This window comes from Ambystoma mexicanum, chromosome 9 (genome assembly GCF_040938575.1).
Source record: "Ambystoma mexicanum isolate Mex_15411 chromosome 9, UKY_AmexF1_1, whole genome shotgun sequence".
NCBI classification, from domain to species: Eukaryota; Metazoa; Chordata; class Amphibia; order Caudata; family Ambystomatidae; genus Ambystoma; species Ambystoma mexicanum.
The window spans coordinates 1,518,560,099-1,518,632,187 of NC_090931.1; positions in this window are offsets into that span (position 1 = coordinate 1,518,560,099).

Consider the following 72,089-nt stretch of genomic DNA (forward strand, 5'->3'; position numbering starts at 1 on the left):
GGTGGTAGTCAGGAGCCCTCAGTAATGGAGCTTGGCAAAGAGCTTTCTTCAGTTTTTCAAAGGCCTGATTGCATTCCTCATTCCATTTGACCTTCTTAGGGAATTTTGGAGAGGAGATTACATTCAGTGGAGAAGCTATGGGCCCATAGTTCTCAATGAAATTCCTGTAATACCCAGTGAGGCCTAGGAAGGCTCTCACCTGGGTTTGAGTAGTAGGTGTTGTCCAATTTTGCACAGCTTCAATTTTGCTGAGCAAAGGCCTTATTTCGCCACCTCCTACCTCATGCCCAAGGTAGACCACTTTACTTTGACCAATCTGGCATTTACTGGCCTTGATTGTCAAATGGGCCTGCTCAAGAGCCTGTAAAACATGTCCTAGGTGGTTCACATGTTCCTCCCAGGAGTGTCTGAAGACTGCAATGTCATCCAAGTATGCCATGCAGAAGTCCTCCATCCCAGCTAGAACTTGATTCACCATCCTTTGGAATGTAGCAGGTGCATTTTGTAATCCAAAAGGTATGACCTTAAACTGGTACAGGCCAACTGGGGTTGAAAATGCAGTTTTCTCCTTGGCATGGTCTGTCAAGGCTATTTGCCAATAGCCTGACGTAAGGTCAAATGTGCTGAGGTACTTGGCTGCACCAAGTTTATCCACCAACTCATCTGTCCTTGGCAAAGGGTGGGCATCAGTCTTAGTGACTGCATTTAGAGCTCTATAGTCCACACAGAATCTCAAGTCTTTGGATCCTGCCTTTGGTACTAACACAACTGGGCTAGACCATGGACTAGTAGTGGCTCTATTACCCCGAGATCAAGCATCTTCTTGACCTCTCCTTTGATATGGGTTCTGACATGTTCTGACATTCTGTACCCTCTGCTTTTGACTGGCAGACAGTCACCAGTGAGTATATCATGCTGTCCCCAAGGGGTCAAGCCTGGTGAAAGTGAGAACAGGGAGGCAAACTGATTCAACATAGATTTGCACTCCTCTTGTTGCTCAGGTGTCAGATCTGAAGAGAGATTGACTCCTTCAAATTTTTCATCTAAAGGTACACCTCTGAGGAGATCAGGGAGGGATTCACTCTCTTCTTCCTCTGCTGCTGAAGCTAGAAGCAAGGCTCCTACTTCAGGTCTGGAGATGTACGCTTTTAGTCGGTTGGTGTGGAAGACTCTAGGAGCTTCCCTGGGTCTGCCCAGATCCACCAGATAGTTGACCTCTCCAAGTTTTCCCACAACTTTGAAGGGTCCCATCCACTTGTCTTGCAAGGCCCTCTGCTTTGTTGGGAGCATAACGAGAACTAGCTGGTCTTGAGTAAACTCAACCATGTTAACTTTCTGGTCATGCCAATGTTTGACCAGAGCTTGTCCAGCTTTCAAGTTGTCACTTGCTTCTGCCATCATGTGTGACATTCTCCTCCGGAGACCTATCACATAGTCAGTCACTCTGACTGGCTTGAGGGGAGGAGCACCTTCCAATCCCTCCTTAATCAGGGCCAATGGACCTCCGACCGGATGGCCATAGAGAAGTTCGAAGGGAGAATAACCTACTCCCTCCTGAGGGACTTCTCTATAAGCAAAGAGAAGGCATGACAGTAGGAGGTCCCACTTCTTTTTAAGGGGTTCCTCTAAAGCACCTATCATGCTCTTCATGGTTCTGTTGAACCTTTCTACCAACCCGTTTGTCTGAGGGTGATATGCTGTTGAGAACTTGTAAGTAACTCCACAGGTTTTCCACATGGCTTCCATGTAGTGGGACATAAAGTTTGACCCCCTGTCAGAGATTACTTCCTTAGGTAACCCAACCCTGGTAAAAATACCAAGGAGGGCCTTAGCCACAGCCGGAGCTGTAACAGTCCTCGTAGGAATTGCCTCAGGGTACCTAGTAGCATGGTCTACTACAACAAGTATAAACCTGTTGCCTGAGGAGGTTGGGGGATCAAGGGGACCAACAATGTCAATCCCTACCCTCTCAAATGGGACTCCCACAACTGGGAGAGGCACTAAAGGTGCCACATTCTTGCAAACCAACCTTACCAGAAGTCTGGCAGGTATGGCAGCTCTTACAATACTTATCTACTTCAGCCCCCATCTTTGGCCAATAAAAGTAGAGAGAGACCCTTTCCTTGGTTTTCTTGAAACTCAAGTGACCAGCCAAAGGTATCTGATGGACTAGTTGTAAGAACTGTTGTCTGTTTTCTTGCGGTACTACAAGGCGCTTGTAGTCTCCAGGTTCAGACTCAGTTGGTTCACTGTAGAAGAGGCCATCTTCCCAGTGTAACCTATACTTCCCACGCTCTTGCCCATCAGCTTGAGAAGCTGCCTGGTGGCGGAGACCTTCCAGAGTTGGACATTCTCTTTGTCCCTTACGAAAAGCTGCCCTGCTGGGCCCACCTTCTGCCAGTAAAGACTGCAGCTCAGGATGGTCCTCAGGGTCCAGATCTCCAATAAGGTCTTGGCCTCCTACTAGCTCTTCTTCAGATTCTAGCTCTACCACACAGGGTTGTACCTCCCTGTCAGCCTCAGCTGGAGGTGGAGTTACAGGTGTAACTGTGGACAACCTAGGGGATGTCCTTGTTGGAAGCACTGGAGTGCTTGCTGCTGGCTTTTTCCTAGGAGTCTTGGGTTGCCCCTTGGCTCCTGATCTTGTAGTTACTGCAGTAAGTTGCTCCAGTGGGAGAGGAGTGATCTCTGTCATCATCTCCTGAGATAACCCTCGCAGGGTTTTCTCTCTTGCAGGTTTTGTGAGCTCCTGTAACCTTTTACTAGGTGGTCTGGGGGTATGTGACACAACTCCAAGAGCTTTCAGGTCATTACACAACAGAACCCTACCTGGCACTTCACATTGTATACTGACAGGTATCTTCACAGCCATATCATTACACTGGATGAGAACTGGTAACTGGGGACACATCTGCACAGGCCCTCCAGCTAACTTGGTGAGGCATTTGGGTGCCTTAGCAACATCCTCTGCCTTGAAAAATGATTCATCCACCACAGTTACGCTGGCCCCAGTGTCCCTAATGGCAGGAGTCTCCTGACCATTCACCTGGACACTGTCTTTATAATACTCTTTAGTATTATCCGGGATAGAATTATACACATCTAAATTCGGTTGTTCCCACAACCCCAGAGAGACTAAAGAAACACTGGCTGAGACTCCAATGGGTTCATCAGCCAGTAATAGAAAGTTTCCACTTGCCATATGTACTTCCTCTTCTGGAGCGAAGTCTAAGGAGGCAAGCTGGATCCCTGGAAGTTTACCTTTGCATCTGGGATCTCCTTTCACATGGTCAGTGGCCTTACAAACATAGCATGAGCCAAAGGCTCGCTGGAATGGAGGCTTGTTCTGACCTCCTTCTGGTCTGGGACCAGAAGGTACACTAGCCTGATTCGGTTTCCCTTGTGGCTTACCCTTATGGTTTTGTTTGGGGCCCTCTTTGGAATTTGCAGTATTAGAATTCTCTTTGGAGTCCTTTTTAGGCTGTTTCTCCCCATCCTTTTTCTGAGTTACCCCAGAATCCTTGTGAGTGGCCCTGTTGGCAACCCACAAGTCAGCAGCCTTAGCTAGTTTCCTGGATTCTAATTCCCGTGAATCAGCCAAGTGCTGTCTGAGCTCAGGAGAGCAGGCATCATAAATTGACTCCAACATAAAAAGATTTTTCATACCTTCATAAGTGTTCACCTCGTAACCCTTAAGCCATCCCTCTAGGTTTTTCAAACATTCACTCGCCCAGGTAGCCCAAGGGGTACCATCATTCTTTTTGAGGCTCCTAAACCTCTTAAGATACTGGGAAGGGGTCTTCCCAAATCTAGCTATCAAAGCTAGTTTCACACATTCATAGTCCTTCCTATCCTCCTCCCCCATCTCCATTACCACATCAGTTGCAACAGGGGGAAGCCTAGAGAACAACCAGGTGAGTAAGTCATTTCCTGTGATGTTCTGGAGCCCATGATTATATTCAAACAGAGACAACTAATCCAACATATCCAACTTATGCTCATACATACCAACCAATTCTTTAGGCATCCGGGGTCTTTTAGGACTGGAACTTCTAGAGGAGCCAGAGAGAGAAACATTGTCTACAGATAGTTTCTTCATTTCTAGCACATGCTTGAGCTCCATTTCCCTTAGCCTTAATTCTTGGTTCAGTTCCTGGTGTCTTTGTTCAGCCTGAATATTAAGTCTTTTGAACTCTAATTCAAGTTTCATCTTCTCTAGTTCAAGATATTGAGGACTAAGTGTGGGACCTGGTAAAGGTCCAGTAGGTACAGCAGGTAGAGCAGACAGAGGCCTAAGGGGGACAGTCACAGCAGCCTCACCTTCCTCTTCTGACTCTTCCTCAAGATCATCAACATTTGGTTCAGTTTCAATCTCTATACTGTTATCTACAGTTGCTGGAGTGGTAGGTTCCTCTGAACCACCATCCAGACTTTGGTTAGCTAACAACCTTTCTATTAGCTCCATTTTCTTGCCCTTAGTCATGAGATTCTTATGCTTACAGAGAACTCTTAAACAATCAGCAGTTTTTGCAGCAAGGGACTCTTGACTATAGCTTTCCAAATTTGATATGTTAGACGATTACTTTTACAGTGCTAAGCTTTGTGGTTAGTTGCACTACGGTATCTAAAGCACACTAAAATGTATACTCAATACAAATCCCACCGCTGCCACCAGTGTTAGGCACAAACCTGTGCAGTTCCCTTGGGGAACACTGCAAAAGATTTAAGACTACAGGTGTTAGCAGTAAACCCACTTGGTAGCAGTCTGTACCACCCAGATTTACCTGGTAGCCGTGGCTGAGCAGTCAAACTTCCCTCAAGAAGAGTTAGGCAGTATGTAAAGTATACACAATAGGCACTCAGACACAACAGCACAAGCAAACACTGACAAGAGCTTTGGTATCAAAAAGTATATAATTATTTATTTAAAACACACAGATTGAAACACTCCAGCACTCTATTGGTAAAACACTCTAAACACAGTTATTATGAAAACCCCAGCCCTTATTCCTTATATAGACAACTCTTTGTTAACACCACTTATTTCCAGACAGAGGTGAGTGCTTAACTTTAGATGACACTCTAATAAGTATTTGAAGAAGGGAGGGAAAAAGGCAGAATATGAGAAAACACACCACTCTAAGATTAGGAACACTTTTAGCAAGTTCGGAGAAGCAGAAAGTCACAGGTGAGCCAAAGTCAATAGGCAGGGCCCACTCTTAGAGAAGGCAGAGCTTAAATGTGCCCAAGATCACACAAGTTACTAAGGATTCAAAAGTCTTGCAAAGAGTACAGAAAGAGTTTAGAGAGGCTCAGAAAAGTTTAGCCAGGGTGTTCCAGGCTAACCCAGGATCGAAAGCCGGGGGCTAAATCTACCCCGTACAGTCGGTGGCAAGGGAAGCCAGGCGGAACACGGTACCTTAAGTGGGAAGGATCCTCCAGCGGTGGCAGTTGTTCCTGGCAGCGGGTGCAAGTCTCGACGTCGTCCAGAGAAGAAGTAGATCTAGCTTTGGAGAAGCAGATGAAGGTTGTTGCACTGCCAGGGAAGAAACCAGCCGCAGAGTCTTCCGGTTAAAGGGTTACCCTTTATTTCGCGGTTGCGGTAAAATGTGGTATTCCGGTTGCCGGGGTGCTTGGCACAGGCAAGGCGGCCACGGGATGCCTCGAGAAAGCGAAAAGAAGGTGAAACTGGTTGTCCCCACCAGTCAAGGGAAGAAGACTCTCCAGCGGGAGATCTCCTCGGTCGTTGGGAAAAGTGGTGAGACGGTTCAGCAGGGCTCCGCCGGTGGTGTTGTCGTAGCAGGTCGGCTCAGCTTCTCCCTCGTCGGATTCTTAGGTCCTGTGGCGACTTCTGAAGTTCCAGTCCCCAAAGCCCTGCTTTTCTGCAGCAAACCCCCATTCACACAGCCTAGCTGTCACTCAAACATGCTAAGTGGTGAGCCGGGCGGCTCACCACTTGGGCCAATCACACCAGAGTGCGACATGAGTTGGCAAGGCAACTCTGTCCAGGGTGCCTAATCCCCCTCCCTGCACATCCTGTGGACCCAGACATAGTGGCACCACTTTGGAGGGCTTCTGTGGAGAAGCCCGCCAAAAGTGGAACAAAAGGGCTCAACTTTGGGTTAGAGTTACAGAGGCGAACACAAACGCCATTTTAGAATCAAGTTTTGGCAAAAAATACCAACCGGAGAATTAATAATAAATAAATAAACCGGCGGTATGTTCGAGGCTACCGTAAATAATTAAATAAAGGTAGTAGCCTAAAACAATGGGAAATCCCATAGGAAAATATTCGCGGTTGAATATAAAAAGTAGTATCCACTGCCACCAGCCAAAACTCGATCAGGGGGGACGGAGATGTGCCCCCTCGACTAACAGACCCCGGGGCAATTGAATTGCCCCGGCCAGTACGTCCACAATATGATGGTTTGTGCTGGTTCTGTTCAGGATTTGTGACTAGTAAAGTCAATGGTGACTTTACATGCCCTGGGAGACAGTAGTCAGTCCCAGGGTATGGAGTCTATGTTGGGGGGTCCCTAGGACGCCCCTGGGTTACTGCACTGAGGGTGCTGTGTAACCCACCTTACAAAAACACATGAGGCCCTATGGAGTAAAAGACCCCATAGCCCATTCAACACAAGGAGAATCAAAGAAACATACCAACAACATGTCCAAGAGTGAGGGTAAAAGAGTCTCACTCTTGGCAGGAGAAAAAAATAAACCCCAGAAATTCAGCAAAGCTGCTGGGGGACTCACTAGGTTGGGAAATTCAGCCTAAACAGAGAATTCTCCCTAACAGGGGTACGCCCCGGAACACATGTGTGACAATAAACCTGTGATGAGTTATGTCCCTATAGGAGTGCATCATTGGGTCTCCTGTTAGTGTCTAACAGGTTCTGTTCACTTTGGAGTTTTAAAACAACTCCATAGGCATCATATTATTCTGTGTGTCACACAGCACATTCAGTGCAGTGACACAGAGATGTCTTTCAGACTTCCCAAGGTTTAAATACCTTCTCTGGGATTGACTACTGTCTCACAGAGCATGTAAAGTTAAATTGACTTTACTAGTTAAATTGACTTTACTAGTCTCTTTAAATGTTCTGACCCAGCACACACTATCTTCCTATAGAGTGCTGGGGGGGTTGCCTAGCTTCCTGTGTGAGTGACAGCCAGGCTGGAATGAATGGGGGAAACCTGTTTAAAAGCAGGTCTCTGGGACTTGGAAAGCAGAGTCGACCACTGGAACGAAAGAACCGAAGACGAGCTGAAGGAAGAGGACTGCTGCAACTCCTGGATGACCGGTGAAGCCCTGCTGCAGGTCTGAATTGCCTGAAACTCAATCGACAGAGAAGCCCTTCAAGGTTAACTTCTTCCCTTGAGTTTGGTGGGAACAACCAACCAACCAACTGGTAAGCTGCCTGGACACCGTCCCCTCCTGGTCGAATTTTCTGCAGAGTGCTAAGGAAAACCAGATAGCCAGTGGGAAGGATACCAGTTTTGTGAAAACAAGGAAATAATATGAGGCAGGGTAACCCAAAAGGAAACACACCAAACACAGGTTACAAAGGAACATACAAAGTACTTTATTTTATGCTAAACAGTTTACAAAAAGTCAGTTGACAAGTCAGATAGCTATCGGCCCTCAGTACAACACAGCGAACTCCAGCATGGTTCGGTGTGCTCAGTGAGTGCGAATATTCATTGAAACAGTCAGGCTTTTATACATTTCTCCAGCCTGTTGTCAAGCCCCTCTACGGATTAACCATTCACTGGTCTAGGGTCCCTGCCAGGTCAAACTCTAATCTGCTCGTCTATATGTATATTAGTGTATGCTCTAGGCCTAACATTACAATGCAGGACTTCGTTTATACAATGTAGCTAAACAGACATTCCCATTCAGTTATTCAAATTACATTGAGGTTAATGTATACAAAAAGATCAGTTTCGTTGATACAAGTAATCCATTACATACAAGTCAGCAAAGGACAAGGTCTCAGTTCATGACCCTAACAAGTGGCCTGCAGGCAAGTTACACATTAGCTGTGCAGAGGTCATGACGATCAGGTTCTGTTCTGAATGACTTCGCCCTCCATTTTAACTCACAGGGTGACTTTACATGGCAAGAGAACCTAAAATGGTGGCTTGATTCAAAATGGCGGTTTACATTGATTTCTAAGGTCAGGACCTTGCAGTGCGAGTTAGCAGCTTGGCGTAGGCCAATATACATATATTCATAGCAATAGGAGGCACGATATAATTTCTAGTTTGACAAACCCTCCTTTTGGCCTATGCCAAGTGCTAAACTACTTCTGATCTCCTTGCAAATAACTCCATGCGTCATCATCCATACACCGCTGTCGGAGATATCTATGGCCATCAAGTCGTTTACTAAAATCTCCTTTAACACATATTCCTTGGAAGTTTCATCCGGGGCATACACTTTATGTCCTATCGTACCTATCGCCTGAGCGCAACATCCCCCTAGCATCGAACATATACTTGGTAGACATTGGATACAACAACAAAGAAATAGCAGAATTCCCAAAATGATCAGTACGACCGAAAGCACTTTCCAACCCCAAGATCGCAAAAAGTCCCAGAACCAAGCGCTAAGATCCCAATTTCCCTCGGGAACATGCACTTCTGAACTAAGGACGTGCAGATTCTGTATTGCCTTGAAAATAGTTGGGGAGGAATCTGGTACGAAAACACAGTAAGCGGACCCCACTAATTTACATACTCCACCATGTTCAGCCAGAATGACATCTAATGCCATCCGGTTCTGAAGTGCTACTAATCTGATCGCTTTCTGCTCTAAAGTCATATTATAGAGTATATCTGTGGTCCGGTTGATGGTTCTCTCCAGTACTCTCGCTAGTCTCTTGATATCTTCGGAATTCGCTATTTACCCAAAGAATGGAAGGAATGATTTCGCTACATCTCCCAAAACCTGTGCTTGAGTGTCACCATTCTCGTCCCGCCGTGGACGAGCCTTCGAAACCTCTACAGTACTTGCTATGAACACCCCAGGTAACAGTATTCCTAGATAACAAGCTCCCTGCCAATCCCTGGGTAACCATGGAAATGCTACATTACCGTCAATGAAATAGATAGGTTCGCCTACATACAAAGGTCTGTCTTCCCCAGTCAAATTTGCAACGTTGGCACAACCTTTAAAATCTCCCATTGACCGAGTGCCATTCCTCTGTATGCAGAAAGAAACTGAATTGGGGCTATGGTTGACAGTGTAACAAGGAGTCACGGCATCCTTATTGCCTATCGGAGCCATTTTAAAGGAAATCAAAGATTGGAAAGGACGAGACAGTCTATCAGAAGTCCTAATAGAAGCAATATTGTGGAGCAACTTACACGTTCTCAACTGCCTACCATCCTCAAACAAATGAATTGGTAGAGAGGTACAATGAAGAGCATGATAGGTGCTTTAGAGGAACCCCTTAGAAGAAAGTGGGACCTTCTATTGCCATGCCCTCTATTTGCTTATAGAGAAGTCCCTCAGGTGGGAGTTGGATTTAGTCCCTTTGAACTTCTTTATGGCCATCTCCAGTTAGAGGCCCCTTGGCCCTAATTAAGGAGGGGTTGGAGAGTGCTCTTTCCCCCAAGCCAGTGAAAGTCACTGACTATGTGATAGGTCTCCGGAGTAGAATGTCACACATGATGACAGAAACATCAGACAACTTGAAAGCAGGTCAGGCTCTGGTGAAGCATTGTCATGACTAGAAGGCCAACACGGTTGAGTTTTCTCAAGACCAGCTAGTTCTAGTTATGGTACCTACAAGACAGAGGGAATTACAGGACAAATGGATAGGACCCTTCAAGGTTGTGGGTAAACTTGGAGAGGTCAACTATCTGGTGGACTTAGGCAATCCTAAGGAGGCTCCCAGAGTCTTTCACACCAACCGTCTAAAAGCTAATGTCTCAAGACCAGTAGTAGGAACTTTGCTTCTAGCTTCAGCTCAAGAGGAGGAGGAGAGTGAACCTCTACCTGACCTACTCAGAGGCCAGCCTTTAGATGAGAAAATAGAAGGAGTTAATCTCTCTTCTAATTTGACACCTGAACAACAGGAGGAGTGCAAGTTTCTGTTAAATCAGTTTTCTTCGACCACTGGAACGACCACTGGAACGAAAGAACCGAAGACAAGCTGAAGGAAGAGGACTGCTGCAACTCCTGGACGACCAGTAAAGCCCTGCTGCAGGTCCAAATTGCCTGATACTCCATCAACAGAGAAGCCCTTGTAAGCCGCCTGGACTCCGTCCCCTCCTGGTCGAATTTTCTGTAGAGTGCTCTGGAAAACCGGATAGCCAGTGGGAAGGATACCAGTTTGTGGTCTTTAAGGCACTCACACCTTAAACCGACATTTTGCTAAGCTTGTGGCCTCATCCCTGGGCAGTGCAGGAACTACCAGGAACAACTGCCTCAACTACAGCTCTTCTTCACTTACAAGGTAATGTGCAAACACGGTCCGGAAATCTTTTCGGTCATCGCAAAAGTTAGCGGAACTTTCCCAACTTCGAAGGATTGTCCTTCCCTAAACATTAGCCTAACTTTTCACCTAGCCAAATTCTTCTAAACTCTGTGGCAAAGACTTAACCGTTTGCTACCAGAACTGTGCTAGCCTATACAAAGCCTCTGAACCATTGACTTTGGCCCAGGCCTATGAACTGAATTGCTGGTTGTAGTTCACTGAAACCCTTTGCCCTATCTATGCAAGTATTTGTGCTATTGACTCTTATAACCTTGTCTTTCTACCCCTTTTAAAAGTATCTGAAGTGCCATTCTGCTCCCACTTCAAGGGAGCTGAACTTGTGCAGTAATTTATTGGTTGTGTATTTGTAGTATATTAGTGTGTGATATTGAGCTGCTCTTGCTAGTGTAATGTTTTCAAACTGACTGTGTAAATAAATGTATATTCTTTCACCAAGAAACCTTGAGTAAGTGTATATTTAAATCACTGTATTTGTTGGTCCTTTGTGTAACTTGTTCTACTGCCCACTCAACTCTTGAGATAAGTCTGGCTGCTCAGCCACTGCTACCACATTACTGTGTAGTACAGGCTTGTACCAAAGGTGAAATTGTACTGACACTTGTAGTCTTAATTACATGTAGTGTTCCCAAAGGGTACTGCATGTGATTCTGCCTAACAGCTGTACTTATCTCTTAAGCTGCTCTCCCACCACGTTGCTGTCCCTCCAATCTCAATCTGCCTTTCCACATCCACCCTTGGATCTTACTTCCTTTCCCACTCCTATTCTTGCTACCGCTTCTATCTCCAACTATCCTCCTTCCTTCGTTATTCCTTTCCCTGCTTCCTCTCACTCTATTTTCCCTACCTCTTACTGGTTCCTAGTTATAACTTCAGTCTTTTCCAATATCTACTCCTGCTCTCCTGCTCACTGTCACTCCCACTCTACCTTTACTACTATTCTTATTCCGCTAATGCCACTACCTCTCTACTACTTTTACTTCTCTAAAACACTCAGGGATAGTGCGCCTTGCTCACCTTCCTCGCTAGCCGCCGGTCAGATCCCCAGCGACAATGTGCCCTGCAGACCCCTGTATTACCCACTACCCCTATCTCCTTCATTTGCTACTCCCACCACCTATTTTGCTTACTTCCAGTTACCATCATCACCTCTACGTCAGTCCTCCTCTACTCCTCTACCTCTAATAGTCACACTCTCCCTCTCACCCAAACACTCCACAGACCCCCTCCTTAACAATAGCCTCTGCACTACAATTGCTCTTGCCTCCACTAGTGTCTCAGATGTCCTCCACCGCCTCCTGTCCGCACCCAACTAACCTACACTTGCATACTCACACACACCTCCTTCAATACTCCACCCCTCCCAGGATTGGCTACTTACCCTGTCCATTCACTTACCTGCTTCCAAGGATGTGACAGGGGAAGGCCATTGGAGGGCTTAAAAGGGCTTGGCCCTGCCCCTTTTCCAACATGGACCCTGCTGGGCCCTGGGACGCTGGAACACTCAAGGCCTAGAGGCCCTTTAAAAATAATAATGAATTATATCTAGGCTTTCCTGTTTCGAGTGAAATCCGGTAAACACTGGAAAAACACCCCCGGAAGAAAAAGTGCCTCCTAGGTTTAAACCGAAAAACACTGTTTCCCCTTTCCCAGTGGTGCCTTATCAGGAGCAGGGATGGGATTTGGAGTTCAAGGGGTGGCTGGAGAGGGGGATTAGCAAGACAATAGGTAACAGGCCCTACTCCTCCCAATATATGCTTGTTTGCTTTCTCCCACTGCTTCCTCTTCTGACCCCTGACCTTATTCAAAAACACTGTACATTCAATGTTGCATCGTTTTCTTTGTAAAAAAAATGTATTCATATGATGTCAGAGCTATTTTGAAGAATTGTAGACAAATTGCAGCCATTTTTATGGTTGCCAATTCACGTCTTAAAATTGGCTAAAATTCCTCAAAATAGCTCTTGACTACTGACAAATATTTGTATTTACAAAAATGGTTTAACATGGATTTTTCAGTGGGCCTCATTACGACCCAGGTGCTAATGGGTTAACGGCGCCGTAAAAGGCTGCGGCGCCGTTAACCCATTAGCGCCTAATTACGAGGTCCCTTTGCGGGACCCGACCTTAACGGCTGGTTTTACCAGCCGTTAAAGTAGGGTGCCGCAAAGGGACCTTGGTGCTAAGTACGGTGCCGCAATTTGCGGCACCGTACTTAGCGCCTTCCCCATTCCCATTGAGCCCTATGGGGCAAAAATCGGAATGGGGAAGGGGCCATGGTGAATGGGGAATTACCGCCCCACCTACCTTGTAATGGGGCGGTAATTCCGCCATTCACCATGGCGGAATCCAGCATGGACCATGGTGCTAAAAGCACCATTGTCCACCGCCAGGGTCGGAATGAGGCCCAGTGTCTCGGTTTGTGGTCAGAGACCCTCTGTGTATTTATCTGGAGGAGCACTGAAAAGTGTCAGCAGCCTGTCGGCTTTAAAAGGATAGCTGCGTGAGGTTTCCATATACTAGGATTGCGTGAGGCCACAGTGTCACGGTCACCTCCCAACATCATGTGGCTTGCTAGAGCACCCGCACCCAGCAGCCAATCAGAAGCTGCAGGCCCCTTAACTGCTGCTTAGCAATTTCTTTCTTCAAGGAGAGTTTTAAAATTAGGAGCGGTTTATAGGGTTGGCAAGCTTGCTCAAGTATTTGGCTACCAGGATTTTACCCAGGTTGTCATGTGCCCAGTGCAGATGCTTAGCCACTTGAAAACAAGCACTTGTCTTGTGTTGGGATTTTGTTTTCCAGGGAATATTTCACTAAAGATTGCCGGGTTTAAAAGGTGAGCACCTTTTATACTTTTCCTGCATTAATATTGGAACATTTCCTCTCTCAGGTTATTTTTCTGGTGTTCGTTACTTTTTAAAAAAAAAAGTCTAATGCTCTTTTGTCCTGCACCCTTCCTCCTAAGGGCAAGGTCAATTGAACTACATGTGCAGATTTCACTTTAAGATATGCTCACTTACTGTGCTGTATATTCACGGGTGCCAGCTTTGACTTTCGCTATGGGGACAAAACTTCCCACAAAGAGTGAGGCGAGAGAGCCATTCTCATCCCCAGTCAAATAGCACATGATGCAGCAGGAAAAGGAACAGGGCCATATGATTTACAGGAAGGTATAAAAATATAAAATCTCAGCAAACAAAGCTCTTGTGTTTCACCTATGCTTTATCATATATTTAGTAAGCTCCTCTTTGAGCATCTTGATAACCTGGGTGTCACCTACACTAACTATGCAGATGACACTCAGGTTCTCATCACTCTCTCTGGCTGCTATGCAAAAGACAACGAAAAGCTGAATGAAATCTAGCGTGAAATACAGGCATGGATGGCCACACACAGCCTCTGCCTTAATGACGACAAGACGAAGCGCTTGATTGTCGGCACCCAAGCCCGTTTTAACAAACTCAACCACAGGTACAATTCCTTTAACATTGATGGCAATATCATCAAAGTTGCCAAAGAGGTTAAAACCCTGGGCGTTTACTTAGATTCCACCCGCTAAGTCAAAAAACATGTGAATTCCACAGCCTCCACTACTGCATATACTAATAAACTCATCAACGCTTGCAAACCCTTTCTGTCCACAAATAGTTGCCTCACGTTAGCCAGGGCTCTGATCCTGTCCAAACTGGACTATTGTAGCACCCTTCTACTAGGCTTCTCTGAGCATAATGTGAACAGATTGCAAGTTCTGCGGAACAACGCCCCTCGCTGTGCCCTGAACATTCCACGCTCTAGCCACATTTCCATCAGACGCAACTCTCACTGGCTACCAGTACGCGACAGAATAAAGCTTTGCACACTCGTCATTACTCAAATATGTTTGGCTAACATAGCCCCCCCGATGCTTGACAAATTCTCAAGGCACCATTCCACCAGACCCACCAGATCTACTTACTTGCACTGCCTCAATATAACCAAGTTTAAACTGAAAACGGAAGGGGGTGGGGGGAGTCAAGCTTCCCTGTGCTTGTAGCCAAATGCTGGAATTCCCTCCCAACAGCTATCAGAGCCAAACCTTCTTTCTGGTCGTTCAGATCTAAAGTAAAAGACTGGCTCTTCACCTAACTACCCCAGCGGCCTCACCTGAACCATGTCTTTCCTGCCAACACCTGAGTAATGACTTCTCTTGATTAATCTGTGCTGTTCTCTACTGCGCTATTCATGATTATTTCTGCCTAATATAGAACCTGCTATTTCTACTTAACATGAAGCATGCATACTGTGCCCAGATAGTCTTCCATCGAGTCCTGATCAAGGAAACAAGAAAGCAAATGTTTCAGCTATGGAATCACAGTCGTCCGCTTTTACATGCAGTCATAAAAGTAAGCAAAAAAAGTCCAGCTAAGAATTGCGCTGAAACAAAAAAGAAAAACTAGGGAACACAAACTCCAAAAAAAAGTTCCCCAAAGAACATCACCTCTCCGACTCAGAGCTGTTGTTATGTGTGGTGGCAGACATCATCTGATGGTGAAAGGAACCACACCTGGTAAACGTTGCCAAAAGAGGTTTATTCAGTATCATCTTCAAGACAACCCCCAGCCTCAGGTGGCTTCTGGCATCACCCTCCTTCACATTCCCAACCCTGAACCATAACTATAACAAGTTTACATGGAGACAGTAACCAGGGGTGGATGTTCTAAGAGCACTGAGCCTGGATGTGTGATGTCACACACAGCTACGTCATCCAGGAGGCAAAGGTTACAGATGAATGAACTGAGTGCAATCAAAGAGGAAAGGAGATATCCTTTCCTAATATGTCATCCTGGAGGCAAAGGTTACATATGAATGAACTGAGTGCAATCAAAGAGGAAAGGAGATATCCTTTCGTAACATGTCATGTCTGTCATGATGCCTACCCCCGGGCCTCCGGATAAAGCCCATCAGCCCCTGGAGCAGGCATCCAGACATTTATAAAAACCCCAGCAGCCCCAGCTAGGGGCTGTCTGGGTTCAGTCCTGGCGCCATAGGCACCAGGCTCATAATAAAAATCAGTCCTGGCGCCATAGGCGCCAGGCTCATACACGTTACGTACCTCATGCAGACCATGCTGCAAATGAATCCAAGCCAACCTGAGGCCTGGATGGGACTATTTTACTACAGGGACTATTTTTTACTCGGGTGTGGTCCTGGGGAACTTCTTTCCTGGAACTACTTTGGAGGCTATTTAAACCACACCCGAACAGCAACACATGCTTCATGTTATTCTGCATCCAGCAGCCTGACTCTCACCGTGCCTCCAGTCTTCTGCCACGCCCGCATGCCTGCAGCCAGCATCCAGTCTTCTGCCACGCCTGCCTCGAATCCAGAGCTCCTAGAATAAAGAGGAAGAAAAGGACAAGGTTAGAAAACAAACTTATTTCAAATTCCTCACCTGATTCCGGATCCATTTCATCTCCCGAACTGGAAAGTACATCAGTCCTGCACGCGTCGTTTCGCCAGCTCCTGCACGCCGCCATAATCACCAGTTCTCACAGCATCTTTCGATCCGGCACTGTCTCCATCATTTCTTCGCCGTACTCCAGCACCTAGGGGCACAAGAATAACAAGGTGAGTCAAGGGAATCAACAAATACCTCTTACCACCATAGACTTACCTGATTTACCACCGGCGGTATTATTCTCCATATCTTCATATGCCACATCTGTAAAGAGGGAGAAAAACAACACGTTAACGCATGCAATAGTTACCGGACAGCGTTGGGTAACACAGACTCTTACCTGAATGCCAGCAGCAGCTACGAGACCTTCTTCTCACAAACTCAGTTGCAATTTAAGGAAGGAAGGGGACAAGAGTGAACATCGGGCACATTGAACTCTTTGAACTTGATACTTACCAATCCCGCCTGGGACTTCAGAGTCAATGCTTACCGGAACTCTCCCAACGCCTTCAAACCAGTGAAGTAACTGGTATCTACGCGCCCCTGCAAGACACGCAGGATGGAGAGCTCATCTTTTACAAACATAAGGTGAGGTTACTAAGGGGATATCGGAGGTGATTGGTGGGGGAGAGCGAGAACATTTGGGAGGCCATCACTAAAACCCACAGGTGGCTAATCCCTGTCTCCACTTGCAGGAAAATACTTCTTCGGGTCCAGCAGACAAGACTAGGTGGGCCAGTCCAGACAGTCATCTCTGTACTACGCATCACGTTGACGGAGACCGCAGCTGTCCGCGTCCGATCGACACCCCTGTGGGGTCCAGGTGAGCGTAACAATGTCATCCAAACTAAACAACTAGTCTTCGTTGCCACATAAATATGCTGGGGCTCGTGGCCCAGTTTGTTTGACCTTTTGGACCTCGGAAACTCCCAGGTGATGAATTGGTCAGGGGTGCCAGATCTAATAGTTCTGATGGTTCCCCTGCTGAGTGTTGGGTTTTGTCTTTAGTCTGTTGGTGTTCCGGTGGGCAAGGGTAGCTCAAGGGGGTTTATCGTCCAATGGATGGAACATATCTCGTATTGGGGCTTTCCAGTCCTTGTATGCTGGGCTTGCCTCTCCTCCCGCTCTGTCCACTTCTTCACCCCATATTGTTGTTTCGGCCCCTGACCAGTGCTCCAGTTCTTTGTGCCACCTGTCGAATTGCGGGCCCCTGGGAGATTTCCATGCCATGCCTATCGATCTTTTGGCTAGCACACACACCAGGTCCATGAGTTTCACTATGTGTCGCAGCTTGCTTATTCTTGGGTATGCCTCCAGGAGGCATTCTTTCGGGGACCATGTGTTTCGTGCCACCCCTGCTCTTCTGCAGGTCTGCTCTATTTTGGACCAGAGGTTTTGAGTCCTCAGACATCCCCAGAACATGTGTATTATCCCTGCTCTTTCTGAGTTGCATTGGGGACACAGTGGGGTATCGTTCTTACTAAATTTGGCTATCCTTTCTGGTGTCATGTATGTTTGGTATAAGACCTGTAGTTGAATAAGTCTGAACCGGGCGTTCCTCGACACCTCTGTGGGGTATATTAGGATTCTATCCTATTCCTTTTCAGTGATACCTTCTCCCAGGTCCGCCTCCCACTTCGATTTCAGGGCCTCGCTTTTGGGGTTAAGTCTGTCCGCTAGTTGAGCGTAGAGCCTAGACACTGGTTTCCATCCGTCCCCTAGGTTGTATAGTAGTGTTATCAGTGGGTCTTGCTCTGGTTCGCCTGCCCACTCTTTCCATTGCTACTTGGCGCCCTCTCTGACTCTTCTGTACCACAGGAATTGGCCTTTGGGTAGACCCTCTTTCGCTACGATGGTCTCAAATTCTCTGAAAGTCCCATCTTCATATGTGTCCCCCCAAGTGTAGATGCTGTGTCCCTCCCATTTTCTCATTAGGGCTAGGTCTGCTTTCCCATTACATTCCCCTGCTGCAATCGGTATGTCTGCTGAGTAGGGGTGTGCCCCTTCTGTGAGTCTCAGGGTCCTGGCCCTAACTTTCTGTCAGGGTCCGGCTTGACTGAATTCCACAGGAGCTGATGCTGGCCCCACAGACCCTCACCAGGAGTTCACCTCTCAACCCTTAAGTAAAAGCTGCACTGAGAACCCCAAGAAAGGGAAAGGGGAATTTGGACAAAATAACAACGGAGACACTGCAGCCCTGCAACCTTCTGGTAGGCTCTGGTATCTGTAGTAAACAAATACACTTGGTTACTTAGATGTTAATATAAACTTCTTTTCTAAAATTATTTTAAAACAAACTCTAACTTCTTTACCTCTTAAACCTCTGTATAAGACTGAGAGGTTAATTATCTGTATGGAATATCTTGTAAACTATTATCATGCTTAGTGCATATTGTCTCAAGCCATTCAAGTCTCTTTAGAATCCTAAAGTAATGACCCTTGCAATCACCTTACAGACTTAGATATTCTTCTTTGCTTTTTAAGTTCATTTAACTCTATGAAGTTTGAGTTTTAAATGCTTTTGTGAAATGCAGTCTTTCTTTGAAGTATTGAATCCCATTTGCATAAAAATTACATTAAATAGTAACTCATAAACTTTCTTGAATGCTGCTCTCCTTCTGCGTGTGAACCGTTTCTTTTTTACACATACGAACATATAGTTTCTTTCTTGACACGCGTTTGTGATAAACACGCGAAATCACAAGACGTGAAAAATTGTCCTCGCGTATAAAATTCACATGCGCATCTTAACAAATACACGCACGCGTGAAAACACGTGGTGTATGCGCTGAAAAAACAACTCGCGCTAAGTTAAAATGGATTCGCGCTCTATCGCTACCGAACACACGCGGTTATACACAACGTCACTCACGTAAAAAATGAACACACGTTCAAAACAACTTGCGCTTAGTTAAAAATGGACTCGCGCTCTATCGCAACCCAACACGTGCTTTCTTACGCAACGTCTCTCACGTTAAAATTGTGCACGCGCTAAAAACTACTTGCACTATTCATTTGGACACGCGCTTTTTCGCTCAGAATACCCGCGTGCTCCCATAACAACGTTACTGACGTCCCACGGACTCGCGCACGCGTTAAACAGTCTTGAAACACATTTCACGCAGTTAACAACCTTTAAACTTGAGCGCACAGTCTTCACACTTGTTTCCTTATTGTAATAAAACTGTAAAACGTCTTTTCACTCAGTAAACTTTAAAACTTGTTAACTCTTTAAGTTTTCTTATGAAAAATGAAAGTTCACTGTGAAAATCTTTAAGCTTTTAAAAGGAACGATCCCACCTGATGTCTTCTTGTTCACTCTGGCTCAGCAAACGATTTTCTTACTTCTTTGGTGAATCTTCTGAACTCTGAAAGGCCTTACTTAAGGAGCTTAACTAATGTACAACCAGCCACTGAATTACTATGGATGAAAGGCAGTTTAGAATCTTGCTCACCTCCCAAGAATCCAACCCATTATCCTTTCCACCAATCAGACAAACCAAACATAACATTGTTCCTTTAACCAATCAGATTAAGTTTCTTTCTCTCCATCTTGACTTGGGCAAGCACAATGTTAATTCTATGTACAAACTCTTTCTGACTACTACTCCAGCCAATTCTATGTACATACTCTTTCTGATTACTAGTCCAGCCAGCCCTGACACTTTCCTGCCCAGCTCTACTAGCAACGGGGTTTCCCCTAGATATCCCACCGGGACCCATAGTATTTCTTTCAGGTTCGCTGGTGCTACGGGTTGCCTGAGTAATCTGGTTTCAGAGGTGTGCTCATCCGCTAGCCACTTGGCCACGTGACTTAATTGGGTGGCAGGAAGTACCTTTCGAGATCTGTGAGTTGGATTCCGCCTGCTGTGCATGGTAGTGTTAGTGCACCGAGGGATATCTTGTGTCTGGTGTTGCCCCATAGTAGCTCCCTCAGTAGTTTTTCTAGTACCCGAAAGAAGGAGGCTGGGATAAGGCAATGTATGTTGTGGAAAAAGTATAGGAACCTTGGGAGCACTATCATTTTAACCACTGCAGCCCTGCCCATCACCGATAGTGGTAATTTTGACCAGAACTTCATCGTTTTTCTGAGCCCATGTACCGCGACCTGGGTGTTACCCCCATGCTTCTGTTCAGGTGTGTGCCAAATGTTGACTCTTAGGTATCTGAAGGTGTGCAGTTTCCATTGGAATCCTACCGTTGGGAGATCAGTTTCAGTTCGCCCAGCCAGGCCAGCCAGGGGGAATACACTAGACTTCTCCCTGTTGAAGGAGATCCCTGACACCCGGGCAAAGTTCTCTAGGACCTCTAGGATTGTTGCGAGGTTAAGGTGGGGGTCTCTCAAATATAACAGGACATCATCTGCATATAATGAAACTATGTGGTATTCGCCCCCTATTCTGATTCCCGCGTCGAAAATCTCTTTCCTTTTATATATAGCTAGTGGTTCTAGGCCCAGAATATAGAGCATTGGTGATAGTGGGCAGCCCTGTCTGGTGCCTCTTTGGATGTCCCATAGTCCTGACACTGTCTTCCCGGTCTTAACTCTGGCCACCGGTGATTGATATAATATTTGTATCCATCTAATGAAGGATTCCTCCAACCCGAACTGTCTCAAGACCTCTAGTAACCACTCCCAGTATATAGAGTCAAAGGCTTTTGTGGTGTCTAGGAATACCACAGCATATGATTCGTGTGAGTCTTTTCTTTGTGCCACTATGTGTTGCAATCTTTGTAGATTCGCTGCCGTGCTCCGGCTTGGTATGAACCCATTCTGGTCTTCGTGTACTAATGTACTTATCACCTTTGACAGTTTTTTGGCTAATATAGTCGTTAATATTTTTATGTCGTAATTGAGCATGGCTAGTGGCCTGTACAAGCCACATTCTTCTCTGGGTTTCCCAGGCTTGGGAATCGGCACTATCAGCGTCTCCCTCATGCTTTTCGGTAGCGTCCCTTTCTCATATGATTCCCTAAAGACTTCTAAGAGAGTGAGGGCCAGGGCTGATGTCTAGGTATTCCTGTATTTTATCTCGGAGGCCTTCCCTGAAGGCACCGTCAGTGAGGGCTTCTGTTGGCATTCGCCACAACGGTATGGGTGGTTTAGGTCCCTGTGTTTTCGATTCCATGAGGAGTGGAGAGTGGTCGGATATTGATCTTCCCAGGTAAGATACTGACTCCATTTGGGCTAGGTGTCGTTTGTCTATTAGCAAATAGTCAATTCTGGTGTAGAGCGTGTGGGGAGATGAGAAGTATGAGTATTCTCTATAGTTTGGGTTCCTCTGCCAGGTCCAACTTCTCTATTACCTTGTTCAGTGGGGACTGGACAGGGGCGGTTGGTAGCGTTGGGGGGTTAGATCTGTCTAGTGTGTAGTCCCCTATGCTATTAAAATCCCCTCCCCATATGAAAAAACCACCTCAATAGGGTGTTAGTTTGGCACTTAGCTTAGTCAGGTACGACGAGGTGCCACTGTTGGGGAGGTAAGAGTTGACGATGCATATTTCCAGTTGCTCAATGCTGCCTCTCAGTATCAAGTACCTTCCCTCCGTGTCCACCTCCTTTGATAGTAGCTTGAATGGTATTGTGCCATCAATCCAGGTGTATACTCTGCACGCATATTTGGAGTAAGTCGCAGCACACCCCTGTCTTCCCCACTATTCCGACACTTTGACAGTGTCTTCAGCTGTTAGGTGTGTTTCTTGCAGGAGTGCAATGGAGACATGTTTTCTCCTCAGATAGGATTTGATCCTGTTCCTACGCATATAAGAGCCCATCCCCCTGACATTCCATATCAGCACCTTAATGTCAGCCGCCAACTTTGTGTTGCAGTATCCAGGTTAGTAATTTCAATGTCCATTGTTTCCGTGTGTATGTCGTGGCGAAGACTAAGAAACATTTCAAATGATAACTTGGTAAACTCAACCAACTGCACCCAGCAGTTGCGCCTTGTGTGCAGTGCTGAGGTTCCCCGCCACATCTTGGCCTTTCCAGGCCGTCCTTGGCAGGTTGTGATGCAGCGGAAACAGACCTACATCAGTCCTTTCGTGGGTCGTGCCATCCTGCTCAGGTCGGGCGGTGTGACAGGCCTCCCGTCTTTGTTGATAAGGGCATTGGCGAAATTGGTTGCTTATCGCGGGCGGGTCATTCTAGTAGGGTTCCGTTGGGTCAGTGTTTTGGTCATGCAGCCGTTTCGCCATCATCTGCCATGTTGTTGTGTTCAAGCCACATGTTTGCCGCTGCTGGGGTCTCTAGGAAGATGGCACGTCCTTTATGTATGATCTTGAGTCTGGACGGCTAGAGCAATAATGTACTTAAGGTTCAGCTGGCGCAGCCTGGCTTTGACTGGTACGAAGGAGTTTCTTGCTCTCTGGACTGTCTGGGTGTAGTCTGGGTATATTGTAATTCTTGCGTTGTCCCTGCTTATTGCACCTCCCTCACGTGAATAATGTAGTATGATCTCCCTATCTTGGAAGTTGAGGATCCTGGCTATAATTGGGCGAGGGTGCGAGCCGGGTGGTGGATTTCTCTGGAGGGCCCTGTGCTCTCTTTCAACGGCAAACCCTTGTGAGAGTCGGCCGGCTGCTATTTCCTGTTGTAGTAGGGTTTCTACATAATTTGTAGGGTTAGGTCCCTCAAGACCCTCTGGAACACCAAGTAGGCGGACGTTGTTGCGTCTGGGTCTTCCTTCCGCATCCTCGGCCCTTTCTTCTAGTATTTTATTGTGCCTTTCTAGCTCCTCCGCCCTGATCCGCACGTCTTTCAGCGCTGCAGACATCTCATGTTGCTCTGATTCCGTGGTTGTTACACGTTCCGCGAGGTTACACTAATCTTGGCGCATTAGTTGCATGTCTGATTTCACTTCCTCTCTCTTGGTGTCAATGAAGGAGTGAAGCCCTGATATTGCTTCAAGTATCTGCTCGTCTTTGGTGTGCTCCTCAGGAGCTTGTTGGGTTGGTTCAGTCCCTTTGGTTTCCTGCCTTTGTTCCTTTGGTTGGACTCGTGCAAAGGATTCCATGATGTTGATTTCACTTTTCCCTTTGGGAGGGGACATGTCTTTGCCTTGCAGGTTGGAGCTATGACATGTTACCAGTCTGTGACAGGCCTCCTGTGTTTTGGGCCAGTGTGTGTGTGTGCTTCTGTGACTTCTACTCGGTGTGTGCCTGGTTCAGGCCTTTTTTCCTGTGCTGTTGTCAGCTACTCTGTGGGGAGGTGTCTCCCAAGCGGTGTATTAACAGGGGTGGGCAGCTGCTTCTGTTCACTGTATTGTTCAGTGTTTGCGCCGGGGTCAGTGGCGCAGACGCCCCATGTAGCTATGTCCTCTAGTTACTTTTCCCTTCAGCGCCTGGTGCGGCTCTTCTTGCAGTGCAGTGGCAGCTGATTCGGCGTGTTTCTCTGCTGGTCTCGCCGGGTAGTGGTTTACCCTAGTGGGGCAATGTGGTCCCCCGTTGGCAGGTGCGGCGCATAATTTGTTGGGGCTGAATGGTGCAAGCGTGACCCAGACTAGCTGGTGCGGGTGCGCGTTTGTTAGGTGCAGCCTGGCCACCTGTTATTGTAAACTCTTGGTGCTGCAGTGCTGTGTGGTCCAGTGTCTGCACTTAATTTGGAGATTGCGTTTGGCCTTGTTGGCGCCTCTACCTGCTTCGATGTTGCCTCCTACGCTTGTGTGGTAGCGCAGAGCCAAGGAGCTAAGTCTGGTGTTTGGTAATCACCCTGCAGGGTGAAGCCTGTTTGTGTGTTTGATGTTTTTCAGCGGCTTGCCGCGGCCGTCGTTTGAGGGTGTTTGAGGGTGTTGCTCCACCAGCGTTACCCTTATCGTATGGGCCCTCGCCTTGGGTTTTGTTTAGTGTTCCACGGGTGGGGGCGGCAGGCCTGGTGTGCGGTTGTTTTGGCCGTGCACCGCCTCACCCGGGAGTTCTCTGTTGCGTTCCCAGGGCAGCTCAGTGAGAGACGTGTTATTTCGGGTCTTCCCCTGGCCTTTGCTCTTCCCTGCCTCACCTAGCATGGGCTGTGTCTGTTTGCGACTGCTTGGTCCTCACTTTATCCCTGGAGTGCCTTGCTTCCTCCTTGTCGGGCCTCCTCACCAATCGCAGGTCTGGTGACTCACTTCGGTCTCCGTTGTCGCCTTCTGCATGAGCGACGGCTCCAGGGTGTTCCCACAGTGGTGTCCCTGACGGTCTCGACTGCTCACCGCTGCCCCGCCTCTCCCAACATTGTCCAGCAGTCCAGTGTCTGGCCCCTGTTCTCCCGAGCCATGGTACGCCTCCTGTGCTGAGTTCGCTTCTCGCAGCGCGGGTCTCGCTGTGGTGGCACCCGCTGCTTCCGCTCCGCCAGAGGTTCGTTTGATGTACGCAAACCTCACATTGTTGCTGGCCTCACACCTCTGCGTCGTCCGCCATCTTGGCCGGCCCTGGGGCACAGCTTCGGTCGCCCGATGGATGGGTTTGCCGGCTCCGATTCAGCTCATTCTTGCCACAGGTTGTGCAGTGTCGGTTCCGCTGCAGGAACGTTCGCCCATTGTGTTTGTCTGCCGATTTTGCCGTAGTTTGTAAGGATCTGCTGAGGATCTGGACGGGAGCTCAGTCCCAACACGTCCTCACATCGTGTACTCAGGCCACGCACCCCCCTTGCACCATTTTTGATGATTGCCACTCTTTCTTTATTCCATACAGCTCCACCCTCCACCAAAACAGATGAGCCCAAATCTTTCACTACTAATTTGGGCTCTGAAAATATCAGAGAACCTTTACGTGAATCCCAGTGATTTGGCTGAAGCCAAAATTATCGCGGCTGAAATGACCGAAACCAAAGTGTTTGAATAACCAAAAGTTCAAACACTTTGTTTTCGGAGATTACAGCCGCGATAATTTGCAAAAACACACACACACAACACCCCCCCACCCACACCCCCAGCACACCCCCACCCACACCCCCAACATACACAAACCCCACTTACCTTCATCTTCACGCTGGTTCTTGCAGCGCCAGTTCCCTTTCACTTCTGTGAAAGGGAACCAGCGCTGCAGGGTCCTTTTCTTCCACAGAAGGCTGCCGGGGGTGGACACCCCCGCAGCCCCTGTTTGCTTTTTTTTTTTTTTTTTTTTTACACGGACGGCCTCGGGGGTGTCCCCCGGAGCCCCCGCTCACTATACCATAACGTATACCCACGCAGCCCGCGTTCGCGTTTTTATCAAAATGTTACCACCAAAGGATCGAACTTTTGGTGTTCGATCATTTGGTGGTAGCATTTTTCGAACTTTTGGTCATTTCGACTTTTTTTTTTACAGCATTTCAACCTAAACCCCTTTACGTACCTTAGTTGGCAACTTAACTTTGATCCAATCACCTTCAGTGACAGTTAGATTCCTGCAACAATTTATCCAATCATACCTGCGTTTATCTTTGCCACCACTTATCTGCATTCTGTCCCTCACTCTATCCACTTCTACGTTTATCATCCTTGACCTCCCCATCCACCCAGGGCACAGATGGGTGTTGGGTTTTCTTCCCCTCAAAACTTCAAATGGGGACACTCCAGTGACACTGTGTGGGGCCAGAAGATATTGAAACATTCTCTGCATAACAGTCCTGAACCAATCACCCCCCGTAACCACTGCAATTCTTATTGCTTCCATGAGCGTTCTGTTACATTCAAAGAGGAAAGAAGGTATCCTTTCCTAATAGCTGTATTATGGCTGAAAATGCGAACACATATGAATCGATTCAAGTTTCTCAGAGTAAGAACAGAAATAAAAAGCTACAAAGAAAAGGAAAAGACTGTACCGAAACCTAGATGACTGAATAATTAGAAGTCCTGAGAAGCAGGTCTTGAGCAATCTGCAGATTCAAATGAGTCTGTAAATGAATTTCCTGATCTTTCTGAAAAAGCAGTTAGCTTGTTGGAAGAAAATGAAAGAGAGAAAGAAAGAAAGAAAGAAAGAAAGAAAGAAAGAAAGAAAGAAAGAAAGAAAGAAAGAAAGAAAGAAGGAAAGAAAGAAAGAAGGAAGGAAGGAAAGAAAGAAAGACGGAAAGAAAGAAAGAAGGAAGGAAGGAAGGAAGGAAAGAAAGAAAGACAGAAAGAAAGAAAGAAAGAAAGAAAGAAAGAAAGAAAGAAAGAAAGAAAGAAAGAAGGAAAGAAAGAAAGAAAGAAAGAAAGAAGGAAGGAAAGAAAGAAAGAAAGAAAGAAAGAAAGAAAGAAAGAAAGAAAGAAAGAAAGAAAGAAAGTACTCTGTTTCCCTTACATCAAATAATAACCGCACTAGATCAATAACTTCCAAATCCTTTGATGCATGTTTGCACTTTCTGGTGCAAGTTACATGAATCAGACTCACATATTGGCATTACTAAGAGAGCATTTCCCTGAACTTTATTCACAAATGATATTGATTATGTGGAATTGATTGAAATCAGTGGGGAAATCCAATTAATTGTTCACTCTACTCATCTCACGTTGTCAATAACATCCTCACGTGTGCCCCACTCTACCTGGAGCGGGAAATAAATCCGTTCAAATTAGCAAATTCGCTGACAAAGTTATATATGCAAATTAATTTGGCTGCACATTTTAATATTCATGTTTCCTGCACTAGTTGAAGCATAAAGGGGGAATTCCATATGCCTTTCTTGAGCAGCAAAGGTAACTGTGAAATGGGATTGGCCGTGGTGACCTAATCTACTGCAAACTAAATCAGTGCCACCGCCCTAACAGTACAGTCAATATTATAACTACCCCCTGGAACTTCAGAGGACATGGCCACTCTTTAGATGACTGGAATTATTTAATGGCTTTTAAATCCTTGGATCTGGGGATTTTTCAGAAAAGCTCCCTTCTCGATTTGTACATCAATGGTTTTAAATGTATTCGCTAAGACAGCAGTACAGGGCGGGCCCAATTGGAAGACCCTGTGGTGGCTTCATCATCGGCCTTCGTTCCACCTTTTGGCCACTGAAATCGATTTAAAGGACTGTATGTCTTGGTGGCTGTGGTTGACATACCTTCCCCAGGAGTGTTATTGTTACTCGATGTGTGCACTCACCCTCAGGGTGTACAGATAGTAAGCATAAGGCGTGATGTAGAAAAGGCAATAGAAATGGCCACGTAGCTCTATGAGGATTTAGTAATACTGGTACGTGAGGATTTTAATGCCTGGTGTGATCAGAGTGATGACCAGAATCTCAATATGCTCATTTGGAACAAGAACCTGCCTGCAATATCTCTAATTAAACCAAGTGGAAAATCGAGCAGGGAGCACCTGGTTTCCACTTGATGGCCTCAACCGGAGAACAAATGGAGACATTTCCAGCTCTCTGACTTGGAAAGCAGGCGACAATAAATCACACATAGTTTAATTCTTTACATCCAGCCACCATTTTACTAAAGCGGCTTCATTGGTTAGCTATGAAACATCCCTTAGTGACCATTACACCCTTAAACTAACATGCACATAGCATTCCTTAGAGGAAAACACATGTGCCTTTCGGAAAACTCAAGTTAATAGAAAAGGTAATGTGAGGAATTCGACCATCCGCAGGGTGGGTTGTGCGCTCACCTGTGCTTTTTGAAATGTTTAATTAAATGGTATGATGGTTGACCTGCCTCAGGAAAGCGTGTGGGGCTAATCCACACACATTTTCCTATGCTCACACCACGACAAAAGCATAGGCCTGTGTAGTCAGGTGTGGACACAGCCTACAGGCACAGTTCAGACTGTCCTATTTATTTGGACTGTGACAGCCAGAAGTACACGAGGACATCTCCAGGAAGGGGGAGGGCCAAACTAACCCCTGCCATGGACAGCCTGATTAACTAACAAAGGCTCCATGGAAATGCCCTGTTCTTTTGTTAGGCTCTGCAGCTGGTGGCAGAGATTAGCGTACCGACAGAGGGTACTTTAAACGGGAGCCTATGGTGCCTGGCTGCAGAGGATAACAAAGGAGACAGGAAACCCAACAACCTTTCATATGCAACTGTGTCAACCTGAAGCCAGCTCCCCCTCCATATCAATGACAAGTGAAGTGTCATATCAGGGTATGCTGTTTACAGTAGCCCACCCTACTAGGGGTACCCCATTCATAATGTATGAGAATGTGGTTTGCAGGAGCCAGAGAGTCTTGTCTCACTGCAGCTTCAAGGGAGACCTGCCGCTTTATTCAGGAACCACAGAGGGGACCATTAACCAGAGAGACTCTTTAATCAAAAACTGACCAGAAGATAGATAGGACTTAGTATCATAAGGGAGTGTGCCCAGAGATCTTCTGTTGAGAGAGATGTTCTGCCATTTTAGTTCTGGAGCACACCATGCTCCTGTTTTCACCCACCCCTTTACCTTTCCTGTTGCAAAGCACTCTGGTTATGACCTCACACATACAGGAGATTGTTGGTAGGGACCCCAGGATTGGTTCATTAAGGTAGGATTGGCCTACACCAATCACCGTGGCCCACTTGGCTTTAAAAGAGGGGCACTCCGCTGCAGAACCAGTACCCAGGCGTGCCCAGCTGTGTAAGAAGTGCCAGAAGGTCTCTGAACCTACAACCAAGGACAAGGCCGCTGCCTGCAGCACATTCCACAGCTGTAGGCTGTCTCCCTTAAAGGATGACATGAGCCCATTGAAGAAGCTGGGAGATGTGCCTCAACAAGCATCTACCAACGTCCGCCTTAAAAGACAATTTTGAGCCAGTCGAGTTCTTCGATCTGCAACCGACTGCACCACTGACCGTTGTCAAGCCACAGTCGCTTAAAGACATCCGCGACATCTCGACCCGTGCTTCAGAACCACCGACCAGCACTGAGACAATGATTCCTGACCCCGAGCTGTCATGTACTAACAGCCAGCAGCTGTTTGTCCAGCTTCGCTCTCCAAACTGTCTTGTCGCCTGATACCCTCAGCTGACTGCTGTCTCAAACTCTTAAACTGTTGTGGTTATTAAACATACTGACTACCCTCCTGTCAGTATCCAGAGTGCATACCTTTTCCTTTAAAACTGCCTGTCCTCTGTGTTCCTTTACAGGGTTTGTTGTATTTCGTAGTGTTACTAGTACTGTCTGTTGTGATATAACTAAAGTAGATATTTTTTATGCAACCTTGACTGGACAGGGCCTTTTATCATTGAGTAATAATTGTATTTTCACTCTATTGCAACTAACCAAGGGTCCATGACCTTCCAGAGATACGTCTGCTGTTCCGTCCACATTACCAAAATTGGACAAGAAGTTTTATAATTTGCTTGTTATTCCAATCTGTTCGGATCCCTTTTGGTATACGAGAGGTGTGGGGCTGATGGATGGTTTAGAAACTGATTTTTCACCCCTGGACCACTGGTGCCCCGGAAGTTGATGCATCACAGGTAACGTAATCAGATGTATGCATACAAAACATAGAAGCAATAAATAAGTACATTTCAGATATTCTTAGAACCCAGGCCTACCTTTCGGCAGGGGATAGCATGGCTATACAATTGGATTTATTATTTAAGCAGACTTGTTGGTCCTGTTGGCTCATTGAAAATGTGTAAGTCACTGCCCAGCACCCATTAAAGAAAATATGATGCTGCAATAGCGTTGAATAAGAGAACTCTTAGGCACAAAATCAAAAATGCCTTAAAAATGTATGATACGGGTTCTGCAAGTGCCAGGAAACTCATCAAATACCATAAATTAAATGACTACACATGGCTGAACAGGCATCTACAATCCACATGGACCGCCGATTGGTAAACCTTGATCCATATTTTAGCAATGCTCGATAACGGTAGCTTTTCAAACATTCATGGGAAATCCCAGACTGAAACTGAAACTGAAACATAACAAATGAAACCAATTGATAACTCAACATGGACCTCCATCATTTTATAAGGATCATGGAAACACTCTTTCACTGAAGATCCTTAACCTTATAACCTGGACATCGATGAGATCACCCTTGCAAATCACATTAAGAATTTAAACACCTCAAGGGCTGCGGGCCCGGGCAGCCTTCCAAACGCCAATTTAAAATCCTGCTCCTGATTCCACAAAATATATTTTAAAAAGTCCTTAAGGAGGGTAGGACTCCAACTTCCTGGCAGAAGTCCATTCCAATTCCTGATTTTAAAAAGGGGAATAGACTTTGTCTCCTAAATGATAGCATTACAGCGATGCTGGAGGAGCCGGGCAAGCTATTTGCATCTCTATTACATGATGGACTGAAGAATTGTAATCCAAGAGGGAACCCTCCTCTCCAGCGGCAACTGAGGGATATAGAACTATAAGCACGAAGAAACGTGCCCACTGGGAATGATTCAAAACGGATTTCTAAACTGGTGGAAGACTGGGCTTCCTGTACCTCCGAATGGAAGTTACCAGGTTGCACCCCTATAGTGTTCCATAGTTTAAGAATGAATCAAAACACATCATATAATATCAACAAGTATCTGGCATATCCAATCAAATTTATTTACATCAGTATATGCATATTTATAGAATTTAATCAAACTGAATTCGACTGAAAAAAGTGATGAATGTTAATACAAAAGCAACCATTTGAACTGAGAAACTAACAAATACACAAAAACATGAAAGAAAACCAATTCATATTGCTTTGAATATTGCAAAAAAATCAATAACTACCGAAGCTGAACAGAGAACAAAGCCCAAAAACTGCACCCGGCACTAATTACTAACAGTCAATTACTCATTCACCATCACAGGTGCAGAGCCTCATATGAAGCCTGTCACAAACACAACTTAATGGAAGGGAAGAGAGATCGACACTCTCGCCCGAACCAGGGAAGCCGAATGAATTCGACCCTCCCACCGTGGTTGGCACAGGCACCTGGTACAAATAACAGGTTGCCACATGGCAGCCAATGGGGGGAAGAGGGGTTAGTAAGAGGTTGTGGATAGGGTGGGGATTTTAGGAACACCGGAAAGAGGATAAGGAAACCCTATGTTGGATAGGTAAGGGAAAGCACAGGGAAAAACCCTAACCTGACAAGACATAGAACACAACACGTTTTCCCTGGTTAGGGTAGAGGTACCCTTAATGACAACATATGCAAATGAGATTTTACTGTACACCAGATCCTCTGATGAACTGCCAAATACCTGAGAAGCTCACCTTACTACGTGCACTCAATCATGATAACCCATAACAGAAAACATGTAGCAAGCAACGAAATGGAACACATACACATGGGAATTTGCCCAACCTGATAAACAAGAACACATGGCCCCTTGGGCAGGCAAATGCAACACACAATACAGAAATAATTCCTCTCCTAGTTTGCAGCACTAAGAGCACTTAGTTTCATGCCCAATGGATAGTAAACATGGTGATAGGTTACTGAACCGCATGAACAGCTTTTCTCTGACTTCTAATGTTTGAAGGGGGAAGCGTATTTAACGTGTGACACATTGCCTTGTCCATAGATTCATAAATGTTTTTCCCCCAGTGCTTATCTGTGGTCTCGGAGCCCCTCAGGACTACCCAGATGTGGAAAACACTGCAACAATCAACCCGGCAGCCTCATAACACATATATATTTCCTTGTTTGTCCCCAGTACTTATCTGAGGTCTGGGAGCCCCTCAGGACTTCCCAGACGAAGAACGTAGCGCAGTAAATCAGTCTGCTGCCATCCTGACTTCCCTGTGCGGCAAGGTCCTTGATAGTATCAGCAAGCAATTGCAAACTCAGTCAGTCTTAATAATTATAATAATAATAATAATTTGGCATTTATATAGCGCTACGAACCCTCAGGTATCTGAGCGCTGCTTATTATTACCCACGGTGTGTGGTGGTCATTTATCGACCTCGGAAGGATGAAAGGCTGAGTTTGGCCCTGCCGGTATTCGAACCTGTATTAGCAGGCTCTGCACAGATGTCAAAGCGAGCGATCTACTCGCTGTGCCACTTGACCGACTACCGGCTAGTCTTCCATGTCCGCCCGCCGCCAACTGCTCCCTGGAATCAGAATAAGCCACACCTGCAGCACGCCGTTGCCTGCTAATAAGCTGTTCCCAATTAGAGACAGCTGGCAACGCGCATGCGTGCAGGACTACCCGGTGCACTGAGGATGCTGGGTAATGTAGTTCCAGGTCTTCCCAGCGCTCTATCGCCTCAATATGGAAACCGTAGCACTCCCCTTCGGTGCCAGCCCTTATTCCTGACATTACCTCCTCTCCCAGGGCTCGTCCCAGGACCCGGTTTATCCGGGTGTCGCAAGTGGAATTGTTTCACCAACCTGGGAGCTTGGACAGCTCTTGCTGGTTCCCAAGAACAATCCTCCGGCCCATAGCCTTCCCATTGAATCAAATACCATATTTGATGATATCTTCTTTTGGCATCCAAAATGCGTTTTACTTCGTATTCCGTTTGTCCTTCCTTTACCAACGCTGGAGGTCTTTTAGTAGTCATCCCCGGAGCTGCGGGTTTAAGCAGAGACACATGGAATACCGGGTGTATAGGTAGAGTCTAAGGCAAACGGAATTTCATGGCTGTGGATGACACACATCTAAGGATTTCATAAGGTCCAAAAAATCTAGGCATACATTTTCGAGATCCCACTAGAGATAGATTTCTCATTGACAACCAAACGCTGTCTCCTGTTTTATAACGAGGACTCTCTTGCCTATGTTTATCAGCTTGTCTTTTATATACTTCCTTTTCCCGCTCCAAATTGGTGCGCGCTCTGTGTCTGATCTTGAGAAGCAACTGTTTTTGGCTCTGTAACACTGGCATATTCTCCATATCAGGTAAATGCTCCGGTATCATGTTTTGTTCATGCCCATATAAGCATTCATTGGGGGCCATACCCAAGTGACGTGTGTAATGTGTTGTTATATGTAGATTCCGCCAACCATAATGCCTGCACCCAAGAATCTCGACCATCCCCCAAATAGCCTCTCAGATATTGCTCGAGTGTTTGATTCACCCGTTCCGTCTGACCATCAGTTTCGGGATGGTAACTGGTAGACAGAGCACAGTTGATTCCCAACATGCGACAGAAAGCACGCCAAAACTTGGAGGTAAATTGCGGGCCTCGATCTGATACTATGCTCTTTGGCAGCCCATGCAATCGAACCACGTTTTGAAGAAACAACTCTGCTAACTTGTCCGCTCTGCGTATTCCTTCACAATGAATAAAATGGGCTTGTTTGGACAAAAAATCTACCACCACCCAAATAGTGTCAAACTGCTTATCAGGTGGAAGATCTGTGATGAAATCCATTGATATGTGAGTCTATGCTTTCTCAGGAGTTGGTAATGGTTGTAACAACCCTCTTTTTTTAACATAATCTGCCTTGTTACGCATGCAATTTTCGCAGTGTAATAGATATTTTCCCACATCCTGCCTCAAATTAGGCCACCAAAAATATTTCTTCAACATGGTTTGCATCTTTCTTTGGCCCGGATGACCGGCCAAAGGGGAATTATGACACCAGTATAAAGCCTTGTTCTGAAATTCCTTGGTAGGCAAAATCAATTGATTGTGATGAAAGGGCAACCCTTCTCGCACCATTCTTGCAGGATGACTGTCCCGCCACTTCTGAATTTGTATGGCGGGTAGAGCTCTCTTTACCTCATCAATTAATGTTTTAGTAATAGCCCCAATGACTTTTTCCGGAGGAATGACTGCTCTTACTTCGCCCACCACATTATCCAAATTTTTCTGCCTAGACAATGCATCTGCTTTCCCATTGTTCTTTCACGGCCTGAATGTTACTACAAAATGAAATTCATTGAAATATTGGGACCTTCTAAGTTGTCGGGGACTACGTTTTTGAGCAGTCTTGAAATATTGAAGATTCTTGTGATCAGTTACCACTACTACCTGATGCTTGGCCCCCAATAGGTAATGTCTCCATTCTAAAAAGGCTGATCGAATAGCCAACAACTCTTTGTCGGTGATGGAGTAATTCTGTTCACACCCCGATAACTTTCTAGAGTAAAACGCTACTGGGTGCCATACTCCCTCCTCATCCTTCTGTGACAAAATAGCACCTATCGCCACATTACTGGCATCAGTCTCCACCTGGAAAGCTCGACCCGTGTCAGGATGTTTCAACACCGGTGCTGTAGTGAATGCTACCTTCAACTCCTGAAAGGCCTTTTCAGCTTCTTGACTCCAAATAAATGGTACTGCCTTATGAAGCAATTGAGTAATTGGACTGACAATTTTTGAGAAATTGCTAATAAAATGCTGATAGATGTTGGCAAACCCTGAAAAGGATTGTATGTCCTCGATACATTGCAGAGAGGGCCAATCTGTCACTGCCTGTACCTTCTTTGAATCCATAACCACACCCTCTGGTGTTAGGATAAAACCCAAAAATTCCACTTGCCTAGTGTGAAAAGCACATTTCTCCAATTTTACACAAAGCTGGTACTCCTGTAATCGAGTAAGCACGGCCCTAACATGCTTGACATGCTGCTCTTGTGACTCTGAATAAATCAAAATATCATCAATATAAACTATAACAAAAACATCAATGAAATCCCTCAACACTTCTTCCATAAAGAACAGAAAAGCCGCTGGGGCATTACATAAGCCAAACGGCATGACCAAGTATTCGAACAACCCAAACTTTGTCCAGAATGCCGTTTTCCACTCATCCCCCTCCTTCACTCTTATCAGATGGTATGCCCCACTTAAGGCCAATTTAGTGTACATTTTCGCCGCCCTCACTTGATCCATTAAAACTGAAATTAAAGGTAATGGAAATCTATTTTTAATTGTTACCTTGTTGAGGGCGTGGTAGTCAATACATGTACATAGTGTACCTTCCTTCTTTGGAACAAAAAATAAAGGTGAGGAGACCGGGGAAGTGGAATGTCTAATGAATCCTTTCTCTAACATGTCATCCAGATACTCTCTAAGGTGTTGATTTTCTGTTTCTGTCAGGGCATAAATTCTACTGCATGGTATCTAATTCAATGACACAATCATATGGTCGATGTGGAGGTGATTTCTCTGCTCCACCCTTGTCAAAAACTTTTGCAAAATCTCGGTATTGGAGGGGAATACCTGAGTCCACCGCTCCCACTGCCTGATCTGCTCTCATATGGCCAGTCAACCCAACTGTCAACCCCTTTTCTGGTAACCTGTGTTCCCGACACCCCATCTCTTCAAACCATACTGTTTGCTTTTCCCTATCAATCCGGGGATTGTGTTTCACGAGCCAAGGCATTCTCAAAATTAAGCCGAGCTGGGGTGCTGCTATCAAATCAAAAGTAATTTCTTCTTGATGACCTGATGCACATATCATCTGCAAAGCTTGTGTCTGTTGTCGTATAAGGTCTGACACCAATGGGGACCCATCCACTGACTGGACTCCTTCCACCCGCTGTTTATCTTGTAAGGGTAACCCTAACTGCATAGCCACTGTAATATCCACGAAATTACCTGTAGCCCCTGAATCCACCATAGCCAGTACTACCTGTTTAGACATTGCCCAACATAATGTCACTAGAATATACAAATGAGAGGTCTTAGCTCCTACTGTATTTGCCACCCATTTGGGGAACCTTGATTCTTTCGGGCCTGTCACCTGAGTTCCCCCTAAGGTCGGCCCAGCTCTTTTCCCGCTTCCTTTTTGCTCCGTTCTCCTCCTACATTCCTCTGTGGCGTATTAGGGCAAGTACGTATAAAATGTCCTGCCTGTCCACAATACAGACACAATTTGTTAAGCTTACGCTGTTCTTTCTCTGCCTCTGATAATGGTCCTCTTGTGCTACCAATCTGCATCGGTTCCACCTCACTCCCCCCCCCCTACTCCGATCTAATCTCACAAACAGAGCTGCCTCAGGTCTTTTCTTATCTCCTTTTCTCTCATTCATTCTATGATCTAACCTGAGAGCTAGGTCTATCATGGCCGTACAGCTACTCGGTTGCGGCTCTACTTGAGCAATAGCATCCTTCAGCTCCTCCCGTAGCCCTTGATAAAATAGTACTGTCTGCTTAACCACTGGCCATTCTGTTTCAATCGCCAACCTATTGAACTGTGTCACATATGTTACCAGATCACGTGACCCTTGCCTTAATCCCAACAACTCCTTATCTTGGGCCTGCAACACTTCCCGTCTATCAAATAATCTACCAAATTCTGTCAGGAAATTATCCCAATTATACAACAAAGGGTCATCTTTCTGAACCGGCGGCATTTCCCATGCTGCTGCATCGCCTGTCAAATAGGATATCACAAATGCTGTTCTAGCCTGAATCGTTTCGAATGCTGTGGGCTTGCACAAAAAATGGAGTCTACATTGCGTAAGAAATGTCATATATTTTCAGGGATCCCCTGAGAAACGTTCTGGTGCTGCCAGGGGTACACTACTGGGAGGTTGCACAATAACAATAGGGTTCCGACTAGAAGCACTTGCCATAGTATTAGAGGTACTAGGCCCCTCCAAAGGGGTACCTTGTGCCACCAACCCTTGTACCTGCACCTTCAGCGTAGTAGATTCCTGCCTGGCCTTTGCTAATTCCAACTGAATATCTTGTAAAGCCTTTAGCACTTCGGCTAAAGGTGGAGGAGTCGCTTCCATTTGGCTTAGGTAGTTGTGAGTATCCCAATATGGGGGTGGCTTATTATGTCACAAACACAACTTAATGGAAGGGAAGAGAGATCGACACTCTCCCCCGAACCATGGAAGCCGAATGAATTCGACCCTCCCACCGTGGTTGGCACAGGCACCTGGTACAAATAACAGGTCGCCACGTGGCAGCCAAAGGGGGGAAGAGGGGTTAGGAAGAGGCTGTGGATAGGGTGGGGATTTTAGGAACACCGGAAAGAGGATAAGGAAACCCTACGTTGGATAGATAAGAGAAAGCACAGGGAAAAACCCTAACCTGACTAGACATAGAACATAACAAGATTTCCCTGGTTAGTGTAAGAGGTACCCTTAATGACAACATATGCACATGAGATTTTACTGTACACCAGATCCTCTGATGAACTGCCTAATACCCGAGAAGCACACCTTACTACGTGCGCTCAATCATGATAACCCATAACAGAAAACATGTAGCAAGCAACGAAATGGTACACATGGGAATTTGCCCAACCTGATAAACAAGAACACATGGCCCCTTGGGCAGGCAAAAGCAACACACACCACAGAAATAATTCCTCTCCTAGTTTGCAGCACTAAGAGCACTTAGTTTCATGCCCAAAGACAGTAATGGATAGTAAACATGGTGATAGGTTACTGATCCGCATGTACGGCTTTTCTCTGACTTCTAATGTTTAAAGTGGGAAAACGTATTTAACTTGTGACACATTGCCTTGTCCATAGATTCATAAACGTTTTTTCCGCCAGTACTTATCTGTGGTCTGGGAGCCCCTCAGGACTACCCAGACGTGGAAAACACTGCAACAATCAACCCGACAGCCTTGTAACACATATATATTTCCTTGTTTGTCCCCAGCACTTATCTGAGGTCTGGGAGCCCCTCAGGACTTCCCAGATGAAGAACGTAGCGACCTAAATCAGTCTGCTGCCATCCTGACTTCCCCGTATGGCAAGGTCCTTGATCGTATCAGCAATTACGAACGCAGTCAGTCTTCCATGTCCACCCGCCGCTAACCGCTCCCTGGAATCAGAATAAGCCACACCTGCAGCACGCCGTTGCCTGCTAATAAGCTGTTCCCAATTAGAGACAGCTGGCAACGCGCACGCGTGCAGGACTACCCAGCAACCTGAGGATGGTGGGTAATGTAGTTCCAGGTCCTCCCAGCGCTCTATCGCCTCAATATGCAAACTATTGCACTCCCCTTCGGTGCCAGACCTTATTCCTGACAAAGCCCAACCCAAGGGGAGTGTTTGCAGGGTTATATACACTTGGCCATCAGTCGCATGTGTATATGTGAAGTAGGATCCAGCAAAGGAGTTTGGAAATAATTAATACGTTTGGAGGAGTTGCAGAGAGACTGAGTGCGAAGGAGAGGCTTTATAGAGGCGGAGATAAGTCAGAAAGTGATGAATAGATACTTGGATAAGGTGGAAGGGTAACATCTGGAGGAGGTGGAGAAAGACATTGTAGGTGGGAATTATGAAGCAGTGGAGAGAGATTAGGAGGGAGTGGTATGGGAACATCAGGAGAAGTTGGAGAAAGACCTGGTGGTAGGGGGACATCCAGAGAAAGAGATGCTAGCCAGACAGAATAGGAAGGTTCAGGAGGGCAAGCATGGCTCAAGGCAGGGGGATGGGGTTGAGACAATGAGCTAAAAAGGTAAAGACCACAGTGGGGGGAGGAAAACATGTGTTGCATGATTGCGAGCAGGATCACGAGTAGTGAGGTGGTGAAAGTGGCAGGAGCCAGTAAGATGAAGGGGCCATCAGAACATAAGGAGAAATAAAGGGTGCAGGACCCCTTATTTCCCAGACCATGTACCAAGCCAGGTGAATTGCCCAAGAGCTATCAAAGAAAGCTGCATGGAATAAGCTCAAGTCTGGGAACCAAGGGGAAACTCTACTACAAGCTGCAACAAAGCCTGTTGGCGTGGAAGGATTATCTTGAGACTATGTGAGGGGGGTTGTTTCCCACCATTTTTAACTATATCTGGAAGCATTTCAGGTTGATTCCAAGAGGATTTTAGCTACATTTTCTGTTCAGCCATTTTGTGGACCCCACTTGATCCTCTAAGAAGTGTATATTGGTTGAAAGAAAATATTTTATATCAGGTAACCAATTTATGTATTATCAAACAATTTCTTAAATCTTACATTCAAACAAGCGTGTTCTCTCCAGTGTTACATGTCCTAGGATTCTGCATATGGGCAATGCGTGTTTGAGTTCAATGAAGATGCTGCGGTTCAAACTAAAAACTAAAATAAAATAATATTACTTCTAAAAGCTGAAGCGATTTAATGTTATCAGTTTGTGTTGGCTTTGAAACCTAGGGTGTTTCTTTTTTTGGTAATTTTGCTTCTTCGATGAGAGTTTTACTTTAGCATTGAGTGAGTTTATGTAGCACTGTGTAGTTTCTTTAGCAAGTCCAGAACATTAATTCATGTGTGTATCCTTTAAAACAATCTGTCTTTTTTGTGGCCTTCTCCTTTAATGGATGCAAATGCACATGACATCCCCCCTCTCAGTTTTTAAATGTATCCTATCTTAATTCCTACATGGAGACACTAGATTACACAACTCAGCAAACAAAACATACCAAAGCTATTCATTCATAATCTAAAGCAATAGGTTACTAGCCTTTCCTTTCCATATTGCTACAGTGCCAGACATTTAAATGTATTGAACTCAACAATAAACAGTCGAGAACCCAGTACATTCTGTTTATGAATACAGAACACATGTGTAATGAATGTCCACTAGTATTTCAAAAGACATTCCTGTGTTGAGTGTATCCCAGAAGTGAGGCTCCAAGTGTAAGTGCTGATAATCTGTTAGGTATTAAATCACAAGTGTCAATTCAGGATTGTACCACTGAGCCAGTTCACCTTTTGAGAGAGCATGTGTGTGTCTGTGTCAAGAGGGCACTGGAAATTGATAATGTCACAGTAAATATGGCAGGTTTGTGAGGATTCGGAAGATAACACTTAGCATATAACAGAACTGAAATGAGCAAAAGAAGCACACACAGAGGGAAGGCAAGACAATATAGTGGCTAACTGGATTGATCAGAACTGGAATATGATAAGGGATCTTCCGGGAGATAAGTGATAGCCTTCGTGATCGGCATCAGCAGATTATTCTTAATTCCCGTACAGTAGAGTCATGGCTTGGACATGCTAAATAAAATGTTGTACTCATTGTATGGCTAAGGCGAATACTGGCGCTTGCCATGAGAGAAGAGATACTGAGAGAGCCATGACTCCAAAACACTAGAGCAGAGACAACAGAAGTCAGAGAAAAGAAGCACAAAGCAGAGTCTGTAGACAAGATGTACAAGCATGAACGTAAAAGGCACATGGGAACGCTAGTAAAGAGAAAATCATGGGACAAGAATCAGAACCGTGATCAGGTCTACTAGGAAAGCAGGCAAGGAAAGCTTTCACACAAAAACCTGGAAACCTGGCGATCTAGTTAGAAAAGGATACACAAAGCACTTGTCCCAGACAAGACAGTGGGTTCCGGCCAACCGAGCAAATAAGTGGATCAGAAAACTCAGTGCACTAGTCTCAGAGAAGATAGTAGGTGACTGCCAATTCAGTGAATATGTGGATTCAGGAAACTCAGTGCACTAGTCTCAGATAAGAAAGTAGGTGACTGCCAATTCAGCAAATATGTGGATTCAGGAAATACAGTGCACTAGTCTCAGATAAGATAGTAGGTGACTGCCAATTCAGCGAATATGTGGATTCAGGAAACTCAGTGCACTAGTCTCAGATAAGATAGTAGGTGACTGCCAATTCAGTGAATATGTGGATTAAGGAAATTCAGTGCATTAGTCTCTATAAGATAGTAGGTGACTGCCGATTCTGCGAATATGTGGATTCAGGAAATACAGTGCACTAGTCTCAGATAAGATAGTAGGTGACTGCCAATTCAGTGAATATGTGGATTAAGGAAATTCAGTGCAGTAGTCTCTATGAGATAGTAGGTGACTGCCGATTCTGCGAATATGTGGATTCAGGAAATACAGTGCACTAGTCTCAGATAAGATAGTAGGTGACTGCCAATTCAGTGAATATGTGGATTCAGGAAACTCAGTGCACTAGTCTCAGATAAGATAGTAGGTGACTGCCAATTCAGCGAATATGTGGATTAAGGAAATTCAGTGCACTAGTATCTATAAGATAGTAGGTGACTGTCGATTCTGCGAATATGTGGATTCAGGAAATACAGTGCACTAGTCTCAGATAAGATAGTAGGTGACTGCCAATTCAGTGAATATGTGGATTCAGGAAACTCAGTGCACTAGTCTCAGATAAGATAGTAGGTGACTGCCAATTCAGCGAATATGTGGATTCAGGAACCTCAGTGCACTAGTCTCAGATAAAATAGTAGGTGACTGCCAATTCAGTGAATATGTGGATTCAGGAAACTCAGTGCACTAGTCTCAGATAAGATAGTAGGTGACTGCCAATTCAGCGAATATGTGGATGAAGGAAACTCAGTGCCCTAGTCTCAGATAAGATAGTAGGTGACTGCCAATTCAGCGAATATGTGGATTCAGGAACCTCAGTGCACTAGTCTCAGATAAGATAGTAGGTGACTGCCAATTCAGCGAATATGTGGATTCAGGATATTCAGTGCACTAGTCTCAGATAAGATAGTAGGTGACTGCCAATTCAGTGAATATGTGGATTCAGGAAACTCAGTGCACTAGTCTCAGATAAGATAGTAGGTGACTGCCAATTCAGCGAATATGTGGATTCAGGAAACTCAGTGCACTAGTCTCAGATAAGATAGTATGTGACTGCCAATTCAGCGAATATGTGGATGCAGGAAATTCAGTGCACTAGTCTCAGATAAGATAGTAGGTGACTGCCAATTCAGCGAATATGTGGATGCAGGAAACTCAGTGCACTAGTCTCAGATAAGGTAGTAGGTGACTGCCAATTCAGTGAATATGTGGATTCAAGAAACTCAGTGCACTAGTCTCAGATAAGATAGTAGGTGACTGCCAATTCAGTGAATATGTGGATTCAGGAAACTCAGTGCACTAGTCTCAGATAAGATAGTAGGTGACTGCCAATTCAGTGAATATGTGGATTCAGGAAACTCAGTGCACTAGTCTCAGATAAGATAGTAGGTGACTGCCAATTCAGTGAATATGTAGATTCAGGAAACTTAGTGCACTAGTCTCAGATAAGATAGTAGGTGACTGCCAATTCAGCGAATATGTGGATTCAGGAACCTCAGTGCACTAGTCTCAGATAAGATAGTAGGTGACTGCCAATTCAGCGAATATGTGGATTCAGGAACCTCAGTGCACTAGTCTCAGATAAGATAGTAGGTGACTGCCAATTCAGCGAATATGTGGATTCAGGATATTCAGTGCACTAGTCTCAGATAAGATAGTAGGTGACTTCCAATTCAGTGAATATGTGGATTCAGGAAACTCAGTGCACTAGTCTCAGATAAGATAGTAGGTGACTGCCAATTCAGCGAATATGTGGATTCAGGAACCTCAGTGCCCTAGTCTCAGATAAGATAGTATGTGACTGCCAATTCATCGAATATGTGGATGCAGGAAACTCAGTGCACTAGTCTCAGATAAGATAGTAGGTGACTGCCAATTCAGCGAATATGTGGATGCAGGAAACTCAGTGCACTAGTCTCAGATAAGGTAGTAGGTGACTGCCAATTCAGTGAATATGTGGATTCAAGAAACTCAGTGCACTAGTCTCAGATAAGATAGTAGGTGACTGCCAATTCAGTGAATATGTGGATTCAGGAAACTCAGTGCACTAGTCTCAGATAAGATAGTAGGTGACTGCCAATTCAGTGAATATGTGGATTCAGGAAACTCAGTGCACTAGTCTCAGATAAGATAGTAGGTGACTGCCAATTCAGTGAATATGTAGATTCAGGAAACTTAGTGCACTAGTCTCAGATAAGATAGTAGGTGACTGCCAATTCAGTGAATATGTGGATTCAGGAAATACAGTGCACTAGTCACAGAGAAGACAGTAAATCCCTGCCAACTCAACAGAAACATGGATTCAGGAAACTCTGCACCCTGAAGAGATGGTGCTTATACTGTGAATTAAAGTCTAGAAAAGAAACAAGAAGAACAAGTTACTTAACCCTGGTAACGTTCTTTCGACTGGATGTTCCTCCAACCTATTCCTCATCTTTGACATGTAATGTCCAGCTTCGACTGCTTTGAAAAACTTTTTCGGCAGAGTACGCCCCGTGTCGATGGCGTCAAGTCGATGTCCCTCAAAGGCCTCCATCGAGGGTGACTTCATCGGTTGTTATAAGTAACACGCACGGCGCCCGTTGGCTTCAGTGCTGTTTTTCCCCCTCTTCATGTAGTAGAAGCGCCCATAAACACAGGCAGGACAGTATTCAGCCTTGTTGGAACGTAAACTGTAATAGCCTGGGAAATTCAAAAGAGGGGTAGGTTGTGGGGGCGATGAAAACACTTTGGAGGAATATCCAGTCGAAAGAACGTTACCAGGAGTAAGTAACTTGTTCTTCGAATGGATTGTGTCCTCCAACGTATTCCTCATCTTTGACAGACTCCCAAAGCAGTATCCATGATAGGAGGTGTTAGGGCTGGAAGGCCCTGCATAAATAAATGGAGCGCACACCGGTGGACTGTACGTCTTACTTTATTCACAACTTGTAACCAACTAACTCCCCCTCCATTCCTGCTCTCTCCTCTCACATCACATGGTCACGTGACCCGCTTCACACGGGCTTGTCTCTATCTTAAAGAGACACTGAGCTCAGTAAAAACACCACCGGACAAATGCCCTTGCTTGCTATCAGCATTCTTCAACTAGTCTTGCTGGCTTCTTGATGGTTCTTTGCAGCCGACCCATGGACATCTCGCCGAGGCCTATCTCTGGGCTATTGGTTGGCTCGGTCAGATGTCGTGCCATGGGCTCAGGTAGGACCCACGGATTGTCTCTGGAGTCATATGGCTCTGGGTCCGGATCAGAAGGCGCAGGCTTCTCTTCGTCATTTCTGACGGCATGCTAAACAGCAAGCTGTTTCGTGTAATCTCTTTCTCTGAATTACTAACGGTTATCATAGTTCCTTTGACGGCTGTGACCTGAAGAGGTTGTAGGCCAAATTGCGAGTCAGTCTTTCTGCTGGTGGCTTGGTGGACCCAGACTTCATCTCCTACGTGGAATTCTTTTGGTCATGCTCCTCTCCTTTCATCTGTCTCAACTCTGGTCCTTTCCTTCCGCTCAGCGTCCCTTCTTATGACTTCTTTATCCACTTTAGGCTGGCTAGCTGGGTGTCTGACGATTTGGGTGCAAACCTGATACTTCATCATCAATTCCGCAGGGGTCTTATTTATGGCTTCATGGGGCGTGTTGCGGTAATCCCTTAGCATTCTACAGAGCGCTTGGTGGGGATCAGCACTTTCGACGCGGGCTCTGCAGGGTTTTCGTGATCAAGGCCATAAATCTTTCCGCCATCCCATTGGCCTGAGGTCAGCGTGGTGTTATTTTCTGATGACTGAACCCCATGTGTTTTGCAAAGACTGCAAACTCATGGCCGCTGAAAGGTGGCCCATTGTCAGATTTTATGGTGTCTGGGATTCCCCACTCACTTATGACTTCGTCAAAGATGGCGGCTACCTGGGCAAATGCATTGGATGTTGCTCTGTTCATGATCGGAAATCTTGAGTGTTCATCTACCATAGGTACTCTCCAGACTCAAGGGGTCCACAGAAGTCTACATCGACTCTCTCCAGAGGTGTTCTGGGATCTGTGTTGGTTGGAGCGGGATCGGAGGTTCGGGCCTGGCCGTGCATTGGCACGCCACAGAGTTCTTCACCCACCGGTCTACCATTGCATCCAAGAACGGGAACCACACATGACATCTGAGCTGTCGTTTAGTGTTGTCCGCCCCACAGTGGCCTTTGTGGGCTGTCTTGATGACCTCAGAGCGGAGAGTCGCTGGGATAATCAGTCGGCATTCTCTTAGAAGTAATGTCTTGTCCTGAACAGCTAGCTCTGTGTGTACCTTGGCTAACCTTTCCATTTCATCTGGGCATGCCCCCGGGTGCCTGAGCACAGCTCGACAGTAGTCCTTCCATCTATTGTTCTCTGTGAGGCTAATTGCTGAGGTGGTGGGGGCGCAGTTGCAATCACAAGTGAAGATTGCATCGGGCGTAATCTCCCTCGTCACAATAATCAGAAGGATGGCATTCAGAATCACGGACGTTGCAAGTGTGGTCTCTTTGCCAATAGTGCTATTAAGAATAGTGTAAGACACCAAGGACACATTAGGAGGGACCTCCCTTGCTTCATTACTCTAGGAGACGACCAGGGAAGCCTGGGACTTTATACTGTATTAAAGAGGAGGACCTGGTGGACAGTTGGTCAAACCAGGGAAAGGCCCTGGGAGAAACGACAAGGACTTTAAAGGCGGTTAGCAAAGACTGGCCCAAAAAACAGCCTCTACGGTGAATACAGTTTGACTGGCAGGAGGCAGTCATCCTCCTGGTTTTCACCTTTGTAGAACCAGAAGGTATTTCAAACGATTGTTGCAAGACCGGCCATAGGTTTACCCAGTTGACCAGGAGAAGGCAGTCATTCTCCTGGCTTCAGCTTTGTTAATAAGATCTTTTGCACAACATTGTTAAGGAAGCAGCCCTGGGGATGATCCTCTTCAACCAGGCGAAGGGAGCCATTCTCCTGGCCTTGTTTCTATTTGTTACAACCTTTTTGGCTACATGGTATGGTCAGAATAGGAGAGAGTTGGACAGAGGATGGCCTTTTTACTTTTGACATCCACCCTGACGACAAGCACCCAAGTTATTCATTTAGGTAGGGCAAAGCCTCTTGCGATTGGGAGAGATAGGCTCTTTTCATGTTTTGTTAAAAAGAAAATTGAGTAGAAATGCTATCACTTTGTACAAGATAACCGAAACGACAGCCCGGTAACGGGTAGGAACAAAGGGCTGAGAATCAGTATGAACAGGAGGGAAGTCCTACCCTCCAACAATGTAAGTGCACTGATTTGCTGCACGATAAGTCTAACCTTTACGGATTTAGCTGTTAGTCTACAAAATGTTTTTCTAACTGAACAGGTACATTAGCACATATATAGCAGTTACATCCGCCTATTTTATTTGGCGTAAGGTGTGCACCTATCCAGCATGCACCAACATTACAAAATATATAGAAAATATACAGCTGGTTGAGCTCAATGCTTTCAATAGCGTATATGAGTACATAAACAATCAACAAAGACAAAAAATGTTCATAGTTTCACAACATTCACAGTCATTTTGCTCAAAAACTTAAATTGAAGGTGCGTGTGATCCATGACATCTTCTGAAATGCACCAAAAAGACATTCCGCTCAACACTAGTCCACATCAATGTCCATAGGATCTAAAGACCTGCCTGTTGAAAGAATGGGGCAAGGTCCCTGGTGTATCGTGTGAGCTCCCACTAAGGTACAAACTGGAGACCTGAGTGAAAGGTCTACCAAAGCCGGGCAAAAAAGGAAGGGTGACCATGGGATTGGTCGACGTCTGGTTTGTAAGTTAGATGTTCACGTGGTCCATAGTAAGTGCAACCCCCTGCGGGGGTGCGATGACCACTGACGTTTCGGCTCAACTTGATGAGAGCCTTCTTCTAGGGCCAAGTATGAGTAGGTCTCCCTGGATGTGGGACATATAAGGGCAAAGTATTAGGTATGTAACCAATTACATTATGCACAGAGAACATCAAAAGGTTAAGAAACCTATTTGCTAAACATGCCGGAGCACAGTGCAGCTAGCCCTGCACTCCCAAGACTGACCTTATGTTGAGATGCTACGTAGTAGGCTCAAAACGTGGTAGAGGGATTGTCATTTTAATATCCAAAAGGTAAGTACAATTGCCTCTTCTTCAATATCTAGAGGATATATAAGTAGCCTGTGGGAAAGCCAGATGGGTAGCGTTGAAGTGCAGCTATGAGAGAATATGCAGGTCGAAGAATCATTCCAGCATATCTGCAAAGTGCTGGCAAAGCCACCTGGAAGGGTGTGAGTCCTGCAATCAAGGCATCAAGGACGCATTCTGCCGGAAAGGGTAGGCGCCCTATCAAGATAACTGTCATGCTTTTGGTATAATACTGCCGTCAAGCACGTATTAGAGAACCCTGTCTCCAGGAAAAACTCCTTGTTTCCGACAGGGTAAGCTAGGCAGGGCGCTTGTGAGAGGCTTCTTTTGAGTTGTCTTACTGCCTCGGCTTGTTCTGGACCCCATTCCCACTTGACCCCCCCCCCTTCAAGAGATGAATTGGGGGTCTGGTGATCTCTGCGTAGCCCTCAATGAACTTTCTGCTGTAATTAGTCAGTCCAAGGAGGCTCCTTAGTTCCCGCAGAGTTGTGGGGTCTTTCAGTTTTTGAAGTGCTTCCACTTTCTTTTCCTGGGGACAGAGACCCTGAGGAGTAATCTCATGCCCCAAGAAATTAACACGGGTTCTACACCACTGTGCTTTCTGAAAGGAAAGTTTTGCTCCGGCGGCCCTCAACTGTGTCAGAACATAACGGATCTCCGCTATGTGTTCCTCCACAGATGAACTTTTGATGAGGACATCATCTACATAAGCCAGGTTACCCCTCGCACCCAGGTCGGGCATGGCCTTATGTAGGAAAATGTTGAATTCATTGCCGGAGTTGAGGTATCCGAAGGGAGTCCGGGTCCATGTATATTGCTGGCCCCCAAAGGTAAAAGCCAGCTTGTATTGGTCCTCCCTAATGACCGGCACGGTCCAGTATCCATTGGTCAGGTCTATTGCCGTGAATACCTGTGACCCCTGGATCTGGGCCAGCCCTTGGTCAATGTAGGGCAGAGGCCATCGGGAAGTATGGACCCGTTTGTTGAGCTCCCTAAGGTCGGCACAGAGTCTCCACTGGCCGTTTGGCTTCAATATTCCCAGCACCGGATTATTGAAGGTGCTGTGTACTGGACGGATTATTTCCCGGGACTCGAGGTTCTTAATTATTTCAGTAAGGGACTCCATTGATGCGAGAGGCAAGCGATATTGCTTCACAAACACTGGAGTCATGCCAGGGTCCGTGGGGATTGTTGTTGTGTGGATGTCGGTGCGACCACAATCGTATGAGTATACTGCAAAGAGATCTTGGAAATCCAAGAAAACTTGTTTCAACTTTTGCTTTTGTTCCAGAGTCACACAGGCATCAGCTAGGTTAACTCTCTCTTCCACCATCTGCCTGAAGCCTGGAAAGACTTCTGGTTTGGCCATCTCAGCGGCCTCCTCCAGCTGGGTGGAGAAGTCCCTGGTCAGAGTGCTGATTTGGACCGGAGGCTTCAGGTGGGAAAGGCAGCCCGCATGGACCTGGAAAATCACCTCATCCCTCCTGAAGTCACAAGTCACATCTTCCTTACCATAGGGGCAGGAAGTGTACACCAGGAAGTTCCCCCCATGCCGGGTAAAAATCCTGTCTGGTGTTGTATTGTCCTCACTGTCACTGTCAACGCAGTCCTTGGGGATTGGTCCTAACAGTTCGTTACCTAAATCAATGGAAAAATGTCGGTCATCAACCGCCATTCCAATAATGGTGCCTGCGGCTAGAGTAATACTCTTTAAGTCGCTGTTATCCACCTCTATTGGAATGGTGTCATGTTCTGAATTGACTAGTAGAGTTGGGTTTACCCCCAACCCTTGCTGTTGGAGAGAAGCATTTAGATGTATGTAAGCATCAGGGTTTTTAAACTCTTGTTCCCTTTTAACTTTCACTTCCAGGGAGAATTGTCGGGTCCTTTCTGGGATGGTGACTTCCTCTTTAACCTGAATTTCAACTGCATAAGGTAGCAATTGAGCTGACCTAAATGCTTTTTCTGGATCATCAAAGCCCATGGGATTATCCGCTAATCGGGACCAAGCTTTGAAGTTTATTAGGTCCAAACTAATGGCAAAGCGATTGAGAATGTCACTGCCTAAGTAAAAGGTGGCAGGGACGTCTCGCACGACCCAACAATTGTGGACTATGCTCTTGTTGCCAATGGAGATTTTGAGCATACACCTGCTTGGCAGGAGATGTTTGGATTCAGGTGCTTCCAGGTCCATTTCCCATTTGTCTATCAGTTTGAAGGTGGGAATGGCTGGATCTTTTGGGAGTTGGCGGAACATGGCTTCGCTGATGAAGCTCTTACCGTTGTTCACACACACTCGAGCGAGAACAGAGTCCTTCCCATCATTTAACTGAACAGGGATGAATAACTGCTCTCCAATTTGCTGAATCTCAGCCAGGCTCTGAGCTGATTTCACATCTTTCTGGACTATAGGAGTGGGAGTTTCAGATTGTGGATTGGTATAGAATTTCAGAGTGTTTCCTTCCAGCGTGGAATACCACTTTAGACTGGAAGGAAGGTTGATTTTCAGAAATAGAGAGGACCCCCCATCACCAGTCTGTTGTCCTACTGCTATTACTGTCACGTCTGGAATTTGGTTGTTCTGGAAGTGAAATTCTACTTGGTCAGATTTTTGTTCAACCATGTGGCAGGTGCCGTTTAAACTAACATGGTTGACACTCTGTTTTAATTTTATTGGTCGGCTAGTCTGGGTCCAGAGGACCTTGTTTACGCAATCTATTAGGGGTGACAACCTTCTCAGGAGGTCATTCCCTAGTAAACAAGGGGTGCCCTCTGTGGTCACTACTATGACCGGGTGTTTCAACTTGTGTCGCCCAATTTTAATGTCCAAGTCTGCAGTCCCCTCAACGGGAATTTCCTTCCCGTCAAAGTTCTGGAGTTGTCCAGGAAGAGAGGTGAGAGGAACTTGGTAATTCTCTCCCCTTCCTGCATTCAGTTCGTCAAAGGCCCTTCTGGACAGAAGGGTAGCTTGAGATCCAGTGTCCACCAGCGCCAGAATTGTACCCTGCCTCTGTACTTGTACAGGGGCATAATATCTTCCTTCCTTCTCCTCAAGGGGGCACAGATAATGCACATTTCTGGACAACTGGTGGGCTAATTTCCTGGTTTTGGACATGGCGAGAGAAGATATTTCGGCAGAATTCTGTGGAGAGTCTTGGGAATCTGAAAGAAAAAGTTGGCAACTGGAGATCAGAGCCATTGTGGGTTCCCCTGGTTCCAGTTCTGGGCCGCCCCCCCTTTTTGGAGGCAGTCCCCAGGATGGGTTTGAACCAGGGGATTTTCTTGCTGTTGGTTCTGGGATGAGATGGTGGGCGGCGATAGCTCAGTCTCCACATCTCCCCAGTCTGGATTTGCATCCCTAGGGGCCCATTTTTCTTTGGGAGGAGTTCCCCCCTCTCTGAAGGAGAAGATCCTTTTCCCAGGATCTTCTGAGGATCCCTCTCCTTCAAATAGGAAGATCTGTACCTCCTCCTCAAACTGAGTCTGTTTGGGTCTTTTGTTTCTCCTACCCCCCCTCTGCTCCTTAGGAGGCAGACTTTCAGGGGCAAGAGATTTTGTTTCCGGTTCCTGGGTTTCCAGGGGCTGTTTACAAGTGAGGAAGGAAGCTTCCTCCAAGGCTTTACACCCCCCTTCCCTTTGTGCCTCCTCCCTGGGAACCGGTGAGTTATCGGGGTGCTGCCCCCGTCATTGTTCTGGAGCACCAGGTCCAGAGTTGGGTGCGTTCTGCGCCGGCACGCCCATCTGAGGGTTCTGCTGAGCCCTCAGTATGTGACCCAGATCCCGCGCCATGTTTTGAACCTGGCGCTCTAACTGGGAAACCCGCTCAGGCTGATACGGGGCCCTGTTTTCTCCGCTGGGCTGATCCCGGGAAGGGTAGCTGTCCCTCCTCTGGTAATACCCCGGGTTGGGAAGATTTGGGTACCCCTCCACCCTTGGCCTCCCCTCTCCCGGATTCAGTGGTCTGGGCTCAGGGAATTGGGGAAAGAAGGATGGATGGTTTTGGGGCTGAAAGTCGGGTGGATATCTGGGGAAAAAGTTCTGCCCAGGGTTTGGTAAATTTCTGCCCTCCTGTGGGAAGTTTGGAGGGAAGTTCCCTGGGTTAGGTGCTTGGCTGGATCCCCCCCCTTGGGCTGGAGGAGTCCACACATAACCCAGGATGGGTCGATTTCCCTTGTAACGGGGACTTACATAATCAGGAGAGCGAGGGACCCCATTTGTGGGGCTGCCTCCCTGGCTCCCTGTCTGTGACTGGCCCGAGGACCTTCTGGGCCTAGCATTATTAGGTGCAGGTAGGTTTTTAGGCCCCCCCATCTCCAAATCTAAAACGGGGGTGACCTTTACCTCTGCCACCTTGGCAGCAGCAGGGTTGCTGTTGGTTTTGGGATTTTTCTGGGTATTGCTTTTATTTTCTATGGGCTTCTGCACCTCATAGATCCGGGTAGCCTGTTCAATGACCCAGTCTAAAGATCTTTTCTCATGAAAATCTCTCACGAGCTGGGTCATTATATATTTGGGCAAGGCATGGAAAAATGTATTGACAAATTCTCTGCTGTCTGTGTGCACCCTTCTGGTGGTCTGCGCAAAGGCACGTTTCAGTTCTTGCACAAATTCTTGTGGGGCCTGATCCTCCCCACATTGCAAATTGTAGGCTGCCTTGCGAGCCTCTTGAGGATTTCTGTGAACAGAAAAATGTTTCAAGATGGCCGCCTTATAGGTGGACCATCTTAAATGATTTTGGTCCTCCAGCCCCGCAAAGAAACTGGAGTATTCCGGGGAGAAGGTCCACTTTACATATTGAATACAGCTTTGGCTGTCCTTCAAATGAAAAGTCTCCATCATTTGCTCAAACAACTCTAAGTGCTCCCAAACAGAATACTTAGCGTTCTTATGGTAAGGCGTGATGACGCTCATGATCGCCTTAATCTGCTTTAAGGGGTCCTTAAGCAAGGCCCTTTTTGCCTTACTGGCCCTTTTGGTCCGGGTAACCCTGGTCCATTCATCTTCTGACTCAGAGGCACTGCTCCCAGAGGTTCCCGTCTGTTCTTCCAGGTTTTCCCAGATTCTGCGAGCCTGGGAATGGCTGGCAGAATGTGGGGACCTGGTCTCCTGTGTCCTGTACCGCTCAGAGGAGTCTTCAGATCCCTCCTTGCTGCCAGGATTTGCTGGGTACCCCCCCCCCCCACTGACCTAACTGGGCAGAGGTTTTCAGAATGCCCTTAATGGGCCTACTCTCCTGGGCTTCCCCATTAAATTGCACTGTGCTTGGGTGCCCATACCCGGATGCCCGCCCCTCCATTCCTGGGTGGTACTGGCCTATGAGCCCCATGCTTCTGGCTGGATAGTAATCTGCCATCCCTGTGGCCCTGTGCTCATGTGCGCCAGGGGACATGGGGTGGCAGAGTCCAGGGACTGAGAGGTATGAGGGCCTCTGGTACTAGGGCTCCTGAGGTTATGCTCCGGAGTTTCCATTTCCCAGCGAACTTCATCTCTATCCGCCCCTGCTCCCTGTTGCAATGCAAGAGCCTGCATTTGTGCCTTCGGTTCCTCAGTTAAGGCCTTACTAGACTCTATCAGTCTCTCCTGCATCGCTACCTGTTGTTGGAGCCTATCATTGTGTTGACAGAGGGCCTCATTTTCCCTCTGTGCTTCCTGGTTGGTCCTGGAGAACTGGGCCAGTCTTTGCTGCAGGAGGTTTACCTCCTGAGTCCCATCCCTACTGGCCTGCTCCTTTCTTGCCAGAGCCTCTTCCACCCTTCTGGTGTGCTCTACCAAGTTCTGGTTTTCTTTTTGGAGGTCACCCAGCCCCTGGAGGGCCAGGTGATTTTCTTCAATTTCCTTTTTTAAGTGGCAGACTTCCTGGCCTAAAGTGTCTCTTTCCTGCCTGAGAGCCTGCATCTGTGCTGCCAGGTCGTCCCTCTGCTGTTGGAAGGCACCAGCTTTCCGGCGCTCCTGATCAAACTCTGCCTGGGTATCCAGGTCTTTCAGAATCAGTTTATTGCTCTCTGCCTTCTCCCTATCTAGGTGGCTTTGCAGGGTGACTACCTGCTCAGCACATGCCCTATTGAAGTCTAGCTGTTGCTCCAGCTTTTTCTGGCTCTGCCGTAGGGAGTCCAAACCTTCTTGGTACTCCTTCTGCAAGGCCAGAAATCTGGTATCCTGGTCCGCCTTTTCCTGTTGCAGCACATCCATATCCTCCTTTATTTTAGTGATGTACCGTCTGCTGTCATTTTCTGACTCCTGGCTCCTCTGCAGCCTCTGCTCAGAAGAGACCAGGTCAGATTGGACCTTCTCTAACACCATCTGTTGCCTATTTGCCAGATTTTGGCTTTCAGCACATTTATTCTGTATGGCTCCCATATATAAATATAAATATGCCGCTATCCTAACAATCTTGTCGTGTTCATCTTTGGCCTTAGGAGCCATATATAGTTCACTCAGGGCCACATGTAATGGACCCTGATCTCTCCATAAGTCTGACCCTGTTTCAGTGACCTGTTGCGTGATGGCCTGCAACCAGACTGTTTGGTCCTGGTGAGTCCACTCACCTCTCACAAATAACTTATGTAAGAAGTGCTCTCTGGCTATTTTCATGTCTACTAAGGTCGTCATTCTAGAGATTGGTCTCTGTCCTGACTTACAGAAGTTTGTATTTTATTCTTGCAAAACAGACCGTTTCCTAGAGCGTTCCTTTGAGGAGTGCTTTACAGCGTAACACAGCGTGGTGATCCGACCGGATATGTGTATCTGGTCAGCTGGCACGCTGTATTAATCTGCACAAATGGTAAATCTAACCTTGAATCCCGGACGAGCCCCCAATTTGTAAGAGGATTCAATTCAGCACTACAGCTAAATCAGCGCCTAGTCTAGAATACTGGATGAAAACCCTTATTGATATATCTTTATGTCCAGTTCATGCGTTCTGGATGACTACCCCTATATAACACCCCTCTCTTGGAATCCTCCTGACCCCACTGAGCCAAGAAGTAGTTCTGTTTTGCAAGTTTAAAAGGTTTATTTGATAATTTAAACAATATATATATATATATCACACTTATAATAAATTAATAATTGAATATCACACTTAATCTGATATGATAAAGATTAACAACGGAGAATCTGGCACTAGCACACTTCTTTATAATCACTAAGGAGTTGACATGAAATGGATAAGATAGCAACAATACTTTTATGGTTTCAAATGGATGCAATGTGGAATGAAATGCAGTACAGAAAATAACTTGATAGGATTTCAGTAAAACAATGTAATCACTTTCTTGGACAATTCACCCCCCTCCCTTTTATGCAATGCAAGGAAATAGAAGGAAGGCACACAGTTTTCAGAAATGCAATCAAATGTGATTCAGTTCACCCCAGCAAGCTTAGACTACAGAAGTTTAAAACACAGGCAAAATGCTTTTATATGTGCTGGTAATGATGTGAAAAATATATGCTAAAAATGCTCTTAATTCCCTCTAGAGATTCAGGGTGAGTGGTATCTAGTTAATATTAGTCCAGGCTCACTCTAGCAGTGATGCAGGGATAGTTTTTATGAGGCAAACGATTTTTTTCAGAGGAAAGCAAAAGCAGCTATCTTTTTGCAAGTGTAGAAATTTTCAAATCGCGGCAAAATTCGCGAATGCGTGTTCCGCGATTGCGGTAAAAATATAAGGGGTAGGAATGTGGTTCTTGGTGCGATTAAAAGCTAAGATTCTAAGCTTTCAGAAGAAAGTTACGGCTAGTCTCTAGCCCAAACGGTTACAGAGTTATGACCGATTTAGTAGAGGTCGTTTTTGGTTTTGCAAATTTTAAACGCAACACTTTTTCAGCTTTAAAAATGATGGCAGAATAACACAATTGCTAAGCTGCAGTTCTACTTAGATTAAAAATGGATTGAATTATATGATTTTAACTAAGAGATGTGTTCTGAGTTTTGCTGAGTACTCACAAGAGATTTTGAACCGGAAAGCGACTTGGTCACGGACTTCAGTCTGGTCAGGTCTTCCCGAGTTCCGCTCACAGCGTCTGGCCTCTGGAACTGCTCACAGCATCGGGGTCAGCACTCTGGATACAATGGCCTGGTCTCTGCTAGGCACCGGTTCTCTGGGTTGGGTCCTGCCTTCTCTTTGGATATTTCTGTCACCGGGTTCTTGCAAAAGTTCTTGGCAAAATTCAGACGGCGTCAGCCGGCTGTCTGAAGAGTTCAGTTGCAAAAAGATTTTTAGGCCTGTTGACAAATACTCTTGCTGGCAGTGGCCTTTTTGGTTAAGGTTCTGTAGTCTCTGTTTATCTTGGAGTCTAAGTGTTGGCTCTTTGAAGGTTGATGGAGGTAAGTATGGATTTTTCCGGCAGAGCGTCCCGCTGCAGATGGAAATGAATGTCCCTATCTGTCCTCACTGTCTGCTTTTATGTGTTTTGAAAGTGGGTGTGTATGCAGCATCACTAGACCCTACCCCTCTCCACTTGCCATTGGTCAAATTTCCATTTCTCACTTGATTGGGGAAGGAACTGTGAGTCAGAGCGATGTCATTTTATGGCTTGCGTAGAGGACACTCCCCTGTCAAATGGCACACAATCTATATTTGATAAAAAAAGACATATTTGCACAGGTAAACACTGGTTTAAAATTACATGCACCCCTCACCTATCACAGGAGGTATCCCCTGTTCAAACTTTGCTCTTCCTGGGGGCTTGCATTCAGAAATAGCAATATTTCGGGCTTTTTAGTGGTTTTGCAACATCAGATTTTGTTCCAGATTTGTACACATGTACACGGCCTGTCCATACATACTCCAGCAAATTTTCATTTGTCTAACTTAAACACAGTGTCTGTAATATTAACAATTAGCGGGGCTTTGCCCCAGAACATCACACAAATTGGAGTTTGGGCTTGAATTGAAGGTACATTTGTTAAATTAAGGCTCTCAAAGTTATACATTTCTGTCATTTGATTACAAAGAGTTATCAGTGTTTTTGTAAAATATATATTTTGCTTTCAAGTCAGTTCTCAGAGTGTTGGAGTCCACCTCCAAGACTTGGGTGGGTCAGTCACATGTGTCCTCTGGGCAGGCAGGCCTTTGTTGACAGGAAACAGTAAAAATCAACATATTCCTTTCAGAGGAGAGGGGCCATTTTGTGGTCTCTGGGAAGCTGAGATCAGGAGGCCAGGGAGCCACTTTGCATTTAATTAACAGAACCCTGTGATTTCCTGGCTTCTTGTGTTGAGTTCTGAAGTGTCAAGAGTTCTCAGGACAGGCAACCCCTTTGAACTTTTAATGAAATAAGACCCCTTTCTTTGCACTAGACAGTTTTGCAAGACAGCTCTCCTGTCAGAGTTTAGACGGCTAGCGCCACCCTCAGGATTTTGCGGTTACTGCATCCATCCTTGGGATTTTTTTTAGATTGATTCATTTCAACAAGTGATATTACATGGAGTATATTGTCCATGTTCAGGACATGGCATTGGTGTGTTTCTGCAGTAAAGTAATTCTGTGCCCATGATTTTGCCATATTTGACATTCAAGAAAAATGAATTCCCAACAGTTATGGGTTTGCTTTTGGCAATCAGCATTGCCTCTCTGAGCTCACAATATAGGCGAAATGGGATTTTCCTGTGCATTTTCTGGGGAGCTCTGGCCATTATGATGTTTTCAATGCCAGTAATGCACAGTTTTTGTGGTAGGGCTTGGATGCATGGCTAAAAACATCCCACAGTATCCCAGCTTCTTTTCCTCTAGTTGTGGATTCTCTAAAAGCCTGTTATCATTGTCTGGTGTTGATGTCTGTGATCTAATCTTACCTCAGAGATGGTGATGCTCTCTCCGAGTACTCTTCATCTCTCTTGGATTTGGTAAATAGCTCTGTAGAAAAATCCCAACAAAGCAAACACTGTTGGACCCATTACTTAGTAAACAGTTCCCCTTAAACCACAATGTGACACTGTAATCTTTATAGAGGACCCATGAAGCTTGGTCTCCTCAAGTGACTTGATCCCACTTCACACAGTGGCCAATTTCATGTTTCTCCCCTTATTTGACTCACTCAGTTTTGTGAGTGAGTCAAACAAGGAGAGACTAGGAAAAGAAGTTCTGAGAGGGGAGCACTAGTCCCAGTTCTTGTGTAACTATGCTGTCAATAAGAATTATCCATTCTATCGAGCACAACATTCCTAACCTATGGTTGGGTTTCTTTTTAGGCCATTCCATTTTGAATTTTCTAAGAACGCATTTGTGGGCCATTTAGAAATGACATTGGCCACTGTGTGAAATGGGATCAAGTCACTTGAGAAGACCAAGTCTCATGGGTCCTCTATAAACGCCTATGTAATTATCGTGTTTAACTCACTGCACGCCCCTCGGGTGGTGTGCCAAGTGAGGCCACCAACAGTGGCAGACAGGCGCTATACAAGACCACTTGCATTACATGATATACAAGTGTGTACAAGGGTCGGATATCATGATATGGAAGCCCTCACTAACATGGTGTGTGATGATGTTGAAGTCATGACATTAACGTATGATGGTTTCAAAGGCACCGCTGGGTGTTGATGTTAAAGACCCCAAAGATTGTGTGTGGTGACATTGATTCCCTCACACAGTTTGGATTTGATGTAATTGAAGTCCTTATAGTGCCTCATGCATCCAACATAGTTTACCAACTAAACATCTTCCAAGTCTGCTTTGGAAACAACCTCCTCACACCACTTAAGGACAGCCTTAGCCCACCCAACAGGACGATGCACCATTAGGATTGCAAAACATTTGCCCCCGCGCCAGCCTTCCTGCCCTGGGGTAGCAGCATTTATTCCCACGGTACACATCCTCTTGCCCAACGTCCTCCCTCCAGCAGAAAGCAAGGTCCAGATACCTTGAAGAGGGCGAGCAGGGGGGTGGGGGGCGAAGGTGCTCAGATGAATATGGCACTGATGTGGTGCAGGATGAACGAGACCAACTTAAAAGGAGCGCGATTAACTCACTAAACACAGCAGCGCTTCAGGCAAAACTGCAGCGGAAGCAGAGGGGACCTTGTGAAGGAGAGGAGTCAAAAGGCAAAGATGTGTTGGCCGAAGTAGCCTGAACGTAGTGGCCGCAAAGGAGAGAGTAAACATTGCATTGCAGACTGCAGGCGTGTGCTCAGAAAGAACAGTGACAATAAAGCAACACCAGCGAGTGGAAAAGGGTCAGCTAAGCGGTTCTGCCAGCGTAAAAGTGGCAGACAGGAGTGGTGGGCATACGGAACCCCTCGCCCTCCGTTCTTCCACATAGCTAGCCCTGTGCATGATTTACAGGTAATGTAGTAGAGGACGCTCATGAGCTGGCCAGTACTGGAGAGCTCATGGCACCAGCAGGTTCAGCCAGGCCCGCAGAACTAGTCTAGCTCATTGGCTGCTATGCGTTGCATTCTAAACCACCACAGCCCAGCGCAGCCCGATAGCCTCTTAAGGATAATAATAATTTAGCATTTATATAGCGCTAAGAACCCTCAGGTATCTGAGCGCTGCTTATTATTACCCACAGTGTGTGGTGCTCATTTATCGACCGCGGAAGGATGAAAGGCTGAGTTTGGCGCCGCCGGGATTCGAACCTGCGTCTGCAGGCTCTGCATGGATGTCAAAGCGAGCGCTCTACTCGCTGTGCTATCGGACTGGACTGTAGGATTTTCTTGATCTACCAGGGAAGTCATTTTCCAAAGAACAGGATGCCAGGAGAGTTCACACCACTGCCACAAGCTGTGTTTATGCGCAAAATGAGGCATGGTTTGCAGCACAAGCAACCATAAGCCCAGCCCACAACCCTAAGCAGAAATCCCCTACCCACCAATCCATTTGCACAAACAAACCACTTGCGCTCAGGACCCCACCCCCCCACCATAGCCCCTTTTCCTGAACCTAGTGACGAAGCCCACGAGATCACAACAGGCCACTCAGCCCTGCTCTCCCATTCCAAGACAGGCACTCCTTGCATAGCTGTTTCCCAGGAACCCCAGCCCTCAGCCCCTGCAGGTTGGAGGCACAGACCTGTGGGGTGGTCTTTGGTGAGCTGGATGGCTCTTTCTTGGTTGAAGCGTGTGTAGGCCAGTGCCCCACATCCAGGCATGGAGAACCAGGGACCCCTCACTCAGGGTCTTCATGTGAAGAGATGCCTCCACGAGAGTCCGGAAGCGGTCCGGGGATGGAGAGAAGGGTCCACTCCGCCCTCCCACCTCTACTTGACCTCAGTGTGTAGGGCCCTCACCAGGGCTTTAAGTGGGGTAAGAAATTGAGGGGGGGGCCTCGTTTGGGGGCGTTGCTTTCATTGTGGGCGTGGCCTAAAAGTGCACAAATCATAGTAAGGTGCGCAATCAAATATATCAATTTGAGTGAGCATTTATATGTTTGCATGCGTACTACTATGGTTTGTGTACTTTTCAAGCCACCTTTTATAAAACAGACATTTGTAACATGTTTCTACGTTTCTAAAAGATGGCTTGACAAGTAAACACTTCAAGGCATCTTTTATAAAGCTTTGCCAGCGGAGATAGACGCCTCGGGCTCTGCACTGAGCCCAGGCACCTTTCACCCTCTGTGAACCTGAGGGCTCCGTGATCTAATCTGCATATTAGCGGGGGTCAGTGACCTGGGGAGGGCAAACAAAGGGAAATATTCCCAAAGGGCTCTCATCAGTCAGACATCTAGACTGGGATGCAGTTACTCAATTTGCATGAGCTGCCTCTAAAGAAAAGGCTTTTAAGCGATGTTGGGGGCAGCAAGGCTTTAGGGTCCATCAGGCTGGGCCCTTAGGAAAAAACGAAAACACTTCTTCCAACTGTAAAAAACCCATAGAGTAATGGGTCTCAGTTCTGGTCATCTGCAGATGCAACCAATTGCTGGCTGCATGCGGGTAGATTATAAAACACTAATCATGTAGCTGAAGTTATATGTGCCTGAAAGCTGGAATCAGTCTCCTTGGGACCTGCGTGCTTCAGGCTGGAGTCTTATTGGATCTCATTCGTAACATTTTGCATTTACATCTCCGCCATCATGGAAAGATGCAGTGATGCTATTAAACTATAAAACAGGGGATCAGGCTAATCCCAACAACTATTGACCAAAATCAATCTCCTCGTAGATGCATCCTATAAAATAGGTTCCTCTTTTCTTCTGAGGGACCCCGAGAGATGGCCCACCCAGGCTTCCTGATTGGATGTCTACCAATTAGGTTTCAAGAGGGGGACTAGTATTTCATTAAACTGCCCGATTATTACACTTACCAGCCAGGCGCGCTTGGCCAGAAGACACTCGCGTGTGGCCTTTTTAGATATTACTAAAGAAATTGACTGTAAGAAGTAGACTCGTCCAAGTTGTGAGCAGGGCGGCCCGGACACCCTGGTGAGTACGCTGGAGAGATTACATTCCGACACTAGGCTGAAAATCAGGCTCCACCAGAGCGGCACTTGCTCGAACTGGATTAAGAGTAAGCAGGCCTGAAACAATTAAATGGGCTGTTAAGGGCCCAGTACTGCAGATTGTGCAGTTTTGTTTTTTAAATGTTTGGGTTTTTACGTCTACAAATAAAACTACGTATGCTACAACCTCAATGAGTAGAACCACAGTCCTCCACTCTTCAGGGCAAATGCGGCAATTAAGAGTTAAAGTTTAGATGCTTTTACCCATAGACCAGTACTTCAGGTCATTCCAAAAATCATCACTTGAGCAGAGACTGGAGGGTGGGGGTGACTGGTCCACGTTTGAAGGAAAGCTGTGGCGTACGGTATTGGCTCTGCCGCAGGGTACACCGCAAGCGGCCATCACAGGGTACACCGCATGCAGCCATCACAGGGGGACACACAGCAAGCAGCCATCACAGGGTACACCGCTAGCAGCCATCACAGGGGGACACACAGCAAGCGGCCATCACAGGGTACACCGCTAGCAGCCATCACAGGGGGACACACAGCAAGCTGCCATCACAGGGTACACCGCTAGCAGCCATCACAGGGGGACACACAGCAAGCGGCCATCACAGGGTACACCGCTAGCAGCCATCACAGGGGGACACACAGCTAGCAGCCATCACAGGGTACACCGCTAGCAGCCATCACAGGGGGACACACAGCAAGCGGCCATCACAGGGTACACCGCTAGCAGCCATCACAGGGTACACCGCAAGCGGCCATCACAGGGTACACCGCTAGCAGCCATCACAGGGGGACACACAGCAAGCGGCCATCACAGGGTACACCGCTAGCAGCCATCACAGGGGGACACACAGCAAGCAGCCATCACAGGGTACACCGCTAGCAGCCATCACAGGGGGACACACAGCAAGCGGCCATCACAGGGTACACCGCTAGCAGCCATCACAGGGTACACCGCAAGCGGTCACCACAGGGTACACCGCTAGCAGCCATCACAGGGGGACACACAGCAAGCGGCCATCACAGGGTACACCGCTAGCAGCCATCACAGGGGGACACACAGCAAGCGGCCATCACAGGGTACACCGCTAGCAGCCATCACAGGGGGACACACAGCTAGCAGCCATCACAGGGTACACCGCTAGCAGCCATCACAGGGGGACACACAGCAAGCGGCCATCACAGGGTACACCGCTAGCAGCCATCACAGGGTACACCGCAAGCGGCCATCACAGGGTACACCGCTAGCAGCCATCACAGGGGGACACACAGCAAGCGGCCATCACAGGGTACACCGCTAGCAGCCATCACAGGGGGACACACAGCAAGAAGCCATCACAGGGTACACCGCTAGCAGCCATCACAGGGGGACACACAGCAAGCGGCCATCACAGGGTACACCGCTAGCAGCCATCACAGGGTACACCGCAAGCGGTCATCACAGGGTACACCGCTAGCAGCCATCACAGGGGGACACACAGCAAGCGGCCATCACAGGGTACACCGCTAGCAGCCATCACAGGGGGACACACAGCAAGCAGCCATCACAGGGTACACCGCTAGCAGCCATCACAGGGGGACATGTTAAGTTACAGGAATGCAGACATCAAGAGTAGTCTTAAGGTTTATTAAAGTACAGGGGTATGCGACAGCAGGCACTACCTTGCCAGGCAGAGCTCAACTGACTTCCCCAGAATCCTACATGAAGAATAACACTCCAGAATAGAATGACCTGACATCACAATCACAGTAAAGTAAAACTTGAAAGCAAGTGAGTGAAACACCCATTATATAAAATGTGTGCAAACTTATTTTGGGAACATATGAAATGAATGTAATAATTAAATAACATCTTAATGAATAAGCTACATCTTAACACATCTCCTCCCTTACAATATTGCAGAACTACTCAAGATAATAATCTCTCAACCAAAGAGGTTTGCTCCTTATCCTCTCTGCATTATTTTTATTAGCCATATCTTTGTCTCTTTGTTCACTTTTGCTATTTCCTGAATCATGCAACATCTCACTATCACTGTCCTCACCCTCACAATCTTCAGCCTCTCCATTGTTGTTGCATTTCACCAATCTGGACATAGACCAGCACTCCCCTCCTTCCAAAATCACTATATTGCCTCTTACTGCAGCAATTCCTTTTGGCCCAATAAACTTGCTTTCAATGCATTTGGGTGACAACCTGGGATTTTTTACATATAGCATATCACCTTCCTTCCAATCCACACTCTTACACTTCTTTTCCATGTCAAACCTGACCCTATATTCATCTTGGGCCTCTCTGATGCGTGTTACAATCTTATTCCTATCTACATTCACACTCTTGTCCAGATTCAACCAACCTGGGCAAAGCTTGGTACCCGGCTGCCTCCCTTTAAGAGACATAAAGGGAGAAATCTTGGTAACAGTGTGAGGTGTCGTACAGTAACTCCATATCATCTCCCTCAGCACCTTTTCCCAATTCAATCCCGCTGCCATTGCTAGCTGCAGCCCTCCCTTCACGAACCTGTTCGCTCTCTCTACCAGACCGTTTGCCCTGGGCTGATAAAGAGCCGTTCTGTAATGTTTTATACCATATTTCTTGAAAAATTCTATCATCTTATCCGAGCAGAACTGGACCCCATTGTCTGAAATAAATTCTGTGGGGAAACCCTCCCTGTAGAACACTTCTTCAAGGAATGTGATCATCTGGGAGGTGGTGGCTTCATGTATCGCCTTCCACTCTATCCACTTTGAGTGGTAGTCCACAAGGACAATCAAATATTTGAGGTCTTCCCCCAAGTTCTGCAGTGGACCCATCAAATCCACTGCAACCTTTTTCCAAGGTTCACCGGGAACGCTCACCGGTCTCATGGGCACTTCTCTTACTATCCTGCTCTTGTCACTCCTCTCACATTCTCTACAGCTCTTAACGCACTTCTCAACATCGCTATCAACTCCCGGCCAACAAAAGGACTCTCTAATGTGTCTCTTTGTGCCTCCCATTCCTAAGTGTCCTTGATGCGCTATGCTCACCAATCTGGACCTAATACTGTTAGGGGGAATAACTTTAGTACCTTTCCTGAGTTTGAGGCCATCTTCTGATATACTAAGTTCATCTTTTATACCATAGTAACAGTCAAACATTTTCTCTACATCATTTTTCTGAGGCCACCCTGTTCTGGTCCATGTTTTGACTTGTTCCAACACAACATCCTCACCATTGGCAATTTGCCACTCCTCCTTACTTATGGCATTATATTCAATTTCAGAAATAACCATACTTTGTTCGAGAGACACTTCTTCATTGTCCTTGTTCTCCACCGGTAGCCTAGACAAACAATCTGCTACTACATTGTCCCTACCTGCTATGTGAACAACCCTAAAATCATAAGCCAACAGGTCAATCATCCACCTCGATATCCTAGGAGACCCTTTGGCCCACTCCACACTACCTAACAATTGGACTAAAGGTTTGTGATCCGTTTTGACTATAAATGTTTGACCCCACAGATAAAATCTAAAGTGTGCCACAGCCCATGACACTGCCAGAGCTTCTCTTTCAATAACAGAGTTTGTTTGTTTGTTTGTTTGTTTATTTATTTCTATAGCGCTCCGGACCCAGGAGTATGTGGGCGCTTGGTACAAGTTACAGGTACAAGTTACTGGTACAGTACAATGGAAACAATAATCGTAAGGTAGCAAGTATATACAGAAAATACAATGAGGACAATAATCGTAAGGTAGCAAGTATATACAGAATATACAGAAATGGGAGTAACAGCAAGCAGAAATAACAGAAGAGACGTGCAGTTTGTAAGCAGTTTGAACTGGTTCAGACTTAAGGTTGGATTTTTGACAGGAGCCACCCAATGGCTAGTTTCCTGAACGACTGGAAGGATTTGGACTCCTTGATATTCAGTGGCAAGGAGTTCCAGAGTTGGGAGGCAAGGACAGTGAAGCTTGAGCCACCTGCTCTTTTGGAAGTAAATCTAGGTACTGTGAGACATAGGGTATTGGATGATCTCGTGGTTCTGATGGAAGTTCTCATGGTGAATTTGTTAGTAAGGTGGGGGGGCTAAGTTATTGAGAGCTTTGTAGGTGAGGCAGAGGGATTTAAGATCGATTTTATGTTGGATAGTGAGCCATTTGCATGTGGTTCTGGTGGCAGAGATGTGCTCACGCCTAGGAATGTTTAGCGCTGCTCGTAGCGCATTGTTTTGAAGGACTTGGAGTTTACTGATTATCGCTTGGTTGGCACCTAAGTAGAGGCTATTGCAGTAGTCTAACTTGGATTGTATAAGAGCTCTAGCTAGCGTGAGGCAGCTGTTAGGGGAAAGAAATGGTCTGCAGGCTCTGATTAGTTTTCCTGTGTAGGCAGTGGCTGAGGCGATCGAATTGACTTGTTTAGTAAGGTTTGTATTAGCGTCAAGGTAAAAACCGAGGGTTTTCACACTTTTGGCGATCGGGATAGTATTGCCATCAATTATGATATTGGAATAGTTGGGACTGAGTTTTTGTAGGTTATTTGGTGTACCAACAATGAGCAGTTCAGTCTTCTCGTCATTCAGGCAGAGGCCATGTGTGGCCATCCATGCCTGAATGACAGAGAAGATTTTGTTGATCCTAGCTACATCAGTAATGTAGTTGCCTGAGATAGTGAGGAGTATCTGGGTGTCATCCGCGTAGTTTGTGTAGGTGACACCCAGACGGTCCAGTTTATCAAAGAGAGGCTTTGTAAAGATATTGTATAGGGGGGGTGAAACACATGAGCCTTGTGGGACACCGCAGGTGATAGGGATGGGGTCTGCTGCTGCCACTGGAGAGAAGACTCTCATGGTTCTGTTGGCCAGGAAGGACTGGATCCACGAGACAGCCGATGAAGAGAAGTGGGCGGCAGACGAGAGGTGGTTGCAGAGTATCTTTTGGTCAACCAGGTCGAAGGCTGCTGAGAGATCTAGAAGGAGTAAGATAGCAGCCTTGCCCTTATCTTTGATTTCGTCAATCTGACTTTTAAGATTAACAAGGGCCGTTTCTGTTCCATGCTGTTGCCGGAAGCCAGACTGACGTAACCCAAGTAGTTGGTTGGCCTCTAGGTAATGCTGAATTTGCAAATAGGCCACTCTGTCAAGGATTTTTAACAAGAAGGGGACGGTTGTGATGGGCCTGTAATTTGTAGGGATGGCTGGGTCCAGGGTTTGCTTTTTTAGAAGCGGGAGGACCCATGACTGTTTCAGATTATCGGGTACCGAATTAGTAGAGAATGACACGTTTATGAGCTTGTAAATGAAGGGGGCGAGGTCTCTGGCTGTATCCTTTATAACCTGAGCAGGGCAACTATCCCCTTTACAGTTTGATGGTTTGAGGGAGGTTATGATTTTTTGCACTTCTAACACGGTTACTTTTTTGAAGGTGAAGCCATGGTTAGCATTAGGAGTAATGGGTAGGCTAAGGTTAGGGGGGCTAGGTGTGGGGCTACTGTTGGACAGTTGTAGTCTTTTATTTTCAATTTTAGTTTGGAGTCCAGTGATTTTATTCGCCAGGGCATCCTGGATGCTAGTGCACCAGAGTTGGTCCTTCACGGATGTGTCCGTAGGTGGATTGGGATTTTCTAACACTTTCAGGATGGAGAAAAATTCTTTGGTACTGGAACTAGCATTACTTATTCTTGTGTTGTAGGTTTCCTTTTTTGTGCGAATTATTTCCTTTTTGTAATGGGAGGATGCATTGGTAAGATTAGTTTTGTGTTCCTCTGTAGGGTTCATTTTCCAGAGGGCTTCCAATTTGGACTTTTTATTTCTTAATATTTTAAGTTCAGGTGTGTATCAGGCGTTGAGGTGAGCTTTGGGTTTACCTTTACGTAGTTTGAGAGGGGCAACAAGGTTGATAGCTTTGGTCATGGCGTTATTGTAGATGTCTACTAACAAGTTAGGGTCCGATGAATTCAGTATCATGTTTAGGGTGGGTAGAACCAGTGGGATAAGGGCTTCAGCGGTGATATTCCACTTATTTCTCGTCAGACATGCTGGTGCAGGTGGGCACTGTATATGGAGAGGGTTATTGGTGCTGATGTCGAATGAGAGTAGGAAGTGATCGGTCCAAATGAGTGGTTGGGGGGGGGTCTTTGCAGATAATGTTGCAGTTGTGGGCAGCGAGCCAGTCCAGGGTTCTGCCTTTCTGATGTGTGGGTAGGGAGTTAAATTGAATGTAGTTCTGCTCGCAAAAGGCATTGGCAATGGAAGATGCTGGCGAGTCGTGAGGATCGTTGTAACCTAAGTTAAAGTCACCTAGGATGATGTTTTGAGATAAAGGTTTAGATTTTTCCGCTATGAGGGAGGTTATATCTTCCTCAAAGGAAGCTATGGGACCAGGAGGTCTGTATATTAGTTCCAGGGAAATGGTGTTTTTAGGAGTGGTTTGAATTTTAATGGATAGGTGCTCACAAGAGTTGAGAGGAAGGGAAGTTACAGATCTAATGTCAAGCGAGGATTTGAATATAAGTGCTACACCTCCTCCACGGGCATTGTCTCTGTCAGCCCTAAGGATGGAATAGTTATCTGGAACCGCGAGGGTTAGAGCGGGACCTGCTGCAGCATGAAGCCAGGTTTCAGTAGTGGCGAGGAAGTCCAGGTTAGCTGAGCAGATAATGTCGGCAATTTCTGTGGGGTGGGCAACAAAGGATCTAACATTGAGTTGGGCTCCTTTGAGATGTATAGTATTTGCAGAGATATTTTTGTTGGTGACTTTGGTTATGGTGTTGTTGGTCATTTTGTTGCGTAGCGTAGGGAGTCTGGAGCCTAGTCTATTGTTACGGGTCATGAGGTTAGGGTGGGCTGTCGGGCGCGCATCTAGCGTATTCAGTGGTTTCCGGATATAGTCAAAATGGTAATCTGTGATGAGGTTAGGTGTAGGATTACTTGGCGTAATGCTGATTTTAGAACTGTGGATAGTGGGTGCCCTATGTGGGAAAGGAGGTTGGGAGGGCAGGAAGGGTGTAGGGCAGGGAATGGGGTAATGTCTGGGACAGCCAATCTTGGCGAGTCCATTGCTGAGAGAGATATAGCTATTTCTGCTACAAGGCGTGCACTCGGGCATGATACAGAAGGGTAGCATGATGAGTACTAGCCAGGCTGACATAGTTCGGATAAGGATGTGTACAGGCTACTATGGGTATGGTAAAGTCTGTTGGCTGCGCTAATGCTTGTGGGCTCTGGGGTTTATTAGCGGTGATGCTAGATTCGGGATTAGAACACTTGCAGAAAGTTTGGGGTTTGTTCGTGGCACAATCAGGTGGTCTGTTAGCGACCATGGGGCACAACACAATGAAGTGGTCTGTTAGCGACCACAGGGCACAACACAATCAAGTGGTCTGTTAGTGACCATAAGGCACAACACAATCAGGTGGTCTGTTAGCGACCATAAGGCACAACACAATCAGGTGGTTTGTTAGCGACCATAAGGCGCAACACAATCAAGTGGTCTGTTAGTGACCATAAGGCACAACACAATCAAGTGGTCTGTTAGCGACCATAAGGCACAACACAATCTGGTGGTCTGTTAGTGACCATAAGGCACAACACAATCAAGTGGTCTGTTAGTGACCATGGGGCACAACATAATCAAGTGGTCTGTTAGCGACCATAGGGCACAACACAATCAAGTGGTCTGTTAGCGACCATAGGGCACAACACAATCAAGTGGTCTGTTAGCGACCATAGGTACAACACAATCAAGTGGTCTGTTAGCGCCCATAGGGCACAACACAATCAAGTGGTCTGTTAGCGACCATAGGTACAACACAGTCAAGTGGTCTGTTAGCGACCATAAGGCACAACACAATCAGGTTGTTTGTTAGCGACCATAGGCACAACACAATCAGGTGGTCTGTTAGCGACCATAAGAGTAGTTCACCTCTGCTCCCCTCAATGGTCTGGATGCAAATGCAATAATATGCTCTATTTTACCAGCATCATATTGAGACAGTGCAGCACCTAGACCCCGAGTGCTTGCATCAACCGCCAAATTTTTTTTCTCCCTGCTACAAACCCTCCCAATGAGGGTGCCTGTATAATGCACTCTTTGATCTTTCCAAATGCTTCTTCACACTCACTTGACCACACAAACTTCACATTTTTCTTTAACAAATCTCTCAGTGGAGTGGAAATGGTGGCAAATCCACTAACAAACTTGTGATAGTACTCCGCCAGCCCCATAAATGAACGTAACTGATCCTTGTCCTGAGGCTGGGGAGCACTGCTAATGCTATCCACAAGCAATTTCTTAGGAGCAATACCATCACCAGAAATGTTATGGCCTAGATAATCTACTTCCCTCACGGCAATCTTACACTTGTTCCTCTGCACAGTCAAACCAGCTTCTTTGAGTCTGGTCAGAACACACTTCAGAATTTGATCATGTTCCAATTCATTGTCAGCAAACACCAGTATGTCGTCTTGAAACACTGTGACTTTTTTCAAACCTCTAAGCACCTCTTCCATTACTCTCTGGAAAACGGACGCAGCCGAAGCTAGTCCAAACGGCATTCTCTTGTATTTAAAAACACCTTCAGGGCTGATAAATGCAGTGAGATGCTGAGATTCCTTGGACAGTGGAACTTGATGATATGCCGCTGATAAGTCAATGATGAAAAACAACCTTGGCTCACCTAGAGTGGACAGAGTCTCAGAAATGTTGGGAAGGGGATGTCTCTCAACAATAATGTTCTGATTAAGACTGCGTAAGTCGACACATAGCCTTAACTTTCCATTGGTTTTAGCCACCAGTACAATAGGCGATAGCCATTCCGTTGCTGCCACTGGTGCACTCACCCCTTTACCAACTAAGTCATCCAATTCATCATGGAGTTGGCTTCTCATATTTAATGGGACTTGCCTCACTCTGTGTACTACCGGTTGTGCATCATGTTTGAGTTTTATATGATGTTCGAAATTTCTCAGTTTCCCTAATCTTTCGGAGAACACTTCGGGGAAATTTTTTGTCCAAACATCTTCCACCTCTGCAATTGATACAGGATTAGGTGCACTCGCCTGCACTCTCACACCCAAAACTCTTTGCTCTTCCCATCCCAACAAGGAAGCTCCTTTCTTGGCCACTAAGATATTGGCTTGGCACTCTCTTCCTTTGTAAAGTATTCTTGCGGGAAATTCCCCCATGATATCTATTGCAGATTCTGCATACCCACAAGCTCTAATATCAGTGGGTCTAATTATGGCTTCACTCTTCTTCAGTACATTCACTAAGGTATCTCGTGACATTATGGTCCAGGGGGAACATGTGTCAACTTTCATTATAATACTGCATCCATCCACAAAAAAGGTATCTGCCGGTCCCTTCACATCACCATAAATGGCCGATATTTCAAACACGAACTTGGGGCTTGGTTCTTGAGTGCTCGACACTTCCTGGATATTATAACTTCTCCTAACATCCTCTTCGTGGCTGGACCTTCCTTCCATCCTGGGCTCTACAAGGTTTAAAGAATTGGTTTTACACACATTGGCAAAATGTCCTCTTCCCTTGCATTTGAAGCATTCAGCGAATCTGGCAGGACAGTACGGAAACTTTGCACTATGTCTGGAATTCCCACATCGAGAGCATGAGCTCCTCACATTCCAATTTCCTTTTCTCCCTGATGGCGTGTTTGTCCTCTTCTTCTGATCAATGGTACATACCGACATGGCTGGGGAAATCTGTTTGTCCAGTCTGAGCTCCTTAACATATTGGGACGTCTGTTCAATGCTTCTTGCTAGTTCAACTGTCTCATCCAATTTCATGTCCTTCGCAGGAAGTTTCTCTTGTATTCTAAGATTGTTGGTGCACCTGAGTAGTTGATCCCTGATCAATGAGTCAGTTAGATGTTCAAACTCACAGGTGTAACTTAGAGATCTCAAACAGGCAATGTATGATTCAACAGACTCCGATTGCTCTTGCACTCGCTGAAAAAATGTATGTCTTTCGAAACTGATGTTCTTGCGTGGCTCAAAATGGTCCTGCAACTTCATAATAATCAAAGCATACTCATCCACATCACCAGCCTCAGGTGCTTGATTACCAGTCAAGCCGTCAAAGATTTTGCGCGCCTCCACCCCCAAATTGTGAAGCAAAAGGGCCTTTTTGCGGGAAGAGGAAAATCTGTCTCCTCCCATTGCTACCAGGTAATTTTTCAATGTGTCCTTCCACCTGAGTGGAGGGCGGCCTGGTTCATTCAGGAATGATTGGGGCGGTGGAATTGAGGTAGCCATGCTAGGTGTAACACACAGACAATGGAGAGTCAATGATGGTGTGTGTGTGTGATCCTAGGCAGGACCAGCAATGTCAAGTCAGACAGCAAGAATGGGCACTCTGAATTCTGCAGAGTTCTTTACAATTGTATCAAATAGAATATTGCTGCGTGCGTCCTTCATAAACAAAGTATTTCTCCTGGCTTCCTTGTCTCAGCGTTCTTTTATTTCTTCGGGCTTGGGAGGTCGGTTGCCAAGCAACCGATGTCACAATGGAGACCGGGGCTCATTGGAACAGAGTTGACACGCCTCCACAGCGTGTGTCACAGCGCATATGCTTGCGCGCGGCCGTAGCAGCTGAGGGTCACGTGCAATGGCGTGCGCGCGCGTGCGCGGCCAGTGTAGAGGCTTGCACGCTCGCAGCAGTGCACGCGCAGCTCGCACGGTTCCCCACAACTCTCCCTCTTTCACCAATTAAGCGCTGACTTGCCTGAAGTGTCCGTCTCCTCCACTGATGCTCTTCGCCACCTTCCACAGTCCGCCTGCTGTCGCGCATGCAGGAAGGGGCTGAGCGCAACCAACACAGGTCACAGAGGCTGGAGTGGGGAACGGGAAGTTCGAAGGTGCGCACAGGGTCCGTAAGAGTAAACCTCGTCGCCAATGTTAAGTTACAGGAATGCAGACATCAAGAGTAGTCTTAAGGTTTATTAAAGTACAGAGGTATGCGACAGCAGGCACTACCTTGCCAGGCAGAGCTCAACTGACTTCCCCAGAATCCTACATGAAGAATAACACTCCAGAATAGAATGACCTGACATCACAATCACAGTAAAGTAAAACTTGAAAGCAAGTGAGTGAAACACCGATTATATAAAATGTGTGCAAACTTATTTTGGGAACATATGAAATGAATGTAATAATTAAATAACATCTTAATGAATAAGCTACATCTTAACAGGACACACAGCAAGCAGCCATCACAGGGGGACACCGCTAGCAGCCATCAGGCATATACGGCTTACATCTTTGCAGGCCTCAGGAGAAGTCTGCAGCTTTTTAGAGGGTTCATTGCACCCCTAGTTGGTACTCTTTTACACTGAGGGCTGTGATGGTGAGTGTGCAAACCCTTCACTAGTCGGACGGGTGCATGTGTTGAAATGTCAGGCATTGGGGCAACTGAAGAGGACCCGATTTACTGCTGCATAAAGTAAAGACGCATTTATATGAGCAGGATTGGATTGATAGAGCTAAACTATCAACATACAAGATTGTTAACCACTATTTATCAGGTGAACAGTTACAACTCTTGTCAGCCCTAATGCACAAACATCCATCAAGAAAATGCAGGTTTTTAATGTTGCAAATCAAAAGGTGATGGCTGGAAGTTTTAGAATGAATCTTAACCTCTGGCATTGCTCTGGGCACCCCTCCAGACCATCTTTCTTCGCCTGCCAAGCCAGTACTGCACTTCCCCCCCTCCCCTTCCCCTTGCACTTTTCCCCCTCCCCCACCCCTGCACTTGCGCGATCTGAATGACACCTGGCCTAGTAGGATCGTTGTCTGTCTCCCCTTGTTCCTCCCCTCCCTGCCTCGTCGCGCCTTGAAACACCTGTGTATAGGCGCGTTACAAATGCCATATCATATCATATCATATCATTACAAAAGGGGAAAGACCATATGCAAACCAGGCTTGGTCCCACCCCAAAAGCGGCATTCCAGCCCAAACTGCTTGGTCACAACTGTTCTGCACGAGACCACAAGCATCCCCAGACATGTGTCAGCCTCCTTGCACCTAAAACGTTTAGGTGCAAGGCAAGGATTTCTGGAATAGTCTTGGTATTAATTTAATGATATTAAGCTTGGATGCTTTTGTATGAGGTTTGTATCTGTACAAGAGGTCTTTTATTGTGATACTTTAGTACGTTTTACTGTAACTGTATTTTATAATTGTCCCAATGTTAGGATGAATGAAATGTGCATTTCTTGTACACCAAGTTTTTTCAATGTACTGTATAATCTATGTAATGTAATGATGAAATGAGTGAACACTATTCAATTAAA